Here is a 51,802-nt window from a genome sequence, read left to right on the forward strand (position 1 = left end):
ATAACAGCAATAATCTGGCAGAGTGAATGACAAATTCACTTTGCAAGGTAAACTTTGCTTTTCCCCCGCAACTGCATTTTTTCCTTCTACTCCACAATGAGAGTGAGTTAACCATCAGTACTTTCTCACACTGCCTGAACAGGAGGGTTGATCTCTTTGCCATTTTATTTTTCTTTGATTATCAGCCTTTTTCTCCTTCTCCTTTGTTACTCACACCTGCATTAGGAGGGCAGTTCATGCTTCAGTCCCTCGCAAACATCACAGCTTCACACCAAGCATACAAAGCAGCTGGAGAGCCCTGCTCCATTCGTGTGCTCTGGAAAAAGGCAGGGGTCTTCCCTGGGGTGCTGCGTGCGCTGGCAACTGAGCTCATTCCTGGAACAAGGTTTATGAAAGCCCCATTAAAACGAACACAGAGCCTTGGTGCCGAGAAGACCAGGACAGTTCAGAGGAGTTCAAAATGAGGTGCCAGCATGAGCTCCACCTGCCAGATTTTTCATACTGGCTTTACAATGCCCAGAATTGATGGGGACCCAGACCGTCCTGTCTCAGGGCTTGCATGACTCGACGATGGGAAGAAGTTTCAGCAGGTGAGATGACTCACGTCTGCCTGCTGCCAAATATCTCACCTGGCACCACACAGCATCACAGCTGTTGGTGACAGAGAGGGAGTGTAGGGAGGATGGTGCAGCTGGTGTGCACATGGGTGCCTGTGTGTGCAGGGTTTCAGAAGCATCCAGCGATGGTCTCACTCTGCTATTGCCTCTCATTGCTTCTTGCGAATCAGGCAGGCATATCATCCGTGTCATCCAGTGGAGACCCTGGAGACAGGGATTTCTGGGTAGCACAGAGCAGGTTTTCCAAAACCCTTGTCCTGGTGCACACAGCTGCATGCGGTCCCTGCAAACTGGAGAGGGATTTTTATTAGCTTTTTTTGTTTCGTGTTCTCTCATGTGTGAGGCTGGTTGCACTAATTTTTCAGCATGACTTATTTTTCTTCCACTGTCTTGGCGCTGCACTGGCTGAACAGATGAATCAGGTCATGCTGTTAAACCAGTCGAGAGCCAACGCTGTTTCAAGGTATTATCTTATAGCCTGGTCTTGAGCTGATTCTCCATCCAGCTGGCCCCATGCCTTACAGAGAGCTGCATATGATACCAGGCAATATTTCTCAGATCAAGGAGAATCAGTAGATCAAGGAGAATCAGTCTATAGCTGACTAGTTAATAGCTGCCTGCTGCCCAGCTTGGGTTAGGAGAGCTGTGATCCATGTTCATATCTCAAGTGAGCTGCTTTCACAGAAGGCTCTATAAAGCTCCGTCATGCCAGGGGTTTCCTTGTGCTGCCTGGGTTGGGTTTCTGTCATGCACAGCTGGACCAAACAAGACCCACAACAGTGGCTTTGGGTTAATTGCAGGAGGCAGCAGAAATTTCTAAAAACCCTTAAGGCTCTGTTGGGTGTATCCAGCTTAGGAGTTCTGCAATAGCGTAAATAGAGCAGCTTTTCTGTCCCTGGGATTTCCTGTCCCAGCTTCAGTCAAAACCTTCCTGTCTTCCCAGGACCTGGAAGGGTTATTTTTGGAGCTCCTCCACCAGGCTCCACAGGCTCTCCCTCTGGCTCATGAAGCTGCTTCTGTAGCAGAAATATCTGTGATCCCCACTGCTGCCTGGATGAAGATGCTACGGACTGTGACAGGATCCAGAGTTGATTGAAGCCAGTTTTGCATCCCTCCCTGTTGGTGTTGCAGTGTGTGTTTGAGCTGGCAGCTGCAGGCATTGTTCTCACGGTCATTTTTTCAGTAGGGCTGTCCCACACGTAGAGCTGGTGGCCCCTGCACGTGCCAAGGGTGGGCTCTGGCTGCAGTTCTGAGCTCCCCACAGCCCCAGAGCTGCCCCCAGGACTATCAGTGGCATTCAAAGTCTAAACACACTGGCTGTGTGAAAACATTCCTCACAGGAACTTCACTTTAGGGCTAGTATCAATATCAATTTGGCACAACAGATGACAAACTTGATTTGCAAAATGAACAGCTTTTTCTCTTTAGCGTATCTCTTGGTTTGTCCCTAGAACCTTCCCAGTTCCTTCCCATCTCTGCTCCCTAACACAGTGAGTGCTGTCAGCATCCACTGGCCCCCAAACCAGGGGTTTTTAACACTCATTACCTCCCACAGATCTTCATGTTAGCCACGAGCAGTGTTTACCTTTTAAACCCAGGCCTACACCAGTGCAAGCTTGGTGGAATCTACAGCCAGGTACCACAGATATCCTCAGCATCTGGAACTGCCAGATTTTGGAGTCATATCCAAGCAGACCTACCCTCCCCACAGCCCTTGGGTGAAGCACATGCCAGCTGCTCTTATTTCAGTGCTTCACTGACAAAGGACACAGAGTTAGGATCCTGAAGCAATTTCCCAGGTATTGATTTCCTCTTAGCTTTACCTCTCCCAGTCTCCATGCCGTGCTTTAAAAATCGCCCCTGTCTATTGCAGGTGCACAACATAACGGCCTCAGATAAGCTGAGCAGCGTGTGAAATGGTCCTGCTCACATTGTGGGGTTGAAACTAATGACAGCCAGAAGTAACTCATCAAACGGCAAAAAACCATCCTGTGTTCTCAGCTATCAAAAGCTTTTCTGCACTTCTCCAAAATGTCACACAGGGTGGCTTCTCCAGCCTCTACCACTTCCAAGAGAGCCCTGGGGACACAGCTGTTCCCTCTAGTTCGCTTTTACTTGAGTGAGAGGTGGGATGGTGACTAACTTGTGGCAAATGCCCTAATGGTGAATTAAAGAGAACTGCCTAAGACTAAAAGTTACGTTTTTTTTGCCTGGGTTTGCCATCATAGAGGTAGGATGGAACCCATTTTGGTTTAAGTGTCTTATCCCAAGTGGCAGAACTCAGGCACGTTATAATAAATTCATAATCATTTAATTGCAGCATTCGTTACTGCTGTGTTCACAGTAACTTTCATTTCTAAGTTCTTTGTAAAAATCCAGTCATTTCTGTGGAAGGCAAGCAAACTAAAATGAGATGAGAAAGACAAGATTTAGCTTCTGCTGCCAGTTTCTTCTAAGGAAGAAGCAAAAAAAAAAAAACTTCAACCCAGCAGATGTGGTGAGACTTGCCATTAGAAAATCATACAAGGCTTGGTTTCTTCTTCTTGGAAGGATAAAGTGCTGAGACTTAGATCTTCAGATCCTCCACACTCAACCCTTTGAGCATCAATAGATTTCCTGAGGAGAATTTTCCTTTGAGGAATTCAAACTGGTAGGAAGCTGAATACAAACATTTATCAAAATAATCTCAAGGAAGGAGACACTGGGGATGAGAGCACTGTTTGCACTCTGAGAATGAGTCTGAAGCAGGGGATCAGATTAAAACTAGACAACATAAATCAGAAATTCAAAACGTGCAAGAAGTGCTGTCGGAAAGGACTGTCTCATGGTGCTAAAAGCCTGCTTGAAAAGCCTACTTAATCTTCAAACATTAACTATCCCTGAGCCTGGACAATAGAGCAAATGGCAGCAGCCTGTGAGATGTGCATCTGTCAGGAGGCCCGATGGGCTCTGCAGGTGGGATCCATTTATAGAGCCTGTACCTGTCTGGCTCTGTTTATTTCCTAGCAGAGCTCCGGAGCATTTCAGCATTGCCCAAGTGAGCTGCCAAGAGCTTCAGCCAGGCAGCAGCACGTTACACTCAGCTGTAGGCTTGAGAGTTACTGATTCCTGAATTTCTGGCTCTAAATACCATCGCCTTCCTCCTCCAAGCCTGGCAGACAGAGCTGAGATGCCAGCAGTGAATGTCAGTAATTAAGGAGCTCATCTTTGGTCTTATCACTCTCATTTCAGTTTGGAAAGGAGCCTTGGCTAGAAGGTTACACAGCACGTTACAGGCAGAATCAGTGAACAAGGAGAGGCAGCTGAAATCCTTTGAAAACTAGAATCTATATAAACCAGAATATGAGTGAGATGTTACTGGCATCAAGAAAATAAAATGTGGTTTATGGAGAGGCAATGAGGAAGGCTGTTCCAGTAAGGGATGAGAAATGAGAGCAGTTGTGAGTAATTTTTTTCCTGGCTGAATACAAATGTGCAACCAGAGGATGGCAAGACCTTGGAGCACAAGGATCACACGTACAGTGAGTGGTAAGAAAGAGGCCTCACTGCAAAGACATGCAGGAAATACCACAATGCAAACCAAAGAAGAAATGTAAAAGGATTTTAAAAGCCAAGGATTATTTGGATTTGGAGAAAGACTTCTTCCCTGAGCATTGTCCCTACTTAGTGTGCTGACAAAATTGCTATGTCCACATGTTGAATCAATGTCAGCTTTGAAAACCACTTGCATCTGGTAGGCTTTGGAAAAATCTTCCTTTTTTTTTTTAATAAACAGCTTCCTTTTTTTGTCATTTCGCAGTCAGGTGCAAGGAGTGGGTCAGTGTGATGCTGGTGGAAGGTGGGGAGCCACAGTGGGCTGATGGCACCACCTGCTTGTGGTTCCCAGGCTGGGACACTCCTGACCTGGCCTGGAGGATTTGGTGGCCTTGGGGTGAAATAGAGGGGGAGAGAAGGGGTAGGAGCTGCCTAAAAACTGCACATTTCACCTTCCTAATTCTACTTGGAGTGAGTAGTGCCCTTTCTGTTGAGGAGATAAGAAAAGGAATAAAGTATACAGTGATGAGTGTCTTTTCCCCTTTGCCTGCGAACTCCATGTGTGAGGACTGGAGCCTGTGAGAAGGTGTGTGGACAGCAGCACCAGCACGGTCGGTGTACTGGTAGTACTGGGAAGAATTTAATCAGTCTGTTAATCCATTCTGATAAGATCCTTCCTGACATTTTCAAGAATTATTTCTTCCTCCTCTGTGCTTTTTTTTTTCATCCTAAACATTCAGTGTTTGGGAGCTAAGAAGGTGAAAGGGCAGAATTTACTGCTTTCCTGAGCTCTGGCATTATCCCTTAGCCACTCACCAGGGGCAGGAAAAGCTCTATTTAAGAGTAATTTTTCTCTTAGGATTTTTGTGCCAGAGGACTTTCTGTGTACAAGAGTCTCTGCCTTCTGCCACTCATTCAGCGGTGTTCTCCAGTTGTCTGTAAAGTCTTCTGCACTAAAAACATGAAAGATTTCTAATCCAATTGCTGAAAATCTTTTGAAATTGTTATCATTAAGATCCACTTAATTCAAATGCTTGGTAACAGCCTAGAAAATCCTTTTATTCAAAATGCCATACCTTACTTCCTCAGTAGATAAGTAACTGATTAGGTTTTCCCCAAAGTATTTAGGCTCTCTGGTAATAAAGCTCTGCAGCAAAACCAACCTGGTGCTTCTGATGGTTTAGGGTTTGGAAAAGGGCAAAACTAATCAGATTCTTTAAATACCGCAAACGAGCGAAACAGAGCCCAAGCCATTTTTCCCTTTGTAGGTCATCTTATTGAGACATCACCAGTTCAGAGCTGGAAACTGGACGGGACATTGAAAATAAAGTCCCTGTCAAGAGCAAAGCCAGAAGCACATCTTAGTTTTTGCTTCCAGAGTATGTCAAGGGAGCAGATGAAAACCTTGTGGATAAAGAGAAACCCACCAGGACTGAAAGGCCACATAATTGATTGTGGGATTAAAACACTCACAGGGATTTAAGGGGTGAGTACATTAACCCTGAGGTATAAAGGCCTGGGGTGCTTCTGCCATGGGCACCCAGCCACGATGAGAAGACACAGCCTTAAGCTGTGAGGTTTAGGCTGAACATTAGGAGGAATTCCTTCACAGAAGGCTGATGAGACATTGGAATGGGCTACCCAGGGATGTGGTGGAGTCACTGTCCCTAGAGGTGTTTAAGGAAAGACTGGACATGGCGCTTAATGCTCTGGTCTGGTTGATATGGTGGTGTTGGGTCGCAGATTGGACTCCGAGGTCTTTTCCAACCTCATTGATTCGGTGATTTTGTGACCCACGGAGGGGTCAGCACCCACAGGCTCCAGCACCCATAGCACGCGAAGCCGAGCAACCCCAGGGGTTTTTTGGGAGGAACATGGCAGTGGAGCCCCCCACCCTCTCCAACCTCCGCAGTCCCCCAGGGCCCCCAGGCCCCAGACTGCCCTTAGGCCACCCTTACCACCGCAGTGCCAGGGGGGTCGCTGGGGATGGTTGCCAGGGGAGGTTGCCAGGGGCAGTTACTAGGAATGGTTGTGGGGGCGGTTTCCAGGGCCAGTTGTTGGGACGATTCCTGGGGCAGCTGATGGGGACAGTTGCTAGGGATGGTTGCTGGGGGGGTTGCTAGGGATGGTTGCTAGGGATGGTTGCTGGGGGGGTTGCTAGGGATGGTTGCTACGGATGGTTGCTGGGGGGGTTGCTAGGGATAGTTGCTAGGGATGGTTGCTGGGGGTGTTGCTAGGGATGGTTGCTGGGGGGTTGCTAGGGATGGTTGCTAGGGATGGTTGCTGGGGGTGTTGCTAGGGATGGTTGCTGGGGGTGTTGCTAGGGATGGTTTCTGGGGACGATTCCTGGAGTGGTTGCTGGGGATGGTTGCTGGGGGCGTTGCTACGGATGGTTGCTAAGGATGGTTGCTGGGGATGGTTGCTGGGGGTGGTTGCTGGGGTCGTTGCTACGGATGGTTGCTGGGGCGGTTGCTAGGGATGGTTGCTGGGGCGGTTGCTAGGGATAGTTGCTGGGGGCAGTTCCTGGGGGGGTTGCTAGGGACGGTTCCCGGGGCGGTTGCCACGGATGGTTCCCGGGGCGGTTGCCAGGGGCGATTCCCGGGGCGGTTGCCAGGGACTATTCCCGGGGCGGTTGCCACGGGCGATTCCCGGGGCGGTTGCTACGGACGATTCCCGGGGCGGTTGCCAGGGGCGATTCCCGGGGCGGTTGCCAGGGGCGATTCCCGGGCGGTTGCTAGGAGCGGGCGGTTGCCAGGGAAGGGGCCGGAGGAAGCGCTTCCAGCGGGCGGGAAGCAGTTCCGGGGCGGCGCGGGCCGGAGGAGCGGAGCGGAGCGGGCGGTGAGTGGGACCGTGCGGGGTTCTGCGGGCAAGGGCCGCTGGCGAGGGGCAGCGGTGGCTTCAGCATCGCCACGGGATGCGAGTGCAGAGCCAGGGGGGCCTCGCTGCTCCTGCCGAGGCCGGGCGGCACCGCGGGGGCTGGCCCGGGAGGGATGGAGGGAGGAGGACGCCGGTGTCCCCGGCCTGGGGCTGCACAGCCGCTTCTCCCACAGCCCGGGCACGGCTGGCCAGCCCCGGCCCCTTGCCCCGCAGCTGGGCTCCTCGGCCGCGCTGATGGCCATGGATTCAGCGGTGCGGATAGGAACAGCGACTAGGAATTGCCCAGGCTCCATCCCGACACCTGCCAAGCCATTTAAAAATTCCAACTTGAGCTTTTTTGCCTCGTTCTTTGACGGGTATCCTTCACTGTGCTTTACTTCTACCCCAAAAAGGTGCTAATAGATATTACTTGAGCTGTTCCCATGGCTTTGTCCTATGCTAATTATTTATATAGTGCCAGGTGTTGAAGATGTCAGCTGGGAAACACAGCACTGCAAGAAGAAAGATTTGAGTGTCTCCTGACTGGTGCATGGTCCTGATCCTGGAAATACATTGATTATTTATCACAGGGCCTGGTCCTGAGCCGTGGGGAGCAGCCACATCCTCTTTGGGGCTGTCACTGAGCAAAGCAGGAGCTGCAGCCCCGAGGAGCGCCTGGCTGGTTCTGTGGGGAGAGGAGGGATCTTCCCACTCGTCCAGCTTATTCAAGCTGGGTATGAGAGCACATGAACAAGCTGGAGGAGTCCAGGGCAGCTTCCTCTCAGGGTCTGGCGTAGGAATATTGATCTTTAAATGCAATTTAAGAAGAATGCTTTTAGTGTGGCCATGCTGAGGTGGTCTGAGGAAACAGGCAGTTGACAACCTGTGGAGGAGAAGAGATGTTATCCAAGGAATTGGTGGTGAAACTGAGCTTCTTGGGAACAGGGAGGAAGGCTCCATCATCCAGGGAGCTGTTGGCTGAGGTGCGAGGCAGAGGCTTTGGGCATTGTGTGAACCACTGGAGTTTTCTAAAACGGAGGAATTTTGCTGAGAGTTTGGCTCCCCTGATGGCAGGAAAACCAATGGTCCAAGTGTGGGTTGCCTTTGCAAACAAGGACACTGCTGTAATTAGTTGGAGCACAATGCCAGGTCTTCCCTGAGCATATTTCAGGGGATGCTGCTTCAAATGGTGGTGGCAGCTGCTGCCAGCCTGCAGGAGAACTCTTGGTGCTGGTCATGTCACCTGGATTTGTTAGAGAATTACTAATGCCTGCAAGGGAGGTGAGCTAGAAAAGGGGAAAGGAGGGGAGAGTTGTAGCAGATGAGAACAGAGATTTTTTGTTTTCATTGTATCTATTTCCTTTTCTTGTTTATCTCTGTGTGTTGTGTTTCAGGTGTGTAAATCGGGATTATCAGTAGGAGTTTGCCCTGAGAAAACTCCAGGTGAGGAATGAATGAACATCCCTTTCTGCTGTGTCTGAGGACAGGGATGGGCAATAATAATGTTTTCAAAAGATATCCAGATGAGATAAATGCAATTCAGAGGTGATTCTGTTTCTTGCTTAGGAACTGCTGCCTTAGTGGGTTGGGAAAGGGGGGTTTTAAAAGGCAAAAGCAGTTGGGATGAGCCACATGCATGCAGGCTTTGTTCACAACATTGTGCAGCCTTTGGGACTGGCTGAGCCTGCATGGGCCAACATGTGTTCTGGCTTCATGTACAGGTCTCACACAGCCCTGTTTTAATCAGAATTTGAAACATTTTCTTTCACTGAAGTACAGACCTGGACAGGACCTCAAGAGGTCACCTATTCTTATCTCCTGGTTCAAAGGCAGAGTGGTATATACCCACACCCCATCCCAGGCCAGTGCTTGTCTGATCTGCTCTTCTGAACCACCAGTAGCAGGGATTCCACAGTCTCTCTATTCCAGTGGCTGGCAGTCTGTGCAGTTGGAAATGTTTTCCTGTCTTAAAATTCAAAATAACATTCTGTACTTCAGCTCAGTGAAAGCAAAATAATTATTTAGTATGTCACCAAGTGATATTTGCCTCATATGTGCAACAGCATTGAGTTGTTGATTCTCAAATTTATCAACTATAACTTTGCTGGAATTAAATTACGAGTTTACTATCATTCTGTACTGGGTCATATCTGCAGATTGTAACCATCTCCTCCCAGCCTGAGAAATGCAGAGCCTGCTTTGGAGATTTATTTTGGAGAATTATTTGGAGATAATTTCTAGGAGGCAGACTCAGCACACAAACTGAGCTCACAGCCAAGCTTTAGTGATGCAGAGAATTGTGACTGTCAGTGAGCAGTGCTGATCCAGGGAATGCATGCTGGGATCATCCAGGTCAGGAACACCGAGTGGGGCAGTAATCACAGCTGAGTGTGATGGCATCTCAGACTAATTGGATTTCTCTTTGGGGACTTCCTGAGGCGTACTCCAGCCGTTCTGGCAGGAGAGTTCCCCCTCGTTGTAAAAAGCCATTAGTCACTCACAGAATGAATTGACAACTCCATTAGCAAAAGATAAAGGGAGGAAGGAAGGATGGTCTCATGGCTGAGAAGCTTGGGACCCAGGAGATCAATATTTAACTCTGCCACAAACTACCTGTGTGACTGTTTTAAGTTATATGGGGCTTAGTGTAACCAGCCACTAAAGCCACACTTAAATTTATACACATAACTCCTTCCTTTGCCTTCAACAGCTCTGCTTCTATGTGGTTTAAGTAGTTGGGTTTGTACAGCATCTAAAACAACAAGGCTGTGACCACATAGACAATATAAGTAAAAATAAATAGTAATCACCTTGTATGTGTGATCAACTTCAGGAAGAAATGTATTTTTGCTTATTAAGCTTTTCCCTTATTGTTTCATGAACATGGTTCACCCACAAAGGGCCTAATACCAGCAGTTGAGGGCTATTTTTGTAGGCAGGTGACAAAAGACAAACACCCAAATTAAACACAGCCTTCATTTTCCTTTTTGTTATTGCTGCTGTAGATCAAGAGTATCTTCAAAACTCCATGAGGGAGTCTTCATTTTTGGATAACAGAAAGAGAATGCCAGAAAGGATAATGCAAAACATTGCTCTGTATTTCCCCCCTTGCAGTAGCCAGTCTTCTTGGGAGCAGTAGAGGAGAAGGGTGCGCTGACAATGGCTGCAGAGTTGGATTTCTCCCCACCCGAAATCCCTGAGCCCACATTCATGGAGAATGTGCTGCGCTATGGACTCTTCTTTGGAGCCATTTTCCAGCTGATCTGTGTGCTTGCCATAATCCTGCCCGTGTCCAAGTCCCACAAGACAGTAAGTAGTGCTCTTTAATATTGATACAGATGGGCAGAGCCAGAGAAAACAGGATGGGAGGGAATGTTGAGTAGCTAATGGAGACACAGCTGCCCCTGGGATTGATGACAGTTTCATTGTTCATTCTCTTTCCTTCCCTCTGGCTTTCCCACCTCCAGCTTTTGTCTTTCGATTTACCACCAGATAGGAAAATCAGGAACAAATACCTGAACCAGGGTCTCTCTTAATATCAGTGAAAACAGCAACCTGAAGCACTGACAAGGTGCTAAATGCATGTGCAGTTCCTGGTTGCAAGAGAAGGCTTTGTCCCAACCCACATTGTCATCCTGCTGCTGATTTGCTTCATTAATTGCCAGGCAGGGCATCCCCTTTGCAGGACCTGCCTCCAGAAAATGGCTCTGGGTTCTAGTTTGTGTGTGATTTTAGAAGCAAGATGCAGGTGAAATTTCTACCATATCCTAAAGGTGAGGAAAGCAGTTTTCAGGACTGACATTCCATGCAGTGCCCAAGGGTCCTTTGATGCAGTTGGCACAGGAGAAGGTGAAAGGGAAAGGTTGAGGTGAGCTGTTCCTCTGGACTGAGGGATGTCCTGCATCTGCCTGGCTTTTCTCATAAAAGAGAAAAATGTCCTTGGTGCTGGGGACAGGTATTTCAGTGCTGGTGATCAGGCTGCAAGTTTGGTGCTTTGATACAGATGTTGTCTGAAGGCATATAGTATATTATCAGTAACAGCTCAGCATGGGGAGTCTTGTTTTCAGACTCTTTATTGCCATGTTTGCTCCCTCCTGTGCAGAGGAAGCATGGAAATTTTCAGTCTGTTGGGGGGAGTGCCTCAGGATGAGGTACAGAGTGAAGGATTAAAGTTCATAACCCAGTTTTTCCACCTTTAACTGCTGGTGTGATGTGATGCTGTCCTGGGCATGATGCTTGAGTCTGAATAGGATATTGAGGAACTTTGCTGTCTTGGAGCCTCAAACTTTGAAGTCTACCTTGGTTTGGACATTAGAAGGCAGCAGTGTTCACGTTATGGCAGCAGCACTCTGCATCCCTGAGTAATAACCATCTCTCTGGAGCCTGCCAGCTCCCTGTGCACTGATCACAGCCTTTGGAAAGCCAGCCAAGTCTCCTTCCTTGGAAAGCCACACAGATGTGAGATGTAATAGCTCAGTAACTTGAGAGATGTTTGAACCAAGCTCTTTGATTAAAAGGATACTGTCAAATGCTGCCTCCCCCTCCATTATCTGGAGCTCTGGCTTGGAAGCTTGAAACTCGCACGCCTTGCTCAGGCATTTTTTGTGTGTCCTTTTCCAGTTGGCACACTCAGGCTGAGAGAACCCAAGATGCTAAAGCAATATTTATACTCAAATGCATTTAATGAAAGGAGGCAATCTGCATGTGTGTGCTTTCTCAGAGGAGACTGGCGCTGTTCCCTTGTGTTTTCACAAGATAACTAGACTTTATTTCCCATGGCTGCAATGTTATCTCTCATCTTCTCTGAAGGAAACAAGCATCACATCTTAGTATTTTGTTAGTCCAGGTGAAGAAAGTTTTGCCTGCAATTCCCTCCCTGGATTTGAGGCTTGGTTTAGAGGCTGTGAACCTCATATCCTTACTGCAGCTTTGGGGAATATTTTTTTGTCTTGCACATGATAGTGATTAATGTTTGGCAGAAATGCCTGCTGACTGTTTCCACGCACCCTGGTGATTATATGTTATCTTTTCCTAATTCAAATAGTTTTCATTTAGTGTTGATTTTCTTCTTGCCTTCAAAGTTTTTCTTCTCTGAAGCCTGTTTTAGATACTTAAGCTTTTAATGGCATCTCTGGTAACAAGCTGTTTCTGTGCAGAAACTCACACTCATCAAAAAGCACATGCAGAAGGAGCAGAGATGATGCTGCTTGAGTCTCATTAAATGTGGCCTCAGTTTGACATCAGTGTGTTCCAACAGAGATACCCAGCATTTGTTTCCTCGGGCTTATACTCAAATCCCCAAAGGAACCTGTCAGCAAATGGTAAAAAAATAGTTACTGACTGTTTCTTAATTGATTCTTGTAGGACTCAGACAGTTTTGAACCTAAGAATTCAGAGACGGTGAAGAAGCCAAAGGGAACTGCTCCACAGATAAGCAAGAAACCCAAGAAGGAAACCAAAAAGAAACGATAGAGGTGTGACTGATGAGCCTCCAAAGACCAAATAACCACCTGTAATCATGCTTCCTCAGAGACAACATCAAAGGCAACTAACTCTGTTAATGGTTTTCTGGCATTGCCATCTTTTACTTTTCAGGGGCAAGGGACAAGAAACTTAGAAGAGTGGAAGGGTTGGGGTTCTGCCATAGATTTCTTACAAGCAAAGAGCACTTCACATATCCAGGACTTCATTTGACTTGATTAATGTGTCAGTCACCATTAAAGTGACTTCTGCCAGTTCTGATGGGTAGAGAGGGCTGTTGTCCTGGCTCCTCCATGCTGGCTGGGATTTGTAGTAAAGTCCCTGTGGAAAGTGGAGCATGAGTTTGCTACTTTGGATACCGGTTTGTGTTGGGTTTTTTGAAGGCAGAGGGATCAAATGGATTAAGAATACCATGCTACACAGCTTTGTATTCATCTCTGTTGTCATCTAGTCTGAAATACATAGCTGCATTTCATGGCTTAATCATAATGCCTTTGTCATATTCTTTAATTCTTTAGGTAATAACTCACCAGATTCCAGACTACTGGAGATGAAAGCTTTCATTTCCCCAGCGTCGCTGCCTCTTGTTCCCCACCCATGCACTCTTCCTTTCTATTCCCACCTTTGAAAGCAGGTCCATTTCAGGCAACTGGGGCTGTGGTGGGGATTGCGATGACTACAAGAATCAGGAAACAATTTGGTTCTAGAAGGTGCAGAATTTAATGCCTGTGCTAGTGGAGTTGTTCTTGGGAAGACCAGGCACTGTGTGCTGGGGAAGAGCTGCTGAGGTGGGAGTCTGGGAATGGGGCACTGGTGGTGTATCAGCCAGCGCTGCCTCGCTGTGCCGTGGATAAACCCTCCTGCCAGCTGGCTGATCCCTGACCATGGGCCCTCTTTCAACACAGCTGGGGTTCATTGCACTTGCAAATTCCCTCCCAGCCTCCCCTGCCACAGTCTGCTCCATCTCCTCTGGCTGAATTCCTCCTGAGGGTAAATACGTTCTCAGCCTGAGGAGGTGTGGTATTTTAAGATCCAAGGGGTGGCAGGCCAGCTGTGTACCATGACTGCATGGCAGGAGACACAGACACTGTGTTCCTTCAGGCTCTGGCTCTCCAGGCCCAGGGACAATCCAGTATTGGATTTAAATATGGCTAGACGGGACTGGAAGGAGGTAGGTGGTGACGTAGCCACAGAGTTTCTGTAGGGCAGCTCGAGCTTCCTGATGCCAGCTCACATCTTGGTTTGTTTGATCAGGAATGAGTCAATGGGAGGAGAACCTGCTCTCTGAGGCGCACCCAGGGTTCAGAGCGACTTTGAAGGAAGGGTTCTCCCTGGCAGGGCTGCAAGTCTGTGATCCTCTTTGCATACACAGACTCCCATCCTCGAGTCACAAATGCCTGGTGAGCCCAGGTGTGTGTCCTTTAACAGGTCATGAACAACATGTTTACAGAAACCATCAGTGCTGAGAGCAGCCACGTTCTCTGCTCACTCTTGCTTTTGGTGGGGGTCACAGATGTGTCCCAGAACCAGTGCAACTTCCCTGCTCCAGGCTCTCTGCTTCCCTTAGCCGGAATGTTGACACCAAGTTGTGCTTATTAAAATCCAGCTAGGAGTTCTGCTTTAAATTCTGCTTTTTTAAAAAAAAATTTTGAGCTACATGAAGGCAATAGCAAGAGGACAGAACAAAGCATAGGAGACACAAGCACTCTAAAGTTGCTTTAAGTTCTTCAGTACAAAGAAATACTACAAGAAGTTCCCACGCGAATAACAAAGAACGGTGTTGTGCCATGAGTTTCCATGATGGACCTGTGCTCTGTCTCTGATCTGCAGGGCAAAGAAAAGCCCTGAGTAGGTACTGCAGATCACTCTTTCCATTTTAATACATGAGGATGGTTTTATGCAAATTCCAGCTTTCTGCAGGTTACCTAAAGCAGGGGGTTAAATGCTTTAGTGGAATCACAGGACACACATTATCCAAAATACAGAGTCACTTCTACAGCTCAGAACCAGTTAGGAGTGGGCACTGTGTGGCTGTTGCCTGAAATAGCAGCTACTACATCAATGTCTACATCCAGCTATTTGCAGGCTGGCTCACTCATTGCTCAGTAGAAATCATGGATGGTGGGGTTTGGTTTTGTTGGGGGGAAGAGGGATGAAGATAAATTCCCCAGTCTGTTCCTGACAGCTTTATACCTATTTGAATGCTCTTGTTTGCTGAATTTAAGAGTATGTAGAGATTACCAATAACCCATGTATTTTAGTTTATCTTGAAATGTGTAATAAATGCCATCAGAATCTTTGTTTAAAAAGAAATCTGTGTTTAAAGTTGTGCTGCCTATTCCCTCACATTCACCGTGAAAGCTGCCAGCACTCCCAGACTATAGGAACACAGGGACATAAATAACCTATTCATTAAAATGATCCATTGAGGGAAATCCTTTCAGATCCTTTAATCTGTGAGAAATTGGTTAGTTAATACTGTCAGGCATGTGTGCATCTGTATCTGTGTTTGACTTGGAAGTAGCAAACTATCTCCCAAACACATCTTCACCTTCCTGGAAGGAAGGAGGAAACCATCCGGTGACTAAATCAATTTGCCCCCCCATGAGAGGTTTTTGGCTCCAAGAGCCCCCGTGAAGGTGGCTATAATAAAGGCATCATTTGTTAATAATGCAAGCAGGGGATTAGATGGGGATTCAGGAGACTGGTAGTAGGGATTTTCAGGAGCCCCTCGGTGTGCAGCTGGAGCTCAGGTTTGCATGGCTGGAGTGTGGGGCTGTCTGATGGCTCTTCTTGGCTGCAGTGAGACCAGTGTGGTAGCCAAGCTCTGGCAAGTGTTTGTTGGTTCTTGGTACCCAAGCTCTGGCAAGTGTCTGCTGGTTCTCTCACCAGAAATCCAAAACAGAGGGAAGGACTAGTGTGGTGACTCCTTTAATTCCCAAGCACTTTTCTCCAGGCTGTTTTGTAATTAACATCCCAAAGGGAGCTGAAGACCTCATTAAGTCAATTTTATTGAAGGGGAGGTTTTCAAAGGTCTGTCTCCAGGTACCTGCCAGTAGGCAGCACCTCTGCAGCCACACCTTGCTCTGCCACCCAAAACCAGGAGCTGGCTCAGGGCTGGATTTCCTCTGCCAATGTGTGTCACAGAGTTCCTGTCCCTCAGCAGGACATGCCTCAGCTCTGAAGAAACATGGCTGCGAGTTGGGAGTTCTTTCCTCTGTTTTTGATCACATTCAAGCAGCTCTGCCTCTCTGGCCACGCTCATCTCAGGAGCTGTGACCACAGCTGTCCACTGGAGCTGTCCCACACTCACAATGCATCCTTGTGCTCCCCCAGTGCCAGCAGCACAATCCCTTGAGACAGGCTAATAAGTAGCTCGTGACTGGAGTTCCAGTTCACATAGTTCAATTAAATCCCTGTTAATCTTGTACAGACCTAATTTACTTTCATTCTCATACACACGCCTCTCTCTGCTTCAGAGAGGTTCTGGTGAGGTTCCCTGCCAACAGGACTGGGGAGCCCAAGGCCATCAGCCCCATCAGGCACTGATGTTTGCAGAGCAGCCCCCTTGTCGAGTCAATAAGCTCAGATTATTTCCCAGCCTGTCATGAAGAATGAAAATGCTGCTTCAGTGCCTGAGTTTAGGGAGGGTCAGGCTATCTGGCAGTGCTTGAGGAGACAATAAGGAAGCTATAGGAGGGGAGGATCTGCTCAGTATCTCTGTCTGCCAGGGCACTGCTCAACCGTTCCCCTGTGTGCGTGTGTTAATTTTTGGACAGCTGGGAGCTGGGGTGCTGGACTTCTCTCCTGGGAGCATCTCTTCCACACTGATACTTCTTTCAGGCAGAAGTTGTGTTGTTCACAGCCTGTGGCCTGCAGGGATTGAGATGACTGTATTGATTTAGTTGTTTGTTTATTAATCTCATGAGGCATCAGAGACTGACTGCAGTGAGAAAATGGGATGATGAATGGAGAGTGCTGGAGTACAGAGCATTGCTGTGTGTTTGATGATTAGCTTGATTTCTAGCCTTGGCACTGGGAAGGGATCTGACCCTCCTCTTCCTTGTGCAACCATGAGGGATGATTTGTTTGGGACACATTGCCTTTCTTCCTGGCCACAGACGTGGGCTGTAATCAGTGTTTGCATTCCTCCTCCAGCTGACAGTCACTGCAGGTCCAAGCTCTGGCTCTTCTCTGGCAGTTTGTGGCCTTTGAGCAGTGTTTTGTGGGGGTGTTTTCTGGCTTTTGGTGCCCAGGCCACTGTGCAGTAGCTGCTCCAAGTGTCTCTTGCTTGGGGCTGGCAATTGCAGGGCAATGAAATCGGCTTCCTGCCTCTCCCTTGAAATTCAGCTGATTTTCCCATTTCATGATGATTCTTCCCACTTTGTGGCTTTTCTGTCACCATAAATCACTTCCATGACCCCTCTTGTTGCTTCCAGCCTGTAGACTCAAGTCCACTGCAGTTGTTCTGTCCTTGCAGACACATTTTACCTGCCAGTGACAGTGGGCATTACCTGCTGTTATCAAAGACTGATATGAAGGAACAGCTGGAGGAGCATCCAGGATGGAGAAAGGTGTCCCTTTGTAATATTTGGTGATGATTCTTTTGGCCAGCAGATGTAACAGCTGGGGAAGGAATTTTCCCTGCCCTGAGAGCCCTGGGTACACCCAGATAGCTGTGCCAAGCACATCATCCCTCTAAGCCATGAGGAGCCAAACCCATCCCACACCACATTTCCGAGCTCGTGGTGAGTGAGCGCTGTGGTGCTGCATGTGCTCCACACCACCCGCTCAGATCCTGCTCCTCACCAGCACACGCAAGATTTGTCTTGCACAATCCCAAACCTCTCACAGTGCTCACTTCCCTCCTTGCATCTTCCCTGGTTTCATTTACTGCCTGGAGGCCCCAGTGTGGCTTTGATGCCACCTGCACCCTACTTGCCATCCCTGGGAAACCACAGTCCTGGTGAGGACTGAGCGATGCAGAGCAGGGGGTTGGAGCACAGAGGCTGACAGGCTCCTCCATGGTTTCTGTCCAGCCTTTCTGGCTGGTGGGTACAAGGTAAACCTGCTTTGGGTCACATCTGCTCTGCTTTTTAAAAACATCTGTTGCCTGGTTAATGTGTCTCGTTGTATGAGAGGAGCTCAGCTCCCAAAGGGGGGAGCTGTGGGTGGAAGGGTTGAAGGGCTCTCACTTCTCCCTATCTCCAGCTCCAGGCAAGGAGCTGTGTCCTTAGCACCGCACTCTGCTGGAAGTCCTATTTGCACAGCATTCCTTTTTTGTGAAACCTGCACTCTGGACATCTCCATGTTTCTTGCCAGAGGCTGTCCCAGCCTCTGAGCTGCCACTGCTGTGTCAGGTCCAGCCAGTCCCAGTGCATGGACTGGGGCCATGGAAGGCATCACCAGTGGCCTGAGACATCTTGTATCTTGCCCAAGCTAACAACCCAGGTGTCCCTGGCTCCAAGGCTTGTTCCTTGTGGCTGCTGCTTCTGCAAAAGCCATCCCAAGCTTATAAATTCACCTTGCCATGAGCTAAAGTCCAGAGTACAACAGGCACCATGAGCTCGCAGGCAAAGCCACTCCCACAGCTCCAGGAATCAGCTCCAGACGTTTCCTGCTGTTATTTGTGCCTCAACTCTGGCAGCACAGGCAGGGACCATGCTGGAGCTGTGCTGCTGGTGTAGAGCTTGTGGGGTCACGTCCCTCTGGGTCCCCGAGGGCAGCTCTGTCCATGACTGGGTGGGCCCATGCTGTAGCCAAAGGGCTGGACTGCAGGTGCTGGGGTCTGTGCATGGCTGTGATTCCCACAGAGCAGCTATTTGTGATTCTGTGGTGGCTCCTTTGGTGGCTGAAGCAGATGTCCCCCAGTGCCAGGCCTGGGCAGGAGGAGCAGATTTTGAGAGAAGCTCCGAGCAGTTCTCATCCCTACCTCCCCCCTCACTTAAATTGTTTTAAACAGCTCGGATCCCAACATCATATGGTTTAAGTTTTTCAGATTCAGACTTTGGCCTCCTTCGCCCATCTCTCGCTCGAAGGACCAAGAATGGATGATTAAGGGGAAACACCCTCGTGTCTGCCCCGGCTCTGCTTGCTCAGGCTGCAGGCGAGCCAGCAAGCAGCTGGGTGTTGGCAGGGAGGGAACATCACAGCCCTGGGGCAGGGTGTCCTGGATGTGGCCACCAGAGCTCTGCACCAGCCAGCCATCCTCTGCTGCTCTGCTACCAAATCAAGCCAGAAACAGGGCTATAAATCTCATCTGGATGAGCTTCCTTGGGTTTTTCTGAATTGCTCTTTTCTATGGATACTTGGACTGGCCAAAAAGCAGAATTTCCATTCTGGGAGATGCCAACATCTTGTGTGTGGCTTTCATGCTGAGCTCAGGCAAGAAGCAAAACGTGTCAGATTTATTTCCAAATGAGCTATTCTAAGATATTTAATTCAGATTGTATCAAAGCATATTTTATCAGTCAGAAACCTGACAGGAAATGTTGTGCCTTTATTGACCATGCAGATAATTTCAGCCCACAGCTGTTGAACTCCGTGCCTCCTTATTAAATATTTGCATGTCACCGAGTCAGTGGTTTCCCCGCAGCCCTCTCCCCCAGGGAATTTTGCAATGACACTTCCTGGCTGGGGCTAAGGGCCCCTTTTGCACAGCAGATTGTCACCACACTGAGGGACACAACAGGTCCTGAGCCCTCCTGGTAATTTCTTCTCAGCTGCCCCTTATTATCCTATAACCTGCAGGATGCTGGCAATAGCTGCTCAGCCCCTGCAGCCCTGATGCTCAGTGTGGGAGAGAATGGCCAGAATGAGCATTTCTAGCATGAAATATTGCCAAATGGCTCATGCTGCAGGGGTTATTCTGGTCAATCCCCCTTAGTAAATCAGCTTCTGAGCTTGAAACTGCAGCTTCCCTAACGGGGCTGATGGTGCTGATCATTTCCCATCTCACACTCACTATTTGCAGGGCTATAAAGCTCAGTGATCATAAAATCTCAGGGCAAGAGCTGTGGCTGCCTCTCTCTCTGTCCAGCATCTCAAACACAACCATTATATTATTAATAGTAATAATTCCTGCAACTATATTTGGAATTTGCAGTGAACAAAGTACAGCCTCAGGAACAGAATCCAATAGACAAAACTTACTCACACATGCCAAGGGGATGCTTAAAAATAAAGCTGGCTGGAGATGAATAGATGTTTTGTTGTAAATCCTCAGTTACTTTGGGGAGGTCAGGACTCAGATCAAATACTGGACCCAACAAGCACCCTCTTACCTCGCAGGAGGATTTCAGGAGCCCTGTGGAGCGGTTTGATCTGCACACCTGGAGGGGGAAGGCGCCACGTACTTACTTACTTACTCATGAGCATGACAGCATCTGCCCACAGTAGCTCTCATTCTTCTTGTTCCTGATGAAACTCGCGTAAAGGTCAGCAAGAAAACACAGAAATACCTGAGCATGTCTTCATTTATTTTTAAAGTATCATTTCAAGACATCCTGTAATAAACGAGCCGCTGGAAATACTCAGTGCTACTTTTGTTCAAATTGAAAGTACCTGGTTTTCAGTTTCTGTAACCCTCTTCCTCTCTCTGGGGCGGGTTTTATCAGCGCTATTTAAAAGTGAAGAATCATATCAAGAAATAGGTTTCAGACAAGAGACTGAAATCCCTGGTTGGGTTTAAAAAGTAGTAATGGTGCATTAGACTGCTTAAAGATAAATATTTGGAGTGAGGCAGGAGGCAAAGGGAAGTGGGTGGCCAGGGGGTGTCTGTCAGGCTCAGGATCTCATGTCTGAGCCAGCAGTGTCCTGAGGTGTGCTGGGTTGCTGAAATGGTCTTAAATCGCAGTATCACCAGCACTGCATGTTTAATGTTAGTCCTGTGAGGGCACATTCCAGCATCTGAGCTCAAAAGATAAGAGTCTGGGTTTAGAGACTGTCTGTTTGTAATTTTAGATTTGCACGTTGGCATCATCTTAGAAGAAGAAGAAGAAGAAGAAGAAGAAGAGGTTGTGTCGTGGACTTGGCGTGGCGTGTTGAAAGGCACGGTGCTGTGGGTGTTTGCCTTCCAGCAATGGGCCGGCACCACCAGAGATGGGAACTCCGATTGGGAGGACAGCCTGGAGAAAAGAAGTTGATTGCAAAAGAGAAAAACAAAATACAAATATTTATAAGTCATAATTGCATCTTAGATTTGGGTCTGGATCCAGTAGAGGCTGAGTCATCCTCACCAGCTCACCCGGGGCTGGAGCCAGGTCCTCGCTCCCGCGGGGTGTTCTCCCCTCCGGCAGCGCTCCCGGCCTGCGGAGTGGGTGCTCCTGGGACAGGGAGGGACAGGGGAGTGTCCCCGTGTCCCTGTGCAGCACAGCAGGGAGAAGGTGTGGGGCTCCCCCGGTATTGGTGTGACGCCCTCTTTTCCTTACGGTACGTCCGTATGGGTGAGCAGAGCAGTACCCGGGACTGCCCCACAGCACCGGGTGAATTCCTTCCTCCCGCATCGGATGAAGAATCCTTCCCTACACATCCCCACGCCAGCTGAACAGCAGAGCGGGTGGGCTAAGCATGAACACCCTCCTAAGCTTCGGAACAAACCGGGCTGCGGCTGGATGCTCCGGCACGGAGCAGGCAGGGCTGGTCCCCCACTCCACACACGCCACGGCTGTCCGGGGAACCCGGCCGGCCTCGCCCAGCCCTGGGAGGGAACCGAGAGGGAAAGCGTCTGCTGCCCGGCTGGAGGGACCTTATCAGCGTCCGCTCCTCCCAGGGAAGGGCCCCTCACAATGCGCTGGCCAGGGGTGATGGATCGGCGCGTGCATGACTCCTTGTTCCTGGTGACTCATGGATTCGCTGGCCTTCGCCAGTGTCATGGGAAATATTTTTTTAATAACTCAAAAGGCGGGCGGGAGTGGGAAACAGAAAGAAAAACTCCACCACATAGTTCTCTAAAACTTGTTAACTTCCCAAATTGTTTCTGAAGCGTCAGATCTCGCTCAGAGTAAGGGGGGTTTTCGGAAAACCCCCTCGGACTGGCTGCAGCGTTGGTCGGAGGTGTGGGCAGGGATGCCAGAGGTGGTGCTGGCTGTGGAAATACACGGGTCACTGGAGCTGGCCAGCAGCCGAGCGTGCCGGATAAAAGAGCTAAATGGGGGTTTAAGGAGTGGACTGCTTCACCCCCTTTTCTTCCTGGAGGATAACGTGACAGGGAACACTTCACAGGATCGCCAGTGGGGGAGGTGGGAGGGCTGCCAGCGCCGCTGAGCTGGTCGGGCAGCCCCGACGGGCTGGGTGCAGGCACCGGGACACCCGGCTGAGCCCTGAGCCCGTGTGTGCACCCCGGCACTGCTCTGTGCCAGGGGAAAGCTGGGCATTTCCCACCTCCTACTGCTGCTGAAGGGGGAGGGTACTGAGGAGCAACGGGGAGGATGGGTGGAACTGTTCCCGTGTGCCCACCTGCCTGAGTGGAACTCAGGGACACCCACACCATGAGGGGGAGATGCTGGCAGCTGGGGACTGGATCCCCCAGGAACACCCACAGCTCCACTCTGCCTTGTTTTGGAGGCCGGCTCCGGCTGCAGGGGAGACCGGGGGTGGGGGGTGTTAACCCATAAACGGGGCAGATGCCCCAGCGGAGCACAGACACCGCTGCGTGCCTGTGCTGCTGCCTCCAAAGGGCCCCATGAAGTTCTCCGGGTTCCCAGGGAGGCCCAGGACGTGGTCTATCTTTGCCTGCTTTTCCATCTGAAGTTTTGCCTCCTGATTTCAGAGCAGGGGGAACGTGTGCTGCAGCTCTCCTGGGGATGGGGAGGTACAGAACCTGACAAAACAGCATTCCCCCTGCAATTCGCCGTGTGTTAGAGCTGTTGAATAAAGCGAACCGCAACCCAGCCGGGTTTCAGCCTCCTGACGGTCACTTTTGTGTTACCAGCTCCGGCTTCCAGGTAACACACCAAGCCAGCCCGCCGGGCTAGCAGCGCTGGGCTCGGGTGGGAGCACCCCCAGCCCCTCACCCGCAGGGCGACGCGCCCCGAGGACCGCGGCCGCCGCTCCCACGCGTGTCCCCGGCGCGACCAGGCGGTTCCCCCGCCGCGGGCCGGGACGCGCCGGCAGCGCCGGCGGCGGGGGCGGCCCCTGGCCCGTGCGCGCCCCGCGGAGCCCGGCTGCCCGGAGCCTTCTCCCTGGAAAAAAAAAAAAGCCACGGAGGGAGGGGAGGGGCTGCTGCTGCCTTTTCCCCCATCCTCCGTTTCCGGTTTGCTGCCATATTACTCTCTTTTTTTTTTTTTTTTTCCTCCCCTCCCCGTGGTGCCCCCCCGCCCCGCAGAAGGGGTGAGCGGGGGCGGGCGAGGCACCAGCGCGCCGGGGCCGCGGCGCTGCGCGATGCTGCTGCCGGCGGCGCAGCCCTGAGCCCGGCCCGGTGCGGGGCGGTGCGGGCACCGAGCGCGGCGGCGGCGGCGGGGGGCGGCGGCCGCGCCCCCGGCGCGGAGACAAAGCCGGGGCCGAGCGCTGGAGGCGAGCGGCGGGGGCGGCCCCGCTGCGCGGACAGGCGGGAGGTGAGTGGCGGCGGCGGCGGGGGAGCCCCGCTGTGGGGCGGGCGGGGGGTCCCACGGTCCGGCAGTGGGTCCGGCGGGGGGTGCCCGGGGTCCGGCAGTGGATCCGGCGGGGGATGCCCAGGGTCCGGCCGTGGGTCCGGCGGGGATATCCGCAGTGGGGACCGGCGGGGCTGCGGGGGGATGCCCGCAGTGGGATGCCCGCAGTCGGATGCCCGCAGAGGAGTCCGCCGGGTCGGCGGGGAAATGCCCGCGGTGGCGCGAGCTGGTTGTGGGTCCGATCGGGGTTGCTGGCAGTTTGGCAGGGAGGCGATGGGTCCAGCCAAGGATGCCCAGGCTGCCGTGGGGCAGCTGTGGGTCCAGCAGCGTGGGATACCCGCAGCCCGGAGAGCTGGCTGCGGGTCCCCTCAAGGATGCTGGCGGTCGGGCGCCGGGTGTCGGTGGGGCGGCTGTGGGTCCGGCGGGATGCACATCGTCTGGTGGGTCACCCGTGGGTCCGGCTGGGGCTGTCACTGCCTGGCGGGGTCGAGCTGGGGACGCAGGGGGTCCGGCGGGGCGGCCCCGCCTGCCTGCAACTCCCCTTTGTTGTGCTCAGGGGCTGTGGGGGACCCCGGGAGCGCAGGGCGGGGACAGCCGGGCTGTATGTAGGCCAGGACATGAAATATTCATCGCCCCCCTGCTTTGATGTCTCGTGATCCGCTTCCCTTGTCGTGTTTGTTCACCGGTGATTCTGGGGCCAGTGTCCAGCCCTGGTGGACCTGGCAAGTCGTGCCCCTCGCCGTGCCCTCGCCTGCCCCTTGCCGTGCCCGGCTTGCTCTTCTGCTGGGCGACTGCAGAGCCCCGGCTTCTCCGATTTAAGACTTCATCCAGTCGGGAAGTTCCCCATTACAGCCTGGGCGATCCAACCTCCATGTGTGGCTGCAAGTGGTGGTAGTGGCGTGTCCCCACTGTCACAGCCCCCAGTGCCGTGGAAGAGCATTGTGGGTTTTGCTCTGAGCCACACTGGGATCGGGATGAGGTTTTATCCTGCTCAGTGCCCAGACAGGCTGTGCTGCATCCTGGGGCCACTTGGGATGGACACAGGAGGCAGCCTGCAGGGATGAGGCCGCTGCCCAGGGCTGTATGCATGGGGACAGGTGTGGTAGGGGGCTGGCATCTTGTGGTGCTGATCCTGGCATGGTCCTCTCTGGTGCTGGGCATCCTGTCAGGAAACTGTGCAGCCTCGTGTGAGACCTGCTGGACTGAGTGGGGATCTGCTGCATCTCCCTGTGTTTTGCTGGCCCTGCACAGTGCACTCTTCCCTGGCCCTTCCTCACCCTGGTGGCTGCTGTAGTGTGCCAGGGCTCAGCCCTGGACTTGGTGCCAGGAAGTGACTGTGGTCCTGGTCCTGGTCCCAAAGATGTTGAGCAGCAGTTGTAGGTGGCAGGGAGCAGGCTGTGCTGCCCTGTGTGTGCCATGGCCCATCCTCCTGGCTCCCCAGAAGTGATGCAATGGAAGGGACATGATGTGACATGCAGCCGGGGGGGTCCCTCAAGACAGGTTCCACCGCACTGTGGCATTAGGAGCTGGGGACAGTGGAGGGTGCAGAGCACAGGGTTCCCCTGAGGTGAGCTCCTGCCTGTGCAGCAGGGACAGGGACAGGACAGCACATAGGCAGCAGTGCTCTATCAAACTGCATGAAGGTGGCAACAAAAGACTTGATTTTTCTTTCTCCTCCCCAGCTGGTCCTCCCAGAGGAGGAGGTGCTGGGGGTCTCTGTTGCTCTCCTCTCCTCTCCTATAGAGGAGATACCCACTGCCGGCACGACCAGTGCAAGAACCAAGTTGTGACAAACCTTCCCAAGACCCAGCCATTAATGATGGGAACCCATTTGTCCCTGCCAGGCTTGAAGACCCCCCTCAGAACGCAATTGCTCATCATGTGCCCAGGCCCCCCATGCAGCAGGTGTTGGTCAGACAGTCACAGGGCTGCCCAGGAAGGCATTAGGAAGGGGATGTGCAGGAAGACATCAGCAATCTTGCACTTTAGAGCAATATCCTTTCTGTCATTTCCACTGTGGGGCTGCTCCTGACACCCTTGCCATAGAGTTTGATCCTGGCTTACCTATGCTAAGCCATCAGCTTCAGCTGGCTCTGGACCCAGCCAGAGCAAAACCTTGGCACTCGGTGTCTGAGCTGAGGCTCGTGTGCTGGCTCCCCGGGGAGCTGTGTCTCTGTAATCATTAGCCAGTTAATGCTTATATATCAGGAAAGAACGCCTTTGCTTGGGAGATCGAGGGTCAATTCTCACTTCCAAGCTTTGACCTGGGAGCAGCAGGGCAGGGGCTCCTCCAAACACCTCCTGGCTCTACCAAAACAGCCCAAGACAGGGTTATTTATGGTCTCCGCAGCAGCAGCGAAGGGAAGTCCAATGTTCCCTGTCTCGATCGTTAGTGGCCTTGCAGTGCTCCCTGTGTGATGGAGATGCCCTAATGATAGCTCTGCCCTTTAATGACTTTGTGCCAGAGTGATGGAAAATCGTGGAGGTTCCGCGGGGAGGCAGAAAGGGCCGTCCCAGCCCCTGCTGGAGAGCTGGGGGATGAGATGAGGAGAGCGCTGCGGTGACCGACCAGTCTGGAGGCTCTGCTGCAGAGACAAGAGGGTCCTTTTCTGCCTTGGTGGCACGGAGGGGACATCAGAGATCCTGAGGCAGGGATGGCCTTTAGCAGCATCCTGGGCAGCTCCTGCAAAGCAACATCATTTCACTGGACTCACTGAAGCAAGCAGGGGATGGACCATGGGGCTCCCACGCTTCCAAATCCCATCTGCCTCTCCCTGTTACTGGTGCAGGATCCTGCCTGGCCTTTGAAGTCATCGCAGAGCTAAACTCTAATCTAATGAGACCTGAAGGACTTGGTCCCCAACCTCTCATTTAAACAACCAGTAAATGCCTGTAAGATCTTGAAAGAGAAGAGGCAGGAGTGAGCAAGCAGCCTGCACCTCCTCCCAGCATGTCTAAGTGGGGGAACCCACGAGCATCCCTGGGACAAAGCACTGGACCCCTGGCACAGCTGTGGGAAATTGGAAAGCCTATCTGAAGCACTATTGTTTCCTGTGCTGTCTATTTTGCAGCTTGGTTTCCAACTTGTTTCTTTATCTCTTGGAACAATTTCCCATCTGAGCTCACTTCAGCAGTGCTCCACATCTCACTCCAAAGCCCGCCTGGAGATGTGTCCAGCGTGCATCCCATCGGAAACGGCCTTGTCAGACAGCAGCACATCCCTGCACTGCTCTCTGCAGAAGGGAGCCCTTTAATCCCATGCCCAGAGAGCGGCTCGGACCTCTGGATGGAAATAACCATCCATGCATAGTTGTTCCTGGGACAGGAGCGCGGATTGTCACTGTTTCCAGTCCGAGCTCCTCTTCCCGACCGCCTGTAGCTGTGGGTGGTGCAGTCCAGCTCCCCGGGACTCACGTCTTGCTGAAGTTTCCACCCATCAGCAAAAAAACATGCCGTGTGTCACGGGGCTGTTTTAAAGCCTTTGCTTCCTCATCGCTTAAATGGGCAGCAAACTGGGAGATAGTCCAGTATATCTCAGAATCATGGGGTGGTTTGGATTGTAAGGGACCTTAAAGCTCATCTCGTTCCCAGTTCCCTTGATCATCTAGTTCCAGACTTGCCCAGAGTGTGCTTAGGAGGGGCACACCTGACGCAGTGACCTCGGCGCTGGCTGCGTTGGGAACCGGTGCCGCCGTGCACATGGCTCTGCACATGCATGCTTTGCAAAGAAAACCCTGAAACAGATTTCAGGAACAAATGTGGTTTGAACCTGGGCCAGGAACCAGGACCTGCAAATCTGCGTGTTGCGCTGACTTCCCTTCAGGCTATGGATCTGCTGGCTGTTCTCGCTGGGGAGCAGGGAGGGGTTTTTGAGGGCTGGGGGCTGGCCGGGCTGCCAGAGGCATTGGCTGCTGGGTGAGGTGGGGCTGGTCATTGATTTTAACTCAGCCCTTAAAAAAATCTGCCCAAGCCCCTTGACTCCATGTAGTCTCAGTGGAGATGCAGCATCTGAAATATCCATAGGCTGGCATGTGGGGTTGGTGGGCTTGTCTGGAGAAATGTGGGGAACAGAACTACCTGGGCATTTAAGGCAAAAAAATAAGGAATGGGGCCCATGTGTAGTGAGCCTGCCCTCACCTCACAGCCATGGGCCCCATGCCAGGAGGGCACTGGGATGGCTTTGGGGTCTGCAGCCAAGGCAGACGTGTGACACAGGGACATCTGTGACTTGAGCTGTGCTGTGGTTCTTTCCCTGTGCTGCAAGACTCGGAGGCTGGTCCCGAGTTTCCCAGCCCATGCTTGACCTGTTGTGCTCTTGTTCCTGTGACTGTGAGGTTTTGGCTGGCCCTGAGGCCCCTCTGCTGGGGAAGGAAGGAAGGAAGGAAGGAAGGAAGGAAGGAAGGAAGGAAGGAAGGAAGGAAGGAAGGAAGGAAGGAAGGAAGGAAGGAAGGAAGGAAGGAAGGAAGGAAGGATGGATGGATGGATGGATGAAAACCTGACTGCATGCTGTGAAAATAGCTTCCACCCAGCACAGCTGCTCCCATCCTTCCTGCTTGGCAACCTTGGCCACCAAAAACCTGGGCAATAAGGGTAAAAGCCCCTTGCTACATTGCCCCCTCCACCATGGGAGAGGTTAACAAGTCCAGCGTGTCCTGAGCAATGTGTCCCCCTTCCCATGCCAGGCACCAGTTTGGGGGCAGCATGACAGGGTCAGGTCGGTGCTAAATTTATCCTAAAAATATCTCACCTTGGGGCACCCTTTAGCAGTAATTTGAGGTTGGAGGTGTAGCGCTGTGTCTGAGTTTCACTTCTCCACCTTGCTTTCCCACTGCGTTCCTCAGTTTCCCCCAGGAGCACCTGAGAAGCTGCTGTTGGAGTTGGTGAGGTTTTACACAGTGTGTGCCTCAGTTTCCCCCTCTCCCAGCCCCACTGCCCTACTCCATGCACACATCACAGGTAAAGCCTCCCCTTAGGCAGGGCAAATAGAATCTGATCTCCATGAAGCACAACCACCTTCCTCATCCTCAGCTGCAGCTGCAGCCAGTGCCAGCAGCACTGGGGTCTGCCAGTGTTCTTCTGGGCTTCAGATGTTCCTGGGTGGAAGCATGTGCCTGCTGACTTATGCAAAAAAACCTACACGAAAAGGCTGTTGGAGTCACACCCTGCTCAGATGGGCCCTTTCCTTCCCCTGCCCATCAGGCAAGTGCTGGTGGGGCCCTCCTGTGCTGGGAAAGGGATTGGGAATCCTTGGCACAGCTGGCAGGAGCTTCCAGTGAGCACCATGCTGCATCAGGCAGGGAGGGTGACATGGGATCAGGAAGGGTGCAGATGTAGCTGCAAAAGTCACTGTGACCAGGATGAGTTCTGTGCTGTGACACCATGAGCAGCTGGGTTTGGAAGTGTGTGGGGTGGGAAGGCTCAGGATGCTGGGACTGGTGTGTGTGGCTGGAGCTGGGCAAGGAGGGCAGCTGGCTGCCCACCTGGCTGCCTGCACAGGTGCAGGTGTGTGGGGGTATGCACGTGTGTGGACATGCTCCCCTGAGCCCTCTGGGTGCTTTGGGGGCGGGCACAGCTCTCGTGCTCCCGTGCTGTGGTCCAGGGGGGCTGCGCTGAAGGCACTGTGAGCCACAGGTGATGGGAAGCAGAGGAGACGCCCTTCATCCCTTTGTCCCTGCATCCCTTCACCCTGTCCCTTTAGGATGAGCAGCACAAGCGAGGGCTGGAGAGATGCCATGGGAGGGTGCAAGGTCCTCGTGTCACTGGTCACATCCACCTCACCCACAGCCCATCTCTGTTCCCCACCACGATTGCAGCAAGTGGTGCCAGAGGTGTGCAGAGCCCAGCTCTCTGCTCCAGGAGTGACAGGGATAAAAGACACCAACTCAGCATTTTTCTTTGTTTTTCATCTGCTCGGGCTGTTGATAGTGAGCACTGTCTGGGGCTGCACCTCCCAGCTGGATCCTCTCTGGTGTGAGCATCCCGCTCACCCCAGAAGCAGCTGGCAATCCAACACAGCTTTTTGGGCTTGGGAATGCCCAAGGCTGGCTGATGTCTGTTTGCCCCTCAAGACCCTCCCTGGTTGCTTCGTCTGACGCATCCTGAGCGATGCTTTGTTTTGGTGGTGCAGATGGGAGTGGCTGTGGGGACCAGCATCTCTCAGGGCTCTGTTGCCAGTGATGTCCTCAGTGTTCCAGGGCCAGAGCCACAGTCCCATGCTGTGATCACTGGTATGGGACCTGCTCCCAGTCCCACCCATGCCCATGGAGGTGAAAGTAGGAGTCGAGTGAGCATTGCTGGAGGCTGATCCCGATCACCCAGCCCTGACCTGCAGCCACACGTAGCATGTGTGCATTAGGGCTGGTGGCCCCACGGTTCCCCAGAGCATGAGGCTTGTGTTGGGCATATGCCCCAAAGTCCCAAAGTAACCCAGGAAAATAATCAGCATAAATTTGCTCTGTGGGATCCTCCTTATTTGAAAAGGATCAGGGGTCTGCAAAGTGGGAGGTGTTTGAAATCTGTGGCAGAAGAGCCTTGGCCTCTGCTTGGCTTGTCCTTCATCCCCTCCCATTGCAGTGAACCCCAGCATGAGTCCTGCCAAGTCCCCGTGGCTCCAGCTGGGAGAGGGGAAATTCCCAGCTCCGTGGGTTTGTGTCAAGAGTGCACATACCCACATACCCTCCCCGCATTTTCCTTTTTTTTTTCCCCACGAGTGTTTCAGTGCCTGTTCCATGTCAGAAGGACTGTTGGGAGGTTTCCTGCCACGGGGGTCCTGCAGGACCCCTCAGCAGGGCTGATGGGGCTGTGGCTCTGGTCCTGGAGGGCCAGTGGAGCCCCGGGAGCTCCTTGCCTGGCTGGACTGGATGGGCTGGTTTCTCTGAAAGTGGAAATGTTTTAGCAGTGACGCCAGCATGGCCAGGGGTGGTTGTAACTTGCTCGGATCTGGAGCTCTTCTGCCTCCTGCGTTCCTTGCCCCCTTCCTCCCCCTGCCCTGGAGATTTGCCGCCTGCCTGCGCTGCCGTCCCGCCCGGGTCAGAATGGGTGTGGCAGCCCTGGAGCCATGGCAGACGCAGGTGGCACCACTGTTTTGTCCGGATCTGAGACACCCGTGAGTCACATCGGCCTCCTGCTGCCACCTGCCCCTTCCCCAGGAGCCGGGCAGGGCACGGAGTGGGCTGGGTGCTGCCTCAGCCTCCCCGGCGAGCACCCGGGGTTGATATTCGCTTCCAGAAAGCAGAAGGAAATCACATTTCCTGGAGCCTGGGGCTGCCTGTGCTGGGAGAGGCGCTGCAGAAATGGGGAACAGAAATCACCCCTCCTCCTCCAGGGGCCACCTCGTGTCACCAGGTCTCCATCAGCCCCTCCAGCTCAGCCAGTCCCTTGTCCTGGTGCTTTGCCTGGAGGAGGATGGGAACAGCGTTGATGTGATGGGCCATGGGAAGCTGAAGAATTAGGTGGCAGGCAGTGGGAGCTCGGAGGTGCCTGCATGCCCAGGGGCCAATGTTAAAAGGGCACATTTTGCGAGTGTGGAGCCAGAGGGCTGTTTTGGGGAAGCATTGCCCCGTGGCACCAGGCAGTCCTGGTGGCCAAGAGCTCCAGCTCCTAATACCATTCCAGCTCGACATCAGAGTTTCCCTGCCCAGCATTGTCTCTTCCCAGCCCCAGGGGCACTCCTGCCCTTGGAAGCATTTCCTTTCAGTTTCTTTCTCCTGGACTTGGCAGGAGGAGATCGGTGCCCTCATCACCTGCCTGGGAGAAGCCAGCTTCAGGTTAACGCAGGCCAAAGGCTTTGTGTGCCTTGGAAAGCATTTGCTGGAGCTGGTTGGGCAATTCCTGGCTTTGGCTGGTGTCCTGGTGGGAATGCTGGAAGTGCAGGCTTGAGTCAAGCTGGGAGGTACTGGGAGGCATCCCTGCTCCGACTCAGAGCAGCACCAGCATGGTCAGGCTGCACAGCACCCAGCCAGCTTTGAGCATCTCCTGTGGGGATCCCACCACCACTCCGGTTCCTGTTCCTGTGTTGGACCACCCTCAGGGTGAGAAAGCTTTGTTTTCCCTTCTCTAATTGTTGGATGCCCTTACAGGGCAGAAAGGATGCCCCCGCACACTGACGGATCCAAAGATGTGGCCCTGTCAGTCCCCAGGCCTGCTGCTGTGCAGTGATGGGGATGTGACAAGGTGTGGCAATGGGCACCTTCCCTTCTCACATCTCTCAGTGGAGAAAAGGCTTAAAACTGAGTGCTCAGCTCAGCACCAGCAAGCACAACTTGCAGCACATTCCGCTTCCTCCCTTCAGCTGCTTGCATTGTTTCAGGGAGATAAGGCTTGTGGCTTTCTCCTGCTGGCCTTATGCAGGATGGTGCTTGGGGGTGCCCAGTGTCAGGATGCCCCTGCCCTTGCCTGGTTTTGGGGTGCTGTGGGGGCAGGGAGGGCACAGCCTGCAGCTTTGTGTGGCCACTGATGTTGGCAGAGCCACTGCCCATCACCCCAGCAAGCCAAAATCTGCATGTGGAGGGGTTGACCCTGTGATGAGGGGAGAGCTCAGGCTCCCTGCATGCTCCCAGTGTGCATGTTTGGAGTTTCCCAGTTTCTTGGCCACGTGAACATCCAGAATGTGCTTGTGTGCTTCTCAGGGTTTGTTTTGGTCTTTTAAACTCCCTGTTTTGACATGTCTTTTTGGAGGCATTTTGCATCGCTCCTGACCGTGACTCTCCCCCTTGCTGAGGGGGAGTGAATTTGGATGGTTGATCTAATTATCCTTTCCCCTTTTTTGATGCAGTGGCCTCTGCTGTCTTGGGCTGTGGAGCTTTAATTAAGATGGTTTTAATTTTAACGGGAGTTGACAGGGTCAGAGAGGAGGGGTTGGAACTTCTATCTGTGGGGAGTGTGTAGCTGGGGCCCCTCACAGCAGCTGCACTGCTCTCCCTGCTCCAGCCATTCCTTCATCTGGAAGAGCTCTCCATCAGCCGGGGGGAGCCAGGAGACGGCTGGAGTGCCTTGGCTCAGGTGCCTTCAACATGCAGTTACTGGGCGAAGCAGAGATCCCAGACAGGCACTGGGGACACCTGCCTGTGGCTTCCCCCATCCCCAAATTGGAGCTGAGTGATGAAGTGACCATCTCTGCATTGCTCCTCCTGTTTTAGGAATCAGTGCAGCTGAGAAATGAGTGTCGTTGTGGAGGAGAAGGGCTGGAGGCACAAGCCAGACGTGCCCTCGCTGCGTCAGCCGGGCAGGGAGAGGGTCTGCAGCATCACAGCCCACTTGCGGGGCTGGGGCAGCAGCTCCCCCTTTTCACAGCTCCTGGGACTCATTGCAGTGAGGCTGGTCCCAGCCTGGCAGAGACGAGCCTGCGTTTCCTGTCTTGTACTGAGCAAAGCCTGACGGCATGGGACAGGGGACAGGATTTGCTTTTTCCATGGGGGACACGGTGACTGGCTGTATTTGGGTGGCAGAGGGGATAGTGGGCTGAGCCGGGCCAGGGAGGCTGTCCCCAGAGCACCGGGGGCTGTGCTGCTGCTCGCTGGCCCCCAGCTGTGATGCTTGCCGTGGGAAAGGGCAAAACCAGGAGCATCCCCTGGGACAGAGGGGGAAACTGTTCTGCAAGCATATCCGGGGCTGTGTGTCCTACCAGAATGTGGGGAGGGAGCGGAGAGCGATGCGGGCGGGAAAGGGGGCAGGGTGCCACTTTAGGATGATTAAAAGACCTCCTCGATGTGGTTACAGCAGCGCTGACCAAGCTGGGACTTCAGCCGCAGCACTGACCCCGCTCTCTGGGGGCCACGCTGGCAGGGCCACCACTGCTGCCACTTCGTGCCACCCACGCAGGGGGACACGGGGGATGGCAAAGTGCCCTTTGGCTGCCTCCAGCCTGGGACCTCTGGTTTAATGGCACCCCTTGTAGGCAGCGTCCATTGGTCCTGCACGGATCTGCCCCGGCTGGCCCCTGGCCCGGCTGGGAGGGGGTTGGTTGTGTGCCAAGGGGACGGAGGGGCTGGGTGTGTTTGGGACCGCTGCTCCGTGCTCTCCCTGTCCCCGGTGCCGGCTGCTGTGGGCTGGGTGCCGTCAGGCTGCTTTGTCTCGCCCGCCGTCCCGCACGCTTCATTTTTCAGTCTGGTGTGAGACAGTCGCCGTGATTAATCTCACCGGGGCTCTGCGAGCTGAGGACACGGCTCGGCTCGTCTCCCTCCATCAGTGGGTGGGTGCTGGTGTTCCCAGCCCCATGCCGCCTCTCCTCCAACACCCCTCATCGTGCCTGCCGGCAGTGCTGCTCAGCACCCACCCGGCTTTGGAGCAGCTCCAAGGACAGTGCCTGTTTTGCCAGAGATGCTTCCCTCCCCAAAGCTCGGTGTCGGGTGTTGGGCCCCAGCCTGTCGCGGCATTTCCCAAGGTTTCTGCCTCTGCTGTGTTTTGTCTGCTCCCAATCAGTGTCTTTTGTTAGTGTCTTTGCAAAGACGATAAGATCGCTTCCCCCAGCGCCAGCCCGCTGTCAGCCCGCCCGTACCACGGCCATTGTATCCTTGAGCGATCCAGGCGCAGCGGAAAACAGGCGGAGCGGGACTCGTCGGGGAGCTGCCAGGTTCCCCTCGCTGTTGCCTTTGCGAGAGCGTCTCTCCACAGGGAGGTAGGGCAGAGGATGGAGCCGTTTCCTGCCACCCAGCTTGCCAATTAATTTTTGGGGGGAGACAGCCTGGAGCGTGGGTGTTGGAGGCGTGGGGATGCTGGGCAGTCCAGGTGGCATTTCCAGCGCCGGCAGTGGAGGACGGGGATGTCGCTCTTTCGCTTGCCGTGATCTGATCCGAGCTGAGTTGTGCAGCCGAGTGTGCTTCATTTTTAATTGCTTTTGGAGAGGGGAGGGCGGGGTTGGCCTCTCCTTGCTGCGGCCTCTGCCCCGGGCAGGTTGCGTGGCTGAGCTCAGCCCTGGCACCCTCCCCTCTGGCTAGGGAGAAATGCGGGCCGGGAAGACCCCAAATGCTGAGCCAGCAGAGATAGGTGGGGATGGCAGTGCTGGCCAGTTGTGTGAGCCTGGCTATGGCTGTGCCAGTGATCCGCTGATGAGGATGGCACCTCACTGCCAAGCGAGCAGCAGGACTGTGCCAGGCTGTGCCAGATGTGCCAGGGAGTGCCAGGCTGCTGCCGCCAAACAGCCAAATCTGGCAGCGTGAGGTTGCTAGTGCATCCATCCCCCCAGGGACCTGCCCCTTTCCCATCAGAGGACCTGGCACCTCGCTGCTCCAGCGCATGGCTGACCCCAGGCTGAGGCATATTTGGATTTTCCTCGTGGCTGTTTTGGCCCTTTTTGGTCTAATCATGATGGTGGCCTCGCAGCATGAGCCCGTGTGGCAGGGACATGGGCACCACGTGTGTACGCGGCTTTATTTGTATGTGCTGCAGCCTGGAGTTGGGGCTGCAGCTTCCCCCCTCCATCCCGCTGTGCAATCATTGCCAGCCAGTATTCGTCAAGTACAAATTACAAACCATTCAACGTCTTAAAGAGCTGCCAGTCAGCTCCCACTCGTTATCCTAATCAAATGCACTAAAAATAGTGACAAAACTTATTAGCGGGGGGAAGGGGAGGCCGTGAAAACAAACCTGCGGTGGGACGAGGCCCCTGCATGCAGCCGCTGGGATGTTCCTCTTATATGAGGTGTGAAACCCGGGATGTTCCCCTTGGATGAGGTGTGAAACCTTGCCCCCAGCTGGGACAGGAGCCTGTTGGGATACTGCTTGGGGCCTTGAAGTGGGGTCTGAATCCCCTCTATGCAGGAGCAGGAGCCCCTCGGGGATGGCTGAAGCCTCTGCCCAGCGCTGGGTGAGCAGGGCTGGTTGGAGAGAGAATTTCCTTTCTGTAGGAGAAGAGGGAGCAGTTCCTGCAGGATCTGGGGCTGGGAAAGGGTGGCAAAGCAGGTGAGGGGCAGCCCTGGCTCTGCGGGGCCGTGTCTTGCTCTGCTTTCCTCTTGAAGCTCTGCCCCGAGCTGCTGCTGCTGCTGAGAAGCGTCCCTCTGTCACGCACACTTGTGACAGAAAACCGTCCTTTTTGAAAAATTTCGCTAAAATATGCTTTTCTGGATGAGTCAGGGCTTGAGCAGCACAGGTTGCTCCCATACCTTGTGCACGGTTTGTGCCGTAGCATTTGTCTCTGCTGATGGGGATGGAGCAGGTGACTCATCCCGGGGGACGAGGTCTCTGGTTGGTGGCCCACCATGCCTACCGCAGGTCGTGGCTGTCCGGAGATGGAGCAACAGGGCTGGAAATGCTGGTGTGTCTGGAGGAACTGGCGTTGCTTTTCCCGTGAAAAATCCCTTGGTGGGCTGAGGGTGTCTGCGCTCCCCTTCCACTCTGGGACACCGCCTGAGGCGGCTCCAGCCGCCTCCTCTCCCATCCCCAGTGGGTTTGATGAAGTGGAGCAGAGAATCATCCCTTCTTCACACATGAGAGATCAGAGCGAGCGGGTGTGAGCTGCCGGCCCCGCGCCGGAGGGATGGCGAGGAGGAGGAGGATGAAGGCAGCCCTGGGCACTGGACCGTGGCGTGGGGGGAGAGGGTGTCGGGGCGCGGGGGCTGCCGCGGGTGCTGACGCTCCCTCTCCTCGCAGGCTGCAGCGGGAGCTGAGCTGAGTTCGCCGCAGCACCTCCCCACCCCGCGGCGAGGCTGTAGCCGAAAGCACCGGTAAGACATCGCCGATGGCCCGGGGAGGGGGGACCGGGCTGCTTTACCTTCTGGGGGGCTCACAGCTGCGGCACTGGGTGCTCTGCCACAGCCCGATTGGCCCTGGAGCATCTCTGGGTGGGCTGGGTGCAGGTGCAGAAGGCAGAACCCTCCCTGGGTGTTCCCCGCGGCGTGGCCGGCCCGGGCGGCAGAGCTGAGGCCTCGCAGCTCATGCCGGTGGTGGTTCGCGATGTGCCGCTGGCGCTGCCCCCGGAGCGGAAAGCAGGGAGTTCCTGCAGGCTGCGACGTGCCCGGGGTGCTAATCCCCGCCGCAGGAAGGCTGCCTGTCCGCCGCCTCGCATCACTCAGAGCCGAGCACAGGGAACGCTGGCCGGGCTCCAGCCCTCTGCACAAGCCTTGGGAGGAGCAGAGGGGCAGTCCTGCTGAAAACCAAAGCACTGGCCGCGATGGGGAGCGATGCTGAGCCCCCCACCCCAACGTTGTCAGCTGGGAAAGCACGGCAGCAGGGCAATATCCCACTGGGCATCAGCCAGGCTGCCCCGGCTGGGTGTTGGTGGTGCTGAGCATCCCTGCAGCCTGCTGCGTGTAGAAATGCTGTATTTATTAGACATAAATTTATTAGACATAGACACAGCATAGCTGCTGGCAGTGGGTATTTTTTGCAGTCTGGCTGCTGCGATGCTGTCCCAGTGCTGCTGGGGTGTGCTGGGAGCCACCACACTTCCTTCTCTGCCCTTTGACTCTGGGGGGGTTTCATTGACGACTATGCCAGAGGCAGGGGGGTCTCTCCCTGGTGCCTCTCGAGGACCTGAGTGCACAGCGCATTCCTGCTGTCATTAATCACTCCTTTGCCAGGCTCTTGCACAACCCTGCTTTCTTCCAGGGGAATCTGCACCCTTTCCTTGCCAGCTGCCAGGGGGATGTGGGAGCTGTAAGGGTTTTCTCAGCCCCCTCTCCTCCCTGGGGACAGGTGGAGAGCCACAGGGCTGAAGCCACCTGGTCGTGTTGGCTGAGTTACCTGAGACTCAGAGTGGGGATGGTGTGAGGCTGCCAATGCCTCTGGGCACAGTTTGAGGTTGCCAGCCTGCATTTTGCACTGGTCACATTGAAGTCAGAGAGGACAGGTATTTAGATGCAAAGCAACAGGAGAGCTTGGATTTGGGCTGGCTGCTCTGCAGCCCGTTCCCCAGAGGGCTGTGGGCTCATGCTTCCTCCTCCTCTTCTTCCATCTTTGGTTCTTGCAGCCAAAGTCCTGACAGCTGGACTGGGCCCTGTCAGAGCATCATCAATGACCAGCACATTCAGCAAAGCCCTTGCCCAGGAAGATCAGCACCCTGGTGCAAGGTGGGAGCTCTCCCTGCCCAAACTGCTTCGTGAGGAGGGATGAACTCACAGTTCACGGTGTCCCTGGCCAGGATGTGCCTGGAAATTGCACATCCTGTGCCCACAGCCTCACAGGTGTGAAGGCGAGGGCCCCCCTGTTTTAGGGACGTGCCTGGGAGATCCACTGTCCCCCCTCTCTGTGCTCTGCTCCTGGCTAATCTCTGGGCATATTGACTATTTTATACCCTGATTTCCTCAGCACACTGATAAATATCTGACCCAGGCTCTGAAAATGTGCTTGGGCAACACTTGTGCTCCCAAAGTGCTGCTAAATCCACCACCCTAGCTGGGGTATTTTCCTGCTTGGGGAAGTGCTGCTTCCAGGGAAACTCTGAGCAGCTCTACTCTTGCTCACAGTCCCGTGGGGAGTCACAAGCCACACGGTCACAGCCCTGCCATGCTCCTGCTTTTCTCCCTGCACTGCCACTGGCATCCTGGGAGCCCCAGCAGGTGCCGGAGCCCCGGGCAGAGGTGAGCAAGGGGCTGGCTGGGCACAGGGAGGTGGGGGCTCCGTGTCATCACTCCTAAGGTCCTACTCTCCCCTGCAGTTCTGCTTCTACTGCAACAAGCTTTTAAAGTACATTTATTTACAAGACAGACTCCTTCCCTTTGGCTGCAGGATCTGCCTCTGGATTGCCAGAAGTGACCATTTGCAAGTCCAAAGCTTTTATTTGACCCTTATTTGCTTTGAGACCCTCAAAGCCTGGCACAGATATGGGTGGACTGAGTCCTGGGGCAGACAGGGGCATGATCCCTCCTCATCACCTGCATCCACAGGAGGAAGGACAGCTCTGCTGCCCGCTGGAGTGGCTGCTGGAGTCATACCCAGCACAAAAAAAGTCAGTTCATTACATTTCCCAAACCCTGGCAGGATCTGAGCCTGCCGGCGTGGGTCACACAAGGACACTGCTGGTCCTCTGTGCAGTGTGGGAGCTGGAAAACAGTAGATGGAAATTGTGTCTTTTGGGAAATCAGCCCTGATCGTCAGGCAAAGCCCTCACTGTGGGAGGGGAGCTGAGGGTGACAAGGGAGCAGCTTGTGCCTGGCACCCCTAAGCTTTCCCACAGCAAGAGCTGAGGGCTCTGCCACAGTGGCACTGGGGCTGTGCAGGCTGCTGGGGCTACCCATGGCTCTGGGGGGCTCAGCCCGAGCTTCTTTCCAAAGTTGGGCTAGAAAAACCCTCTGTTGGATGGGGCTGAGCCTTCCCAAAACCTCATGAATGGCTGCGTCCAAGTCTGCACCCTGTGGGCAGCAGCTGCCTCCTCTGCTGCTTCCCTGCTTGTGTTTCCTTATCAGAGATACTCTCCTCCCTAGTTGTCTCCACCTCCCTTTTCCCTCCTGCCATGCGTGATCTAGCCTAAATATTTCTGTCCATAGCTTCAGGACACTGCTGGGTATCCTGCCATCTTTGGAGATTGCAAATAATTCCCTGCCTTCATTTATGTCATTACCTTGAAGGTATTTATAGAGTGTGGTCTTGAGTGGAAAGGAAGGCTATATATAAACTATTTGACTATATATAAAGGCGAGATCCCTTGGTCCTTAGCTGCAAACTGCCTGAAACTGCTCCTGATTTAAACTTTTATCCTGTTTGCTGCATGTTTTGGAGTTCAAAGGTCCATCTTCATTACTTAAATCCCCATCCTGGTAGAAACTCATGTGCAGGAGGAAACGTGGGGACTGAGCTATGTCCCTGGCAGATGCCTGGCCCCAGAGCTGCCACAGTCTCAGCACAGGTCCAGACTCCATGCTCAGCATCCTTACTCTACTGCCACAGCTCAGCGTGCTTCCCTCTGCTCCCAAAGCGTGTCCTGGCAGTTTCACTGGCTGCTGCAGCCACGCAGGAGGTGTCTCGGTGTTAATGAGGGGCGATGGTATCCCAGGGCAAGGGCAGGATGGCCAGACTGCCCGGCAGCTGCTGCTTGAACAGACTCCAGAGGTTGTTTCGTTTCCTGGTGGGCAGGCATCTGTCACTCGAGCCCTGGGAAACAACTTCTTATTATTAACAATAATAATTACTATAATAATAACAATAATAATAGAAGCCCTCTGGATGTCTGTGTCTCCTCCAGCCCGGGACCATGGGGAGCAGCAAGAGCAAGCCCAAAGACCCCAGCCAGCGCCGGCGCAGCCTGGAGCCCGCTGAAAACACCCACCATGGGGGTTACCCAGCCTCGCAGACACCCAGCAAGGCGGCTGCTCCCGACGCCCACCGCACCCCCAGCCGCTCCTTTGGGACCATGGCTGCTGAATCCAAGCTCTTTGGAGGCTTCAACACCTCTGACACGGTCACCTCGCCGCAGCGTGCCGGGGCGCTGGCTGGTCCGTGTGGGTTGGGGCTCGCCAGGGTGGGGAGGGTCTCAGGCTGGTCTTGGTGGGTTTGTGTCCAGCTTCTTGGGGTCTCGGGCTTTTGAGGGGCTCTGGGCTTGGGGGAGAAGCAGATCTGTGTTATCAGCCAGTGGGAGGATGGTGAGAGGGTGGTGAGCACTGTTCCATGGCCTCACCCATGGCTGTGCCCCTCCTGAGTGCTCTTTGTCACAGGGGGAGTCACCACCTTCGTGGCCCTCTACGACTACGAGTCCCGGACCGAAACGGACTTGTCCTTCAAGAAAGGAGAGCGCCTGCAAATCGTCAACAACACGTGAGTGTCCCTGTCCCTGCAGCCAAGCCCATGTGGCGAGCTGTCACCTCTGTCCCTGCTGTGGAACCCCCCGCCCAGCCTGGCAGGACCAGCTCTCCCAGGGGTGGGTGCTGAGAGAGATGTGCCAAAATGCTCATGGACACGATGACTTGTCCAAGGACACTGACACTGGAAGCAGTCACTTGCCTGCTTCCTCATCCTCCTGGCCCTGCTGCTGGTCACTGTGGCCTCACAGCCTTGTCACCAAGCCACGTCCTCTGCTTGCTGGCCATTCTGTGCCCTCCAACACAGAGCCACGTCCCCAACAGTCCCGTCCCCATCTGTGCTCAGCTCCCTTTTGTTTGCCTGGACACATCCCTTAGCTTCATGGGTGCTTTCCCCTGTGCTTGTATGCTGTCTCTGGTCTCAGCTTCTCTCTTGACTCTTCTTTCTCTCCCTCCATGCTGCCGTTTAGGAGAAAAGTGGATGTCAGGTGTGTATTGCACATTCTTACTGTTATTAAAAATGACCTAAATGACCAAAGCCCATCTGCTGCCCACATGAGGGCAGGTTGGATGGAGCAGGGCTGGGAGGAGATGATTTCCAGATGGTTTTGTGGTTGGTTGCATTTGTCCCACCTGAGTGATCAGAACAGAGCAGGGAGTTCCTTCCCATGCTGGGGAACTGTTCCATCCAGAGCTGTGTCTGCACCTGGGAGCTCTGAACCCATCCCCTTCCCTTGTCCATGCCTGGCTCCCCTCTGCACTCTCTTTCCGGTTGGCTCTCCACTCCCCCCTGGCCTTTGCATTTTTCTTTTGCATTTTTTAATTTTACTTTTGTATTTCATGAGTGGCTCTGGTGATTCAAGTATTCCCTTAGGGGTCTGACCCCCTGGTTTGCTCTCCATCCTGCTCCCCACAGCGCATCCATCACGTGCAGGGCAGCATGACCAGCTGGAATATGCTCCTGAAAATGATCCTGCATTAAACCCATGTGTGGTCCATCCTGAGAGGGGGCACGCACAGTCCAGAGCCTGGCTGGCAGAGCCAGTGTTCCCAGCCATGGAGCTGCCACAGGGTCTGCAGCTCCTGCTCCCCCTCCACTGCTGCCTTCCAACACGGGCACCCAAAACAGCTTTGCAAAGTCCAAGGGTGGAAAGATGAGGGAACATCCCAGGAGTGAGATTTCTCCTGAGATGCTTGGGCAGTGTGGCACAAACATGTTTTCAATCTGATCCTTGTTCTCATTGTTCCGATGCTGTTTATTAATGGTGATTTGTTTCATCTATGAAGTCTGGGATGGGCAGCGTTTCAGTGTTGCAGGAAAAGCCTGAATTTGGGTGTTTTGGTGCTTCTAACTTCCAGTCTCAGCAGTGTGTGAGCTCCATGCTTGAGTTCTGCTGTGGGCTGTTGCAAAGTGAGCTCTGGAGGTCCAGATCAGACCCCCATATGAGGGTTTTTTTTTAATGCCTTTTATCAGTTCTGGGGTTTCTGCACTATTTTTTTCCTCTACTGCTATTTGTCAAAGGCTTGAACAGAGGGAAGGGTTGGTCTGTGATGGGCTCTGCAGCATCCTGGGGAGCAAAAGGGCTTTTTTTGGTGATGCAGTCCTTTGGTGGAGGGTGCAGGATGTAGCTGCCAACCTTCCCAGTGTCTGTGTGGGTGCAATGTCCACAGGGGGAGAGGCAGTGGAGGAAGCTGGGCAGTCTGTGCAGTGCTCAGGAGGTGAATCACTCTTCTCACTGACCTCCATGAGATGCTCACACAGTCTGGGAACACCTCGGGCTGCTGCACTTTGGGGACAGCAACAGACAGATGTGTGATCTCCCCTTCCTCTAGGGTCCTTGGCAGGACAGTCAGTGCCCTGGAGCTGCGGGAAGGGGACTTGGGTTCAGTCCAGGAAGGGCTGGCAAGTGCTGGGCATAGTGGGAGCCCATGGCTAGGGTGGCTTTGCAGGGTGGCAGCAGGTTTTGGCTGGTCTGATGGGGCTGGGGCTGCTCAGGGTGAGAGGAGGAGCCTCCACATCACTCACCTCCCTGCTCTGGGTCATCCTACCAATCCACCCAGTTCAGGAAGGCTCTTGTGGTACCATTGCTAGTGGGAAGGAGTCTCCTCCCAGCCAACAGGCAGCCAGCTGGGATGTTGTGGGATATTTTGGGTAAGACTGTGCAGGGAATTGTTGAAATGCTTTGTTTTGATGATGATGATGATTATTATTTTTTTTCCCCACTGAGACATTTTTGGAATAGTTTGTTTTGCTGAATTCCCAGCTTGTAGCCTTGCAGCCCAAGCTGGAATGAAGCCACAAGTCAAAAGCTGGGCATTTTTCAAGCAGTTGTTTACTCTGGACCTGTGGGAAAGGAGCCCAACCAGCCTCCTGTCCCCTTCAGAGCCACCTCAATAAAGGTGACTGGGGCAACAGCCCTGGCTGAGGAGCACAAGCTGTCTGCCATGAGATGTGCTGGGGCTGGAAGAAGCTAAAATGTCATCCAGGGCTGCTGTGAGGCTGGTCCAGGGGCAGAGCCCAGCTCTATGGGTGGGAGGAGATGCCTGGAAGGCACTCCTATCCCCACCCCACTGACACCATAGCAGGGAGCCGGGGGCCGTGTCTGGGTTATCCTGGTGCTTTAAAGCATCACTGGTTTAGCTGGGAAAAGCACAGGTCTCAAGCAGCTGGTGAGTCTGGAGCAAGGATGGAGGTTTACACGTCTGCAGGGTCGGGGATGGGTCTGGATGTGGTCTGATGAGCCTTGTAGTGGTGACTGAGGTTATTGGTGTTTTTCTGTAACATGTTTGCGGACGTTGTCCTGCCAAGTCCTTGAATCCTTACGGTGCTGTTCCCACAAATCTGCAGTTTTCCCGTAGCCTCGTCTCCCTTGTGGTCAGGATGAATTCAGTGACTGTCTTTGATGGGCAAGAAGATGCAGGTGGTGGGAGGAAAAGCCCTGCTGTCTGCAGGAAGGGGAAGCCGCCTCCTGCTGCCCTCTTGTTCTTCTCTATTTGTTGTCCTTCCCAGCCCCATCCGGAGCAGGAGCCGGCGGGAAGGAGGGCAGAGCACCCTCCAGCTCCTGGGGACGTGCCTGGGGCCGCTGTGCCCAGGCAGGAGGCATGGACGGTGGCTCAGCTCCAGGTTTTTAGGGACAAGGAGCCTCACTCGTGGCTGTGCAGGCACAGCCATTGCTGGGGCAGCAGGAGGCTCACGGTCAGAGCCACAGCCCTGCAGGGTGTCCATCCCATGGCTGTGAATGGGACACCCGGGCTGGACAGATCCCACTGCATCCAGGCTGGACACGACAGCTGGGCAGGGCTCAGCCCCTGCCCAAGCCTCAGCCCTGTCCTGCTGCTTTTCTGCAGCCTGTGTTTAACTAACTCCGGGTCTTCCTGGTGCCTTTTTTAATCACTGCCATTAATCTGTTGCTTCTCCCTGTTTCCTGTCCCTCCCCTTGCCTGCTGCTCCCTGCTGCCAGGACCCCCAGTGCCTCACAACCTCCAGCCAGATCCCCTTCCCATTCAGGTGGCTCCAAAGGTATTTTGGCTTGTTGGCTGCCCTGCCTGATTCAGGTTTAAAGCATTCCACATGTGGATGGGTGGCCCCAGTAATGAGAGCTCACCCAAACGGAGCCACGGGAAGAGGCTGGCAGCAGGAGCACTCCTGGCTGGGGTCTGGCTGTGGGGTTGGGGTCTGTGGGGCCGCACCTTTTCCCAGTGGGGCTCTGTGCTGGCTCATCCTCCCCCGGTGCCTGTGGGCGGGTGAGGGGCTGGCCAGGGGGCTCCTGGCTTCACACTGAGTGTGTTTTGGTTCTCTTGCAGGGAAGGTGACTGGTGGCTGGCTCATTCCCTCACTACAGGACAGACGGGCTACATCCCCAGTAACTATGTCGCACCCTCAGACTCCATCCAGGCTGAAGAGTAATTGCCATCTTTTAGACAGTTTATAGCAAACACACCCCGAGCGCTCCCCCTCCACCCCTGCCCCGCTCCTGGGCGAAGCCTCCAAGTTCTCTGGGTTTTTCCTTTTTGTTAGTTTTCCCTGCTGAATGTGCAAACCAGCCTGTCTTTAAGACCATTAAGTGCAGAGCTGCAGTATGCTTGCATGGTGGAGGGGTGAGTGGTGGCATAGCAGGACTGTGGATGCTTTTGGTCTGGTTTTTATGGAGAGCCTGGAGAAGAGAAGGCTCCAGGGAGATCTCATTGCAGCCTTTCAGGACTTAAAGGGGGTTCCTAAAAAGGAGAGAGAGAGACTTTTTACACAGGTGGAGGGGCCTGTGAGAGGACAAGAGGGAACATTTTAAACTAAAAGAGGAGAGATTTAGATTAGATGTTAGGAGAAAATTCTTTACCTAGTGGATTGTGAGACACTGGCACAGGTTGCCCAGAGAAGTGTGACTGCCCCATCCCTGGAAGTGTTCAAGGCCAGTTTGGATGGGGCTTGGAGCAACCTGGTCTAACTGAAGGTGTGGCACCACATGGCAGGGGAGCAATGCCCAGCCCAGGCTGTACAGGGACATGGCACACCCCGAGGTGCCAGAGCCTGGAGCTCCAGCCCCTGGTCTCCCAAACCTGCAGTGGGTGGGCCAGGGCTGAGCCCCCTGCTTGAGCAGGCAGTGGAGGGGGGCAGTGCCAGGTGCTGAGCCACTGCCTTTCTCCTGCAGGTGGTATTTTGGGAAGATCACTCGCCGGGAGTCCGAGCGGCTGCTGCTCAACCCCGAAAACCCCCGAGGGACCTTCTTGGTCCGGGAGAGCGAGACCACGAAAGGTGAGCAGGGCTGGCCTGGAGGAGACCCTCTCTTGGGGGTGTGGGGGTACCCTGCGTCCCCTCGGTCTCTCCTGCTGGTGCTGGTCTCCTGGGAGCCGATGCTGACGTGGCCATCACATCACCAGTGACACTTGGCCTGTGCCAAATGCACTGTTACACCACTGAGCCCGTGGGCTGCAGGGACACGGCCACTTCTGTCCCACCACTGCCTGCCCAGTGAGTGCCCTTCAGAACATCTCTGCCTGAACAGAGATGGTTCAGCTCATGGCAGGGTGGAAGCCAGGGGTCTCACCAACTCTGGAAAGACCACCAGGCAGGATGGTCTCTTTTCCTGGTTTTTTTGTTATTGGTTTGTTTGGTTGGGTTTTTGTACACCCTCAACCAGATGATTTTTTGGTTTTCCCCTGGTTCCTGTATAGTGACAAAATCTTGAATGTGTTCTTCCTGGGCAGTCAGGCCTAGGGAGTGATGAACTTTAGTCCCTCTTTCAAGTCTGACAAGTCTTTATACTTGTTTTCTGTCTCCCAAAAGCACGAGTTGTGATCTGTGAGGTTTGACTGCTGAGGATGATGGAAATTTAGTTTCGTTTGGCTCCAAATGCCCCTTTGGGAAAAGCTCCTTGATGTTCCCTTGTGGTTTTATGCCTTGAACTTATCACTATTTATTTTATCCTGGTGGAAACAGCTCCTTTAAGCAGCAGCATAAATCTTCCCCTCTGCCATCTGTGGCCCCAGCAACACCACCTTGTTCTCATGTGGGCAGAGCAGAGCCAAGCTCCTGAAGCAATGCCCATGGTGGGATTTGTGGAGGAGGCAGTTGGGCCCACCAGCTCTTTGGCTCCTCTCTGAGATGCTGAGTTGCTGGTCAGCAGCTCCCCTCAGCCTGGCTTTGCCTGCTCCTCTCCCCTTGTTAGCACATCCTGTAGGATGGCTGGTGGCAAGGCTTGGCAGAGCTGCTGTGCAAGCAGAGGGCAGCTGGAGGTTGTGATGGCGTGCCATGGCTGTGCCGTTCCTCCCTGGCACCTGGTGCCAGCTCGTGCAGCCAGGAGCTGCTCCCCATCCTCTGCTTTTGGGTGAAAGCAGCACCTCCGTGCCCAGTCCTGCCTCCCCATGCTCACCCACGGTGGGACCCCATGGGGAGCACCCATCCATGGCACACCTCCCCCAGCCCCTCGGTCCTGCCCACAGGTGCCTATTGCCTCTCTGTGTCCGACTTCGACAACGCCAAGGGGCTCAACGTGAAGCACTACAAGATCCGCAAGTTGGACAGTGGCGGCTTCTACATCACCTCCCGCACCCAGTTCAACAGCCTGCAGCAGCTGGTGGCCTACTACTCCAGTGGGTAGCCATACGGGGTCCCCTGGGGGTCGGGGTGGCATCCTGGGTGCTGTCCCTGCCCTTGCTGCTGGGCAGGTGCTGCAGGGAAGTCACTGCTGAGCTGGGGGACACCAAACCAGTTGTGTGGGACTGGGTTTTAGGGCAGAGGGTGAGGGTTTGGGTACAGGTCCCCAAGGTGTTTGCAGGAGATGTGGGGTAGACATCACATGCCTAAATACCCGTGTGTCACCCTGCTGTTGTCCCTTCCTGTGCCAGAACATGCTGATGGTTTGTGCCACCGTCTCACCAATGTCTGCCCCATGTCCAAGCCCCAGACCCAAGGCCTTGCCAAGGATGCTTGGGAAATCCCCCGGGAATCACTGCGGCTGGAGGTCAAGCTGGGACAGGGCTGCTTCGGAGAGGTGTGGATGGGTAAGGACCACTCCCACCCTGCTGTCCCCTCTGTGTCACCACCTGCATCCTGTCCCCAGCCATCTGCAGATGCCTGGAGCCTGTGGTGGGGTGGGGGAGCAGTGGAGGGACACGGCTCCCTGCTCCATACACGTGTCCTGAGCAGCATGTCCTGTGCCACAGGGACCTGGAATGGCACCACCCGGGTGGCCATCAAGACACTGAAGCCTGGCACCATGTCCCCAGAGGCCTTCCTGCAGGAAGCCCAGGTCATGAAGAAGCTCCGGCATGAGAAGCTGGTTCAGCTCTACGCTGTGGTGTCAGAGGAGCCCATTTACATCGTCACCGAGTACATGAGCAAGGGTGAGCATGGGAGGGACACCGAGGGGGCAGCTCAGGGGCTCTGCTCCTCCAGATTGCTCTGACCATGGTTTTCCTTACAGGGAGCCTCCTGGACTTCCTGAAGGGTGAGATGGGCAAGTACCTGCGGCTGCCCCAGCTTGTGGATATGGCTGCTCAGGTGAGTTTGCACATCTCTGGGCCTCCCACATTCCTTGTGAGGGCACTGGCTGCCTGAGCCTCTCACTGGGCTGTGGTGGCTGTCACTGGTCAGGCAGTGGGGTGCTGGGCTCTCCCTGGGGACCCTCGTGTCACCCTGTCAGCCACAGTGCCCCACATGCCGGTCCCCACAGATCGCATCCGGCATGGCCTATGTGGAGAGGATGAACTACGTCCACCGGGACCTGCGGGCAGCCAACATCCTGGTGGGAGAGAACCTGGTGTGCAAAGTGGCTGATTTTGGCTTGGCACGACTCATCGAGGACAATGAGTACACAGCTCGGCAAGGTGAGTGCCCACGGCTGCCGGCACCGCACCCGGGCAGGTGGCACCGGAGCAATGGCCATCGGCCCCCATGGTGTGCGCTGTGCCTGGAGCCAGCACATGGCTCTGGTTGCATGGGGGTCCTGGAGGCACCCCCTCACCCTGCCTCTCCATCCAGGTGCAAAGTTCCCCATCAAGTGGACGGCCCCCGAAGCGGCTCTGTACGGCAGGTTTACCATCAAGTCAGATGTCTGGTCCTTTGGCATCCTCTTGACCGAGCTGACCACCAAGGGCAGAGTGCCATACCCAGGTGAGGGCTGGCAGCTGCTGGCAGAGGCCCTGTCCCTATTGTAGTGCCCAACACCAGCTGTCCATGCCCAGCGCTTGCCCCTAAGCTGCCTCTTCCCAGGTCGGATCCTGCCCCACTGGGGTGAGCAGATATTGTCCAGGATGCAGTGTCCCAGCCACCCTGTCCCACTCTAGTCCCTGAGCAAGGTGACAGGGACAAGTGCTGCTAGGTTCCTCTCTCCCTGGGTCACTGGGATTGCCCCTAAGGCGTGTCCTGGCAGACACCCTTGGTGTCCCCCCGGGACAGGCACAGTGCAGGACTGGCCTGGCTCTGATCAATGCCCTGTCTCCTCTGGCCGCTCGCAGGGATGGTGAACCGGGAGGTGCTGGACCAGGTGGAGCGGGGCTACCGCATGCCCTGCCCGCCCGAGTGCCCCGAGTCCCTGCATGACCTCATGTGCCAGTGCTGGCGGAAGGACCCGGAGGAGAGACCCACCTTCGAGTACCTGCAGGCTTTCCTGGAGGACTACTTCACCTCGACAGAGCCCCAGTACCAGCCTGGAGAGAACCTATAGACACGGGGCTCCTCCTGGCACCAGGGACACTGCTGTCCTCACCACGGGGCGCCAAGGGCTGGCCTCCCCACTGAGGGGCTGTGTTTGTGGGGCAGCCCTGGAGCAGGACAGGGCATTAGCTCTGGATGCAGCTGGGGGAGCCGCTGGGTTCCCCCATTGCTCATTAAGACTTCTGGCCCGTGTTTAACGAAGCGGCGCTGTCCTGCTGGCGAGAGGAGCCTGTGAGCACCAACGGAGCCAGCTCAGGAGGGCAAGCAGAGCATCTCCTGCCAAGAGACTTGGGTTTTGGGAGACTTTTTTCCCCCCACAGCTCTGGGGTGAGCCAGGAGGAATTGGGGGACAGCATCGCCCCACCTCAGACACATGGTCCCAGTCTCCTGCACTCCCTTTCTAAATCAGCACAAATTTCCTTGCCCCTTCACCCTCCCCACCATCTTCCTCTTGGCTCCAGCTCTCCTGAGGATGCTGGAAGAGATGTTTTGCCACAGAGATGTCACAATCCCAGGCTGGCTTGAATGGGGTGACGTGCCAGGGTGGTGGTGGTGGCGGCGTGGGATGACAGTGGAACTCTGGTGGTCCCTCTGGCCTCACCATGACCTTAATGGCTGCTGGGTTCTGGGACTCTGAAATGTGACTGCTCCAGGCTCTGATGACCATCACTGTCTCACAGGAGCACCTGGGCACACGATCAAATCTTCCAGCTATGTCTGTTCCCCCAAGGGACACATCTCACCTCTCCCAGGAGCAGGACTGGGGATGCCAGCAGAGCCCTCAACCTGCTGCGCTTTCTCCCACCACATGCTCCAGGTCTTCCAGCCAGACCCTTGGGAAATACCCCCCAGCTGCCCTCCCCACCTCTGCCACCAGCTTTCCCACCAGCAGAGCCCCCTGGGCTGGCCCTGCCACCAAATCCAGTGCCACTGTGGGGCTTGGGTGCATGGCCCATGTAGCTGTTCCAGATGTGGGAATGTTTTGGAGGAAGTACTTGACTTTCACAGATGATTTTGTCCACCTGGTATGTTTTTAGCTGCCTTCCCTCTACCCATTGTGTCTCAGCTTCCAGGCAGCAGTCCCCATGCAGCATCCCCAGCCACATGCCACCACCTGGAAGTGCTGTGCCACGTTTGCATCCTCATCTCCCCCATGCTCACTTCTAAAGGCCTCAGCCGTGTCTCAGCTGTGGGTGGCTATTCCTGCCCAGCTTTGTCCCACACACATCCCATGGGACTGATCCCTGGTGTCAGCAAGGCAACCCTTCATTCCCTGCCCTCTCCCACCCAGCACCTGCTTGTACATAGCCCTTGAGTGTTCCCTGCACTGTCCCAGACCTTGACTTCATTGCATGCGTTGGTGCCCAGCTGGAAACCTTTCACCATGGTGGTTCACAAAGCTTCACTCCTTCACCCCCTGGGTCCCAGAGACCCTTGCTCGGAGAGACCTGGGGGTCTTCGGATGCACTCCTGGAACACGGTGGGTTGGGGGCTCGGGGGATGCTGTGGGGCAGGGGTGCTGGAGGGAAGGACCTGCAGAGGGGAGACAGTGGCTGTGCCCTCCTCTCAGTCCTCAGGTAGTGGGCTTTCTGTGCCTCCCCATCACCTTTGGGATGGTGTTTGCCTCTGGCACAGCCTCCTCCCAGGCAGCAGACCCAAGCCGCCCCTCACCAGTCCCTGCCATGGTGCCAGTGTCCTACAAAAGCTGGGTGGGAGCCAAGCATGGGCACGAGGTGGCCAAAACCCCCGCCCCAGATCTCCACCAGAGCAGGACCCAGGCAAGCCACTGCCTCTCACTCACTCCCACAGCTCCCCGGTGTAGTGGTTTGACCAAGCCACTTATTTATGAACCAAGTACATGGTTGGTTGTTTGGTGGCTCCTTTTCTAATGAGTAAAACATTTAAAATCAGTTTGGACAGGCTCTTCAGCAGTATGGAGAAATCCTGCTGGCTTGAAGAGCAGCAGCTGGTTCAATGGATTTTTTTAAAAATCATTTTGGGAGTTGGAGCCTTTTTTCCCCCCCTCCCTTCCTAGCAGGTTTGCTGTGTTGGCATTTCTGCATATGGGCAGGGACCCCCCAAACCTCAATGTTCTGGGTCTTCCCATGTTTGCAGCCTTTTGGGATGGGCAGCTGCCACAAACGCCCTGTCCCTTGGTAGCTGTTCCAAGGGGTGGCTTATGCCATAGCTCTGCCTGAATTATAAAAAATCTCTGTCCCTGGGAGAAACCTTTTACAACTGTAACATGTGGAAGCCAGATTTGGTCTGGAAGCTGGGGAGAGAGAAGGCAAGCACACGTGTTAAGGTTGGCTTTTGGTTGTCTGTTGCACGTGCAGGGTCTTGGGTGCAGCAGGACAGGAAGGGCGAGTGCAGCCTCTGGCTCTTTCTGGAAGGCAGCAGGTGCAAGGAGCACCCTGGGTTGGCTTAATTCCCCAAGGCTTTCAGCAAGATCTGGTGAAGGAGATGTGCTGGGGACCCTTCACGGCAGAAGGCAGTAAGGCAATCCCAGAGAAGCCCTCCTGCACGGGGCTGTGTGTCCACATGTCCGTGTGTCCATCCGTGTTTCTGTGCAGTGCTTGTGGTGGGACCCATGTCGCCGGACTCACCACCACAGCCAGCGTGACCTGGAGGCCCTGGGAGTCCAGAGCCTCCCCTCCATCATCATTCTGTCTGCCAATTTACTTTTTAAGCCAATAAACTCCAGAGGGGAGCCCCTGCCTAAGGATGCTCCTTGGCTTCCTGGGCTCCCTAAAACCCTACAAGTCATTCTCCTCTGCTGTTATAATTTTTTTACACAGTCTTTTGTAAGATCTCCAACTGACTATGCAGAGAACGTGTGGATCTGTGTCTCTCCCCATCTCCCTTACCTGCCTTTTTCGGTGTCTAAGTAAAATATTTAGCTTTTTTTTTTTTTTTTTTTTTTTTTGGATAATAATAAAACTTTGGAAAAAAACCTGGAAAGGTTCAGCTTTGTGGGTGGTGGGGGGGTTGGAGATGCTTTGAAACTCTAACGTTGATGTAAATACTTTGCTATTTGATTATTAAATACAAACAGACCTCACAAAACAAAAGTGTAGCTTGTGTATGAGAGGACGTGTTAGCTCCTCAGCATCCCTGTTAGAGGAGCTGTTGCTACCTGGAGCATGTGCAGTACCCATGTGAAGCTCCTGGTGCTTCAGACACTTTTTCTGGAAAATGCTTCTGGGATCTGGTGCTGCTTCTGTGCTGCTGGAGCCATTCCCCACACAGGCTTGTGGTTCAGCACAGGATCAGGGCCATGTCCGGCATCTCCAGCAGTACTGGAGGAAAAGCAAGTGACATGGTCATTGGAGTCAGGCCCTGAGGGGTGTTCCATGTGCCCCCAGCCTAGGACACGCTGGCAGAGCGGGACTCAGCCATTGCATGCCCTAAAGCAAGCCCAGGGCAGGGCAGGGGTGGTGTTCGTGCTGCCAAAATCCAAGGCACGGTGTCCCTGACTGAAGCCACCCAGGCTGGACTGGGGGGGGACAAGACAGGGGCAGCCTCCCTTCAGCAGAATCTGCTTTATCAGCAGCTCCAAGAAACAGGCCTGCTCTGTTTAGGTAATTAGTGGGTGCTGATTGGGGTCCACAGCGCTGGGGGTAGGAGGCTTTCTAAATGCAGAGTGAACGCTGCTACTGTTTATTCACCACTACCATCATCACCCTGGGGTGGCTTTAGTGCCCCAAGGTCCCAGTCTGGCTGCCCCCTCCTCCTCAGACTGGTAAGTGACTCAGTCTTATCACCTTAAAAATGTAACGCTTTATGCTTTGTTTGTCTTTAAAACAATTAAGCGATTGCGGGATTATCTCTTGTGTGCAGGTCTCTTGGCCCACGTGCAATGCATGGGCTAGGGGTGGGCTGGCAAGGTCACCCCAGGAGGGAAGC

General features: G+C 54.2%; 2 protein-coding genes across 5 annotated transcripts; both read left to right on the forward strand.

Moving 5' to 3' along the window:
* The first annotated feature begins 6,932 nt into the window (after positions 1-6,932).
* MANBAL (mannosidase beta like) lies at positions 6,933-20,533 on the forward strand. 2 transcript variants are annotated; one of them, XR_005603486.1, is made up of 5 exons: positions 6,933-6,989; positions 8,402-8,450; positions 10,122-10,316; positions 12,372-19,924; positions 20,451-20,533. XR_005603486.1 is itself a non-coding variant. In XM_039563577.1 (4 exons), exons 3-4 carry the CDS (start codon positions 10,167-10,169, stop codon positions 12,477-12,479), a joined length of 258 nt encoding a protein of 85 aa, XP_039419511.1. In that variant the 5' UTR covers positions 6,936-6,989; positions 8,402-8,450; positions 10,122-10,166; the 3' UTR covers positions 12,480-14,801. The 2 variants fall into 2 exon arrangements, 1 of the variants encoding a protein (XP_039419511.1); XM_039563577.1 differs by lacking the exon at positions 20,451-20,533 and having other exon boundaries at positions 6,936-6,989; positions 12,372-14,801.
* A 2,422-nt stretch (positions 20,534-22,955) lies between these two features.
* On the forward strand, positions 22,956-50,962 carry SRC (SRC proto-oncogene, non-receptor tyrosine kinase). Of its 3 annotated transcripts, XM_039563356.1 has the most exons (14): positions 22,956-23,041; positions 35,663-35,736; positions 39,192-39,441; positions 39,661-39,760; positions 40,215-40,232; positions 43,549-43,647; positions 44,391-44,494; positions 45,682-45,831; positions 46,087-46,242; positions 46,405-46,584; positions 46,665-46,741; positions 46,914-47,067; positions 47,222-47,353; positions 47,698-50,962. In XM_039563356.1, exons 3-14 carry the CDS (start codon positions 39,201-39,203, stop codon positions 47,904-47,906), a joined length of 1,620 nt encoding a protein of 539 aa, XP_039419290.1. In that variant the 5' UTR covers positions 22,956-23,041; positions 35,663-35,736; positions 39,192-39,200; the 3' UTR covers positions 47,907-50,962. The 3 variants fall into 3 exon arrangements, with proteins under 3 accessions (XP_039419290.1, XP_039419291.1, XP_039419292.1); XM_039563357.1 differs by lacking the exon at positions 40,215-40,232; XM_039563358.1 differs by lacking the exons at positions 40,215-40,232; positions 43,549-43,647.
* Positions 50,963-51,802: the final 840 nt, after the last annotated feature.

Source organism: Corvus cornix, chromosome 20 (genome assembly GCF_000738735.6).
Source record: "Corvus cornix cornix isolate S_Up_H32 chromosome 20, ASM73873v5, whole genome shotgun sequence".
Classification (NCBI taxonomy): Eukaryota; Metazoa; Chordata; class Aves; order Passeriformes; family Corvidae; genus Corvus; species Corvus cornix.

What these genes read in the sequence shown, in the direction of transcription:
- MANBAL (XM_039563577.1), top strand. Translation starts at nt 10,167, where the DNA reads ATGGCTGCAGAGTTGGATTTCTCCCCACCCGAAATCCCTGAGCCCACA. An exon ending in TGTCCAAGTCCCACAAGACA is followed by an intron (nt 10,317 to 12,371) that starts GTAAGTAGTGCT and finishes TGATTCTTGTAG; the next exon opens with GACTCAGACAGTTTTGAACC.
- SRC (XM_039563356.1), top strand. Translation starts at nt 39,201, where the DNA reads ATGGGGAGCAGCAAGAGCAAGCCCAAAGACCCCAGCCAGCGCCGGCGC. An exon ending in GACTCCATCCAGGCTGAAGA is followed by an intron (nt 43,648 to 44,390) that starts GTAATTGCCATC and finishes TTTCTCCTGCAG; the next exon opens with GTGGTATTTTGGGAAGATCA. An exon ending in CTTCGGAGAGGTGTGGATGG is followed by an intron (nt 46,243 to 46,404) that starts GTAAGGACCACT and finishes CCTGTGCCACAG; the next exon opens with GGACCTGGAATGGCACCACC.